Raw genomic sequence first — 72,089 nt, 5'->3', positions numbered from 1 at the left:
CCAGAGGCGCCATTTCATCAGAAACCCCAATTAGATTCTCGATTTTGGACATCGACTTGTTTTTTAGTTTCTTTATCTTTTCAAAGATGGGGTCCCGTGGTAAGTGGGTTATGGGTGCCGTATTATTGAATTGGAATGGATCTTTTGATGGTCTGTAGGGCTTTACGTGAGACAAGTTCTTGGACTTGAAGTCCTTTTTCTTTAGACTAAGAACATTATCCCCTTCCTTGGGTACACTGCTGGATACTGTGTAGTTGTACAGCGATGCGATTCCCTGCGTCTTATTGTTACTGATGAAAGACGCAGGTTTGGTGACATCTGGAGTAGGTGCCGACGCACCAGTTCCTATACTTCCCGTTTTGGGTAGCTTCTGATTAGAACCTAGATCTTTATTCTGCCTCTTCTGCCATTTCAACTTCTTTTTGGGCCCCATCATGGGGGGCAGTCTGGGTCTCTTTGACGGGGGGACAAAATCAGAGATGAGGGTGGAGGTGGGAGGCCGTTTCTTGAGGACGCTGTCCAGCGTGCGGACGTAGCTGCTGCTCTTGGCGGGAAGCTCGTACGTCACAGGCTCTGGTGCGGTGGCCTGGGAGAAACTGGAGGCTCGTTCGTCGATCAGTTTGGCCTCGTTCTCCAGGTACTCATCCAGCATGTCACTGCAGAACGCTGCAAGGTTCTTACTGGGAACATCGGAGGCTGGAGGTAGTGGAGGAGCCGCTGAAGAACACATAAAGCAGTTATGTTGTTATCTTTTCAATATAGTGAGTCCATCGGGGCCCACAGGTGGCCATTTGATTGAGCTTTGATTGATGTAATTTATTTTAAATTGGGGTGCCGTTTGATGTTATATGTTATATTATGGTTATAATCATGGTTATAATCATAGAACAAATCCTCATCTGTGTTCGTTCTAAACCTACGTTCTTGCTGTTCTACATACAGGATACAGCCAACCAATTGAAGAAATTGCAGATCGAGGCCTTAACCTCTGGCTTCATGAAATATCCAAGACCATTAGGGAGAACCATAATGGTCTTGGATGGAAGAGGCTTCTGAACATGTATTCTATTGCTAGTGTGAGATCTTCAAACACGTTTTAATCTAAAAAATAACGAATAACCGAAAGATTGCTAAAATAGCGCTGCGACGTGTTGTGAGCTTGTACACGGTGCTATTTTCGGTTTGGCATGCTTCCATAGCCAAATGACTGAAATCAGTCAGTTATTTCTGACTGATTGATTAGTAAATGACACCCCAACAAATTAATAAAAAAGCTTTTTTATTACATTTGAGTATTGTTAACAATATATTCCTGATGATTATTACAGTTTTCCATCAATATATTTTCTATTCATCAAAACATATGTACCATAACATTCAATCAATGTCGCTTTTTAGATTCTGTGTTACATGCATAGTTCACAGAACATTACCGATTGTTCAAAGTCTTTCTACTTGCTACTAGTTTAAATGGAAGGCAGCATAAAGGTTATTTTCAGGTAGAGAGCAATTGATGCACTGGGCAATTATTTTTAAATTTTTAAATAGAAATGATTTATTTACTCTGATGATGCCATATTATAGAATTCTCCCTGGAAAGTGAAAACCGACAGAAGGACAAAAACAAACCGTCAAAAAGAAACGGGCTATGATAAAATTACCTTCAGGTACAGATGAAGGGGTTGGGATGGGAGAGGATTCTGAGGTAGGGAACTTCTCTCTCCAACCTTTTATCTGGGTGACGTCTGTTGCTTTCCCCGTTCTAGAGATGAAGGCAGCTGAAACGCCTGGTGGAAGTGGTGGAAAAAGTACTGACATTTTTCACTAGTAAAAGTATCAATATCACAATCTAGAATCTTCTTTTTTTATATAGAAGATCTACAAGCTCAGGTTGTCTATTTTCAAATAGCCAAAGTATATAAATGCTAAAGTGGTTAAAGCATGTTTTGTAATAATAATCGGAATCTACAAAGTAACTAGTAACTAAGGTTTTAAAATAATTGTAGTGGAGTACAATATTTGCCGATTATCATGTCCTCAACACAATACTTGGATCGATGTATAGTTCTCTTTGTCAGCCAGTCATATGTCACATCAAAATAAAGGTTTAAATAGTTGTATTTTAGCTACTATATTGTCTCTGTCGGGCAGAAACCTTGAATCTCCATCCTACACCCATAGTGACACGCCCAAAACAGGGGTGCCAGGTTTAAAGTGGTTAGTCATTTTGTGTAGCGTTCATTTCAGTAGTGTTTTTTGGCGACAACTCTTGTAGCTCTGTTGTCCATCAGGATGCTGTTGTTCATTACAGCATGTATCTATACTGAAGGAACCAACGTCATTTAGATATCCTCTTCTAACAATCTGATCCGTAAATATGTACAGTAGCTACAGGACCAACCTTGAGAAAAGGGCAGTGTCTCAGTCAGCACTTCCAGGGGAACTCCTGGTGGAGGAATCGGTAGACGCACTCCCAGCCATTGCAGGTCAATGGTCAGCATGGGATCCAGCAAGTTCAGCTTCAAGCCAACTTGTTTTTTCATGCATCATGAGCAAAGAAAGACCGTCACAATTCCAGATTCAAGGTTAAATAATGTATTGTCTTTTTTGTGGTACAAAGGGGCATCTACTGTATATCAGATAAAAACTATTTATATACTATAAACTTTATAAACTATACTATCTGACTCAATATATAACATTATGGTGAGGTTTGGTGGTCGAATGGTCATGATTGGCAACAATGATCCCAGATCAACTATGCACACCTCCGTGTAGGCCTTGTGTATGACAATGTTAAGTGCAGTATATGAGTGAGCATGCAGGCTGCCCAATAACTGAAATATAATAATAATAATAATATTTTGAGACTTTTGTTTTGTGTTGCAAATGACAGCATACCTTCTTGTAACACAGGATGTATGACCTGTCTGTGTCTCATCAACTTCAGATCTCTGAACAAAAGCTGCTCCAAGACCGCTATTCTCTCCTCTAGGGTCTCTGGAGTTTCAACTGCGCAAAGCAGATTCTTGAAATCAATTTCTGTCACAGAATAAACAATACTCCTAATAAACATTAATATTTCATTTTTGCCACACAATGTATGTAAACATATGGTTTTCAATCAATCAGAATGTAAACATTAGTATGTTGTTTACCATCCATGGTGGCTTCAGGGGGTGCCTGAGGTTGATGAGGTGGTGCAGTTACCTCAGGGGACTCAGAGTCATCCCCAAGGTGAAGTTTAAGTGCTTCCTGAAATGTAATGCTTGTGTTTACTTCCAATGAACAAGTTGTGTTTAGACCGTGACAAATGTGATGAATTGATTGTTAGATAAAACAATCAAATCATAGACAACTTGATAATTTAATAAAGATGGAGTGCCCCCCCAAAACCACGATCATCAGGTACTACGATTATACTAGGAATATTCTTTTCAAAAACATGTGTTAAACTGATGTTATTTATGTGGCCACGGCCACCAGTTAATTAAGTATACCTCGCCCACAGCTGTGTGTTGTATGATAATGGAGGAGGGGTTAGGGTTATGATGACACAAATATGGTGTAATTTCGATTGGGCCTTTTGACTCAAAGGCTTTTAGCTTTCAGGAAGAAACCAAAAATACACAGGGAAAACCACAGCTGGTCTATTATAGTAACTAGAACTTGACCGGCCTTCGGCCAGTCTCGCTCTAGCGCCATGCCACACCATCCAGTTGGCCAGTTTCGTACTGTACTGAACTGCAATGCACTGTACCGTAGTGTACTGTACTTGACTGTACTGTACAGTACCATAACAGTATGGCACACAAAAGCAATATTTGTACAGTGAAGTGTTGTGCATGGAGCGATGTGTACAAATGGAGTGGTTTGGTAGGAGAAGGCGGACAAAGGCGAACGTATAAACGGGCACACGGCTTTCAATTAGTGTGGCAAGATGATAACTCCATAGACACATAAAAAACAGAAAAAGTACAAAAATCAAAGCACCCCATCTTTAAAATAGCTCAAAGTAATAATGTGAAATGTTTGGTGGCTCAGCAGTATTGAACGTTTTGCATTATTTCTTAATACGCAGATCTTCTTTCACACCATAAGATGGTGCAATGTGGACCAAAATATACACGCAATTTTCCACTACTGTACATATTGCAACACATATGAAAGCAAAACATTTAAGATTTTAACTTTACCTTTGATGCGAACGAGACAAAAAGCTGTTCCTCGACTTCCTCAATACTGGGCTGCATATTAGTAACTCTGGATTCGGCCTGATCTGTGGATTCAGCCTTATCCGTCTTGGGAGGCCTTCCCCTTTTCTTCTTGGGTTTCAGGGGTCTGGTGTCTTGGGTTGGTGGTACGTTTTGAGAAGGTGGTGCTTGAGTGTTGGCTGAGACAACACTAGGAGGAGGACAGGGAACAGGTGGCGCTGCCTCTGGGGTTGAAAAGTCCACCCCCATCCCGATATCTCCATCAGTGGAGAAAAAGCACATGAGATCGCTAAGTGACGGTGTGGGTGACAATGCATCACCATCTAATGAGGAAAAAGCTGGAGACAGCGGGGATGGGAGCGCAAGAGGAGACAGGCCGGCAGGAAATGTCAATGACTGATCATTGTCAGTGGGGGAAGGGCAAGTAGCGCTGTCAAGATCTTGTAGGCCAGAGTGGGACTGAGGCAGAGGCAAAGGCAAGGAGGGGCAATTGTTCTGGCTAGGAAACAATGATAAGGTACTACTGCAAGACAGTGGGGTTGGTTGAAATGATGTATAAGTGGTTAAGAATGGGTCAGGTGGAGGCATTACTGTATGCCATTTCAATTTATGACTGGGGATATTGGCACTGTCTACTGTCTGTGTACGAGGTACTGCTGATGGTTTAGACCCTGTGGAAGCAAGGTTTTGTCCAAAAGCTGCAGAGATATCTAGGGAAGGTAAAGGATCTGGTGAAGAGGCAGGTGACAAAGGCTCAAAGCTGATCGGAGAAGATTCACAGAGCGAGTGGGTACGTCTTGTGAAGTCTGGGCTTTGTGTTCGTGTAGTAGCAATTGTCTCTGTGAATGGAAGGACCGGGGGAGATAACACTGTTTCAAGGGGTGATGATGACATTGGATATGTCGAAGTGATGGCATGAGATGAGGGGACAGTGGATAGAGATGCTTCAGAGGTATGAAATGGCTGATTTGTGCTGGGTAACACTGGGGTAACATCTGGTAGCAACGATTCTGGAGTCACACTTTCAGGAATGGGGGCGAAGACTGGACAATCAGATCTTGGTTCCAATTGGTCTGTAGTTGGAAGGCCAGCTTGACCAGAAGGACAGGAAACCAGACCACTACTTTCATTTGCTTGACCAATGACATTTGCTCTCTGTCCTACAAGACACTGCTCTGAAACATCAATAGAGGTCTTGCTGGCAAACTGTGTGACTTGACTAATGCAAGCCTTTGATGGATCAGCAAGGTCCGTGGAAGGATCTGTGACAGAACCACTGGACACTGTGCTAGCCTGTGAAGATGTGGACGGTGATTCAGGCGGTGATTTCAGTCTGTTGGTGTTCCTGGGTTTCAGCGGATGCTGCTTCAGAAAAAGAGCGAGGGCAGGCAGAGGCCCCCACACAGGCTTGTGTGGTTTTGGTGTCTCTTCGGGTTGAACTTCTGATAGGATTTTCTGATCGTCTGATGGCTTTTTCTGGTCTTTATCTGTCGCCTGCTGGTCTTTATCTGTTGCTTTCTGGCCTTTTTCTGGCGCTTTGTGCTCTTTAGGAGGCGCTTTGTGATCTTTAGATGGTGTTTTCTGGACTTTAGGTGGTGCTTTCTGGTCTTTATCTGGCGTTTTATGATCTGTTTTCTGGTCTTTAGATTGTGTGTTCTGGGCTTTATCTGGCGTTTTATGATCCGTTTTCTGGTCTTTAGATTGTGTGTTCTGGACTTTATCTGGCGTTTTGTGATCATCAGATGGTGTGTTCTGGTCTTTATCTGGAATTTTGTGATCTTTAGATGGTGTTTTCTGATCTTTAGGTGGTGTTTTCTGAACTTCCGATGGTGTTTTCTGATCTTTAGGTGGTGTTTTCTGAACTTCCGATGGTGCTTTCTGGTTTTTAGGTGGTGTTTTCTGAACTTCATTTGGTGTGTTCTGGTCTTTATCTGGCAATTTGTGAGCTTTAGGTGGCGTTTTCTGAACTTCAGATGGTGTTTTGTGATATCCACACAGTGTTTTCTGAACTTTAGACAGTGTTGTGAGATCTTCAGACTGGGTTTTCTGATCTCCAGACCGTGTTTTCTGATCTCCAGACCGTGTTTTTTGATCTTCAGATCGTGTTTTCTGAACTTCAGACTGTGTTTTCTGATCTCCGGACCGTGTTTTCCTAACTTCAGACTGTGTTTTCCTAACTTCAGACCGTGTTTTCCTGACTTCAGACTGTGTTTTCTGATCTTCAGACCGTGTTTTTTGATCTCCAGACCGCGTTTTCTGAACCTCAGACCGTGTTTTCTGATCTTCAGACCGTGTTTTCTTATCTTCAGACTGTGTTTTCTGATCTTCAGACCGTGTTTTCTTATCTTCAGACCGTGTTTTCTGATCTCCAGACCGCGTTTTCTGAACCTCAGACCGTGTTTTCTGATCTTCAGACCGTGTTTTCCTATCTTCAGACCGTGTTTCCTTATCTTCAGACCATGTTTCCTGATCTTCAGACCGTGTTTTCTTATCTTCAGATGGTGTTTTCTGATATGCATGAAGTGTTTTCTGATCTTTAGATGGCGTTTTGTGAACTTCAGACAGTGTTTTTTGATCTTCATGAACAGTTTTCTGATCTTTAGATGGCGTTTCGGGAACTTCAGACAGTATTTTGGGATCTTTAGATGGCCTTTTCTGAACTTCAGGTCGCGTTTTGTGATTTTCAGGTGGTTTTGGGGGATTTTTAGGTAGTTCTTTCTGATCTTTAGATGGCGTTTCATGAACTACAGTTGGTGTTTTCTGAACATCCAATGTTTTTTTGTTGGTCGGGTAGATGAAGGTGTTAAGGTGTACGTTCTTCACAACATTGTCGTTGTTTATAACATTTGTTTTACCCATATAATACTTTGCAGGTATCTTGGTATTGATGCCCATTCCCTCCAGGTTGCATCTTTTCAGTGTGACGTGAGCCTCCCGAATCAGTTCAGAAAATAACTTCTGTGTTGGACGAGCATTACTGCTGTGGGGGAACAAACAACACCACATTAGTGCTAAAACGTTTTCGGTCGTCATCTACTCCTGTAAACATATGGATCAATCTTGTGTATGATTCAGCAGTCATTCACATCTTCAAATGTGGTCATACCTTTAATGCAAAGTCACTCATTCATAATTTAATACATTTATGAATTTAATGTAATAATATGTGAAATACAAATCCATCTATCATAGGAGATAAAAGAAAATATATGATATATGCATAAAATATATGAATATGAAGGTAGGGTATCACATGAGCAAAGAACTTCAATGAAGAAACATAACATATGCCAACACAATAGACCTTTCACTAAATCTGTCTCCTGCCATAGCTACCAATGTTATTTCGCCTGCACACACACAATAATTTGCAACATTAATAGCAAGAATAGGAATACCAGTAACACCAATAACACAATGGTGTCTATGAACCAGCGATAATAGAACCAGTAGAGTGTGTGCCACTGGGTGGGACTTAGCGAAAGGTCTATAGTGAGTGTAGCTTTCAAACAGTCCTACCATAAAAAGTAAACACTTGACATACTGCTGGATCACTACATAAATATGTGCTCTATTCATCAACATCAGTGCTTAATGTACCATTATGACTAATAACTAATTAGGACACCTTTACTGATTAATTAAATAAATGGCACATTCTTACCAAGAACGTTCTGCAGGGGATATGTTAGCTGTCTGGTCTTTGTCTGTAGTCGTTTTCTGAGGGACTGACGGAGGGCTTTTTTGGTCCAACACTTTAGCATTTCTGGGCTTGTTGTTTGCCAGTAAAGACTTCAAGTTCCTTTTCATAGAATTTCCCTCCTTAGATGTTGAGCATTCCTCTTTCTTCAAGTCTTTGCCAGAGATGGACTTCAGCTTTAGACCCCATGAACTCGAACCATCCTCCTTCAATCCTTTAGCGAAGGGGTTGTAGTCAACTTTCAGCTGGGCAAACCTCGAGTTCTGATAGGCTGTTACCGCAATGAACTCTGTCTGGGGGAAAGTGAATGTAATGTGCGGGCTGCTGAGTTTAAAATCTTTAGGCGACTTGTCAGAAGGAACCACGTGCAATCGTGGTATGTATTTGTGCAATGCATGCAAGACAAGCATCCCCTCCTGGTCTGAGACACTGTCGGTTAGCTTGAGTTTGTAAAAGGACACTGGATTCTGCATCCAGTGTTGACCTGTTGCTGGAGAATCTGGATGGGCAAAGGGACTAGTTTTCACTTGCCGTTCTGCTCTCCCATCTCCTACCCAATCTTCCCCAGTCCACTTGTAGCGGTTACTATCCACCAGTTGGATGTCGATCAACAAAGAGTACTTCTTAGATGGCTCCAAGCCAGCAAGGCGGAAGCGGCAATAGGGAAACATCCTGCTACCTTGCTTGCTCAGAATCATCTCCGTTTTACATCTGAAGAACTCGTTCCACATATTGTTGTTATCTAGTGTGACCTTAATGCCTTTGCAGGTACTGTCTGCTGACAGAATTTCTAAAGGCTGCATCATGGGAAATGTAGCAGACACTTGGACCGCTTCCTTTGTCGAGGTCATGTGAGATCTAGTTTTTGTCAGCATCTTTGCCTCATCTCCATTAACAAGAAGGCCTTCTCCCATTGTGCCCTCATTCGCCTTCCCAGGTTTCATGACAACAAAGAGACTAGATGGTGAGTCCGCTGCAGATGCTGATTTAGGGGCGGCAGATGCTGCTTTAGGGGCTGCTGCCCCTTCATCATGACGCACCATTCCCCTCTTCTGCCTCGTAGTAGCCATGAACAAGTCACAGACATCTGAAGGCTTCCACTAGTCATACATGACTCCTGAAAAACAGAGACAGTTATTCAGAAAGACAGACACCTTGTCCCATAATCTCAAATGAAAATCTGTAGTCATCTATAAACTGGTTAGATGGCTAGAATGAAAAACCAACTCTATATTCTAGGTTCTCAGGACGTGAACTGATCAAATCCATCCATTAGAACTTCAAATTTCAGATTTGAGAATTGATATAGGAGAAGTTTATAAAGGGATTATTACACCAGAATGTTCCGTTTAGTAGGTAGGTCATCACATCAAGAATAAAAAGCGGATCAGGAAGTGGCTACAGCGTTAAACTGGAACTTCCAGTTCTAGCCCTTAATTAACACTGACCATGTCTAAAGGAGGTTAATCAGCCCCATGGGCTGCAACTGGCAAACTGCCTTTAACAGAGAACAAACATTTGGGAGATACAAAAGCAAAGGCTGTGAGGTCACTAAAATCACTTAAGGACCAACCTTGATGGACTGAATTCATAGGACCACAATGGAAACAATTAAGCCCTTAGGGCTTTTTGTGTTATCCTTTTAGCATCATTGTATAATCGTATCGTACCATTATACTATTTGCAAACTGTTCAGTATGAATTCATTCAATCAAAACTAACTAAGAATACTGTCCTTGGGGACATCACCAACAGGACCCATTGACTGCCACGGAAATATTTCGATGCATGTCAATCCAAAGCCCACACCACCAAGGACATATTTTAACGTATGGTTTTCAGTGTAAAATGACATTATATGGCGCTCTTCGCTAAGCTATGAGTCACCGTTTGACTCTCATTGAAATAGTATAGCAAGAAATGGCTGCAATTGTTAACATGGATCAGGCGGAAAACAGCGTCCATGCGCTTATGTTAGCACACAAGGGTGGGTTGGGTAACGTGGGTTCCTAGTCTTACTGTGACTAATCTTTGTGTTAAGAAGTAGAAGTAGGTCGGGACTGGGGAGTGGCTTATTGTCGGTATCAGCCGGTAAACATGCGGCCGTAACAATGCGCTAGAACCCTGGGAGATGGATTACTGAGGTGGTGCACCACACCTACAATTAGCTCCCAGTACTTCCCGCGCCCAAGCCGTGCTACTCACACCGAGTTGGCGGTGCCCGGGATCGAACCCATGAACTTGTGGTCCAAAGGCTAGAGCTCTACCAACTGAGCTACCCGGACTTTGTATTAACCTCAACTTTAAACCTACTGGATACCTCACGTCTAAATCTAGCTTCAACTTTGAAGATAACATGTACTGCTCAGCCTGCATTGTATGTTTATGCAAACCACTGATACATTGAATGTTTACATTTAACTAAATATATATTTCATATATACAATTTCTAAATAGATTATGACTTATTCACAAAATCACAACCTACTGATATGCAACTCAATTGACACACAAGGCTGCTGTGGACACGGCACTGGCTCACCAGCACCAGCGCAGTTTTTCAGAACCCTGCACTGCAACATCTTGTTAAACCACGCCTACCCTTGTGAAACACCCAGCAGCACAGCTAGCAATTAGCTAGCTCAATGCTATTGGGGAGCGTAGATGGTTTGTTAAGTACAGGTATAAAAAGTTCTGAATCAAACCCAAAACATGAGTCTCCTCTCAAACGTCATGCTAGCAGGCAGGCATAGTTTTTTTTCCATCCAGAGTAAAATCTAAGTAACTTTCCTGCAACCAGTTGAAAACCGAGATCTGCATAGACTTGTTTTTCTTCTTACTTACACAATATAGACCACTTATTTTTTGACATAAAGCCATCAACTTAGCATTTTAACAAGCTACCTACAGACTTCACCATCTGACAGAATCACTGGCCTACACGATGCATCCACCAATGTTAGCTTCTATCCATAGCAGCCATGGTCAAATAACAGGTCTGAACCCACGGTCCCATGCTATAACTCACTGCATTTCTTAAGCTATATGCATATCAATAACACACATTCTATTCTACCCGCCTTTGTCTTTAGTTCGTTTGTCACGACGTCAACGTGGCCGATCGAAGATGGCGGCCGAGAAATGCGCACTATCCCGAACCGTTGGAACGTGAGTGTTTGCTTCGCCGTATATGCTTTGACAACCGGACCTCAAGTTGACCCAGATAATTACCCAAACAGCTAAACATACAAAACTCAACATGTCTCCCCATGTACCTTTCAACTACACACGGATTACCTTGTGACACATCGGTTATGATCACGTAACGTCGACGGTGCTGTTTTAATCCACGTGCTATCGTCTCTTTTTTTTCCCCATTCGGAAAAAAACACACAACAACATGGTGTCTTTTGGGGGAGGTGAAAAAGCAACCATGCGCGGGGCTCGTCACGTGACCAGAGATGAGCGCACAAGTAGTGCGCGCGCATGCTACAGTCCGCCATTTTGTTCCTGACTCGTTCAAAAACAAACCCCGGTCGGTCCGGTCCAGTCAGACAGACTCACTCCTGTCCACTGTCCAGACAGAGGCTGTCTGCCACGGCACGGTACGGTACCACGCAGCGGAGAGACAGACATCCAAGTCAGGGGGCCCAAATTCGGACGCAACCAGCGGTGTCGTCTTTCTTTTCGTGTCGGTTCAGGTTTACCGGTGTTTAAGGTCACCAACGTCCGGTTCTGGGACGCTTCGAGTCAAACGTCAGTCAGTGTGTTCAGGTTCAGTGTCTCGACCTTTTCTGCGATAAACATCAAACGCAAAAACCATTCAGACACATGTAATGATTACAACCCTATTCCACATGCAATGGTAACGTTTCTGCTTGAAGCTACAACCTCCTCTCCACAGCTAGAGCCAAGAGACCATTCACCGGCGGATAACCACGGTCGGCTAGTGTTGGTTTGTTAAAACGTGTTCATGGCCATTGTATTGTTCCTAATGTTCGTTTTTGACATGATCAGGAGCACATCGCGGTGCTTTGTTGGAGCTGTCTAGAGTTCTAGACTCTAGTGAACCGAACCTCGCCCGTCCATAGCTTCCATTTTAAACTGTAGTGCGGTTATATACATTTACACAGCACAACAGATACGTAAGGCTCATGTGTGCATTTTGATTTCAGCGATCATGTTTTGTCGTATAATTTTAGGATATGGATATGGTGTTCAACAGTACTTTAATGTTAGGATATTGATTTAGCAGTAGTCAGTAATAGGACAGTGGTTTCATGTTGGAACAGTAGCCTAGTTTAATGTTTTAAAGTCCTTTAATGCTCGGAATCCTTATTATCTCCCCCAAAGTATGCCAGCAACCAGTGATGTCAATAACAAACTGAATTCAGAATGGCGAGTCCTCAATGTGTGACTTATCACAATAGTCAAAATGCTTAGCCAATGTATGTAGCCTACTGTATTTTCTATATAACTATAGCTAAGGTGTTGATGACACTGATGCACAGTTCTGTATGTCATATCAATTTCAACAGCATATGAAGTTACACATTACGAGATTAATTACAAGAAATTGGACAGTATTCACAGTTTATGCTATGTAATTTCTTGACAGACCATGTCGTTTGAAATACAGTTTTACAGCTCTGCGTACAGCATGAAACCACACACAATGATGTATGTAAACAGGAGAAAATCCATAGTCAGGACTGTACATGCACAGCTATGGGGGAGGGGTTTACAGTGAAATCTGTAGCAGCTATGTTAGGGCTAGGCCACAGATTCTCATCTACATCACAACACATTTCTCCTTCTCTTGCAGCCTGGAAAGCCTCTTTTAGAAATTAATGTCTCAGTCAATCAGCATTTGCAAGCGTCCGCTGTGATGTCTGTTCACATGCATCCACCCATGGCAGCCAGCACGGGCTCACCTGAATACCTTACCTCCTACAGATAGGGCAGAGTATAGGCCCACACTAGACAATTTACGGCTATTTCAACTGATTCTGAATATCTGTTATTTTAACATTTTAATAATTGTTTTAGGCCTAAAGTTATTCTTGATTTCCCTACACTAGCCTATAAATATATAAAACATAGGCTAGAATTGAATGGATTTGTCTGCTTCCACCACAAATCCTGATTCTGAAGGCAGTATGTTTGATCTCAGATGAAAACCCAAACAAAATAAATAATATTGAAAGACCTTTCCGGAACAAGCACATTGCAAAGTAAATGTAGGCTACTTGTAAGAATTGGATGTACAAACTGGTTCTAGACTGATTTTATATATATTTTTTGCCAGAAATGGCTCTTTTGATCATAAAGGTTGCCTATGTTGCAGGAATCCCCTCAGGGTCCTAGGTCTGATGTTATGACAACTGCAAATATTATGACACAAACAAACATGACAACTGGCCAAACCACTGTATTGACTCATGCGATATGAACCAATGCCTAGTTATGTTTTGTCAGATAATACTATTCAACAGAACCAGTGTAATAGGCCTACATTTTGATTGCATGCTGAACATAAAGAACCGTTTAAAAAATGGGGGGATGGGGGTCCCATTAATGATGACTACGCAGTGCGCAAGGTTGACTGGATTATGTGAAGTAGGCCTACTTTTGTTTTGGGCATGAGAAATTAAATGTACCTATACCAAAGCGACTGAAAACGACATTTCTAAACGTAGCCCAACTATAAATGGAGGACATGTTGACGTCACTGGGAGTGGCGTCTTTTCCAAGGTCTCCATCTTGAAGAGTAGGAGAAGCGCTCCTATTCTTTCAGTGCGTTGACTGCGTTCGTTCTGCCATGTTTGTCTCCTGAAAAGAATACCTTCACTCATCTGGGATTAAGATCTTTTTCACCCCCCCAAAAAACGAAAATGCAAGATTTTAACGTGATCTGCTGGAACCTAATAACTGAAAATAGCAGTGGAAAATCAACATGCGTACTCGTGCATGCTTGCAAATTGTCTGATTATAATCTGCATGCCTGGTTGAATTGAACTGTACATTAATCTACAAACTAAACGACGATGCGATGGTTTTGCTTGGATTTACGGTCTATTTCACACTGGATCAGCTGTTCCCACTTTTGTTTTAAATCATAGTTTCCACTTTCCAGGTGTCTTAGTGGAATGTGGATGTGTGTGTGTGTGTGTTTGTGTGTGTGTGTGTGTGTGTGTGTGTGTGTGTGTGTAACATTGTATGTAACCATTGAAATGTGATTATTTTGTATCAGATTGACTCGTTGGATAGATCGTCAGTCGTCACATGCGATTTTATGATTATTGTGGTTTATTTCTCGTTTTAAATGAGCGACACCAGCCATCTGTTTTGTCCTTTGTTTCCGTGGTCATCCCTCAACTGTGTGTGTGTGTGTGTGTGTGTGTGTGAGAGAGTCTGAGAGATTGTGCAGAACGCCAATGCAAGGGAAAATGTGTTTTCTCGTACCAAAATAGTCAGTCGTATGTTATGTTTCACAACAATGTGTAGGATATCGATGCAGTCTCTGGAAGGGGGACTGTTTTGTTCAGACGGAGGCCTACTACTGGAACTGTGCCTGTTTAGTTTTTTCAATAACATTCTATTACTTAAGTGAAATACTACTTAGTTTAAGATGGTTGAGGCAAGGAAGAAACCAGGTGTGCAGGTATAAACAATGTCAAAATAGTAAAAAGGTGCTCCTGGGATCAATCGGGATAACATCTATATAGAACAAAGCGGAGATCCGGGCACACATGTAAAAAGGAGGAAAACTTTTATTGAACCAAGATGGTTCTCAAACATGTTCGTGTCGAGGACCTTCACATTGATATGTAGACAGTAGGTCCGTTTGGCTCCGGACGCTCACTTAATTTAGCTGGGAAGTTGGAACACTCAAGAACCCATGGCGTCCTAGGCGGAGTTTTGAGTATCATAGGCCCAGACATGTTCTCCCAGACATGTTCTCCCAACTGAATACGCATTAAAGCATTACACTTACAGCGTAAGACTGTGTTGCCTGCCATAGGAATGTATGATGCAGGATTGCTGCTCATCGACTAACTATAGTGCATCTGAACATTTTCGGGAGTAGAACACAGTTCTGATGACAAATCTGAAGCCAGAGGTAAGAAACATGACATCATTACACGTCTTCAAGTCTAAAAGGTTTTTGAATTAACCACCAGAAGCGGGTGCAACTTCAGTCCGGAAAGCATTGTTCAGACATCACATAACAATCAACTTCTATTATTTTAAAACTTGGTCTCCCTTGATATCCCAACACGAAACGGTCCAGTAAGATTTATATTATCAAGGGCATGGTTTAGGTTAATTCAAGCGTCTTGTATGGACGTCGACGTTATAGTAGTATAACCAGTCAGTTGTCTTTGACAGCCAAAGTAGGCTATATTACAGATGCTACTACTGTAACTGGCTGGCAGCTATAGTTATTTCACGCCATCAATAACATCCCAAATCTACAACACTATACATCTACATAGTTATGAGACTAGCACATAACCCAATATAAGTGTCAACATTCAATTATACAAATAAAATCAACTAGGATAGCAGGTGGTCCCATTAAAATGCACCAACGTTGAATTATAGGCCTATTCATTATTAGTGTGCATCATACTTGAATAGTGACAGCATTGTTAGGGAACCTGAAATGAGTTTTTTTCCTTCACAAAGCAGCGAATATAAATGCCCAACTTCTACAGCACACTTTGAAAACAGTGGCAGCATTGTTTCAGTTCATAATTTCACAGTGCTTCAATTTAATCATAATAGTGAGCTTCTAATGATATCTATTCATAAAGTGAATAAATCATCATTGGCCTTATGGCCCAAGTACAAGGAATAAGGAACTTAAGGCATTAATTATAAGTAATAACAAAGGTAGACTCTGCTACATATGTTGACATGTTGCTCAAAACCAGTGGTTTTAAGTGGCATTAAAATAAAACATTGGGGGTTATATTATAATTTCAACACCGCACAATCTAGCCAGTGCTTTGACAGAGGAAGATGTTGACATTAAATATGATAAATATTTAAATAAATTGTTACCCGAACACAGTGGCATGTCCCTCAGGCTGCAAACATTAGTGACTCACATCCAGAATGTCCCATGACAGATCTCTGTTGCAGATTGCAGACCGTGGCCACCTTAATGGCAGGGTGGCAACTAGCTGAAATTTGCCATTGACAGCCCATACACCAAACTAAATCTGATTGTATTATACATCGTCAAACTCACCAACTTTGTAGCTGACTGAAGTGTTTGTTTTATAAAAATCCACCATCCAGCTACTTTGTCAAGAAATTTCTCGCTTTCAGTAAAGCAACATCCTGCTACCTCCTGCATTATGTGCAAATCAAAAAAAAAAAAGTGTGCAAGGCCGTTGAGTGATATCCAACAAGCACTTCCAAACTCACAACACTTAGAATAATCATCTGCAAGGAATTGCTTGACAGCACATAACATGTCTACAGTGGTTTTTTGAGCGGTGCACACCGCTTCAATAACTGGCCGTGTGCAGTGCCGAATCAACCCCTCTGAGGGCCCTGGCGCTACACCCAATGAAAAGGCCAATGTGATTTGCGTTCACGTCACACAATCAAGAACGACACTTTTTGCGTTTGCACGCCCAGTGAATGAGTGCACCGCCAGCACTATCGCCACTGGTCCCATAGTTAATACAGCTGCTCCTGTATCTGCTATTTTTTAGTCTCCTCCCATCGAGTTGGACAACCAAAAACACTAGTTGGGATTCCTGTGTTGTGTTACATTGAACACATCACATCGGTGACTATGAACACAGTTTCGACGGAAGCAACAGTTGTACCTATTTGAAATTGTCTCGCATAGGGCCCTGCAAGCTGCGGGCCCTGGAGTTTAAGCTCCTCTAACTTCCATTGTTAATCCGGGCCTGGCCGTGTGTGTCTCTATGAATGTCCGTTTAAGTAAAAAACGCTGCAATACAGATGGGTGACCTAAAGTATCACTGTTGTGCAGCCTAACACACACAGACCCATTGAACACTGCAGCACAGTCACACACAGCCTGCACCGCTCAGGTGTGATTTTTATGAAACAAACACTTTGCAGATAGAAAGAGGGAAATTCATGCTTTTCATACAGCTGCAATGTTGGTGAGTTTGACGTAACTCGAGAACCGTTCGCCCCACCGAATTTGATACACGTGTTTCACACCACCACGGAGGGCAGTGCCCGGTGTCGAGTCCGTCGGATACACCAGTGTCCAGAACCAGCACAAAAGCCTCTGCCCAGGCTCTGGACAGGGCCCAAATTAGCCAATTTATCACCCCTGGATCTCCATATATGGAGCTGGCCTGTTCTGACAAAGAACTCCAAATATTGGCATAAAAGGGGCACCGCTCTAGTTAAATTAATGGCAAGATGGCCGCGGTCTGCATAAGGTCAATACAAAATGACAAAGCGTAGAGAATTATTGGCAAGCTTTCTATGAATATATCCTATTGACTGATCTTGTAATCTGCTGTGTTGTAAGTCAGTCTGTCTTAAGACCACAAATTGTAGTGATTGGATGAAGAGTCGGTTATAGTTAATTCATGACATGTTGGTGTAGCTGGTTTATGGATAGTATACCTTAAGTGTTCAACGGGATGTGCAAAATTCAACTGCAAAAACTTGTCTAAAAAGCCAACGAGCAGTTATATTGTGTGCCTAGTAAAACAGGAAGTACCATCTCCTGTTTATCCAAAAGTATTGTTGGTACATACTGTAGGTGGATAAAATGTAATTGAGTAGCATGTCTCATTAGAATTCTTGGTTGATATAAAACGTACACCCAGTTATAATAATGTATGACCTATAAAACACCGGACGTAATCATGCTGGTTGGCTTCAGGAGCCCTCAGGTTGGTACCATATCGTTGCTGTCGGGCAGAATCATCACCATATTTTAACTTTCTTGTGTGTGTATATTAACGCCCTACTTGATCATACTACAGCGTCACACAAAAGCATCAAAATGAACAAATCTACAAGCAACGCGTTTCGAATAAGTAATCTATACTCAGCTTTCGTAATAATTGCTAGTGTTTAAAAACAGTCTTCCCGTTGCTATACTGCAGTGGTTGTTACTGCTATAAGCAATAACAATCACTCAAAGAAGATGTGGTTGAAATGAGCATTTCGTCTGTCGGGTGGAAACCTCATATGTCCAGAACTGTCAAATTTTAAAAAGAGCAAAAGTAGAAGATCTACACCAGTGATACTCAACCTCAGGCCCGCGGGCCACATCAGGCCCGCGGGACCATTATGACTGGCCCACCAATGAAAATCAAAAAAAAAGAAGAAAAAAAATCTGGAAAATGAAATAAAAATAAATAAATCTGAATGAAGTTATCTTTAATTACATTATTATAAGTAATACTATTAGAGTTGTACTATTACTCGAACGAAAATAAAAGCTTGGGGGGGGGGAGATGCAATGCAAATGAAAGACATATACTGTGTATCCCTATTCCCTGACATAATTTTATAGCTAAACGGACAGAATTCTATTTTATTTGAATGATGAAACCCAGCTGCCATTAATAGTTGGAAATGGAAATTGCGGAAATTGCGGAAATGGTGGAAATGGAAATTGCGGAAATGGCAATTGTGGAAATGGTAATTGCGGAAATTGCGGAAATGGTGGAAATGGAAATTGCGGAAATGGAAATTGAGGAAATTGCGGAAATGGAAATTATGGAAATTGCGGAAATGGTAATTGCGGAAATTGCTCTTCACTTATAGCTATCTATTTTCAGGTAGATTGTTTTATTTTACTCAGTCAGCCATATCACTACTCATTTTTTTTCATGAAAAAGGTCATAGCTGGGTAATCTATTTTCAGGCAAATTGTGTTTATTGTATTTTATTTTACTCAGCCATAACAATTTATTTTCTGTTAACCAACTTGCTGGCTGGCAGGCAGGCAGACAGCTACTCATAGACAGGCAGACAGACAGCTACTCATGGAGAATTGGACAGGCAGGCAGACAGCTACTCATGGACAATTGGACAGGCAGGAAGGCAGACAGCTACTCATGGACAATTGGACAGGCAGGAAGGCAGACAGCTACTCATAGACAGACAGACAGCTACTCATAGACAATTGGGCAGGCAGGCAGACAGCTACTCATAGACAGACAGACAGCTACTCATGGACAATTGGACAGGCAGGAAGGCAGACAGCTACTCATAGACAGGCAGACAGACAGCTACTCATGGACAATTAGGCAGGCAGGCAGACAACTACTCAGACAGGCAGACAGACAGCTACTCATGGACAATTAGGCAGGCAGGCAGACAGCTACTCAGACAGGCAGACAGACAGCTACTCATGGACAATTGGACAGGCAGGCAGACAGACAGCTACTCATAGACAGGCAGGCAGACAGCTACTCATAGACAGGCAGAGAGTAAGACAGCTACTCATTGACAGACAGACAAATAACTACTCATGGACAGACAGACAGGCAGGCAGGCAGGCAGGCAGGCAAAGAGCTACTCATGTTATGTTATTATAACAGCTACTCATGTTATGTGCAATAATTTGTGCAGTTATGGAAACAGCTCTTTGTGTTTATGCAAGAAAATGTAACACATTTATTTATTTACATATTGTGTGCATGCACATTGTACTGTATTTTGCGAAAATAAAGCAATTGAAAGAGAGAAGTTATCAAGTATCATTAATGTCGTAATTTTATCTACTGGCCCCTTGCCATTTTTGTAATGTGGCCCACAGGTAAATCTATTTGAGTATCCCTGATCTACACGCTCACAAGCTTGTAGAACTGCTACACTTGATGCTTGTGGGTGACACTGTAGTATGATCTTTCAATATTTTTTATTTTACTGTAGTATGATCAAGACAGCCAGGGCATTCATTTACAGGAATAAAAAAGGCTAAAATGGAGATAAGAGGTTTCTCACCGATAGCAACGATGTGTGTCAGTGTTCATATGGACATGTGCAAAATTCGAAATATATTATATACATAAAAAAAAACAATGTGCAGCAGTCCAAAGGCTAAGCACATTATCCCTAGAATAGCCTGCACCATGAGAATCACTTCACCTTCAGTGGACTGTCTGTAGAATACATACATGCTCGCTCATCACTTGTCCTGCTGGCTTCTATTTCAACATGACTAACAAGGGACTTACCGACCTACCGTAAATATGAGATTCATACAGTTGCACACACAAATAGTCAATCTATGAGCCCACAATGCACCACGGTCAAGGTTATTAAAGTTAACTATAAGCTACGACTAGATTGTTGTTGTTTTGTTTGTTTTTTGGGAGGGGGGATATTCAAAAAGCATATTAGTTGACAAACGCTTTTAACAAAGTAACTCAAACTATCTAAAATCATCAATATTTCCTAAAAGCCCATTATGTTGGATGAATATGAAATGAATACTTTGAATAGTTAATATGGTATGTTTTGTTTCTCTACTTTTTGAATCTCTTCCCTGACAAATGACCCATGGAAAAATGAACTAATTAAATGGAAATAGAAGTCAACAAAATAACTTTGTGTGACACATTATGAGCATGTAGATTGGCTATCTTTGTAGTAAATAAGGGCCGATACTGACACTTTTCCGATACCAATACAGTATCGGGACATCTCTACTTTGTACTAAGCATAAATCAAAGTACGCCTACAGTCTGGATCCCCAGGTGAGTAGAGTAGACACCTAGCAGTGATGTTAAGTGACACTGGCCCGCACTCATTGGTCGTACAAAGTATTTAACCAGTTGGGTCTTGGGTTGCACAGGAGAGTTGTGCATGTGGTCCATTTCTTGTCCAATCAGATCAGAGCCTGTCACACGTTAATGATGACGTCTTCCTCTTCGTCCCTCAACTCCTCCTGTAAGGTGTCCATGGACTCTCTCCTACCTCCTCCCGTCGCCTCTGTGGTGGCATCTTCTTCCTCGTCCTCCAGGGTACTACGGGGTCCCAGAATGTACCTGTAGTCTCCCCCGATCGCAAACGCCGCCCCCGAAGACACCATCAGCCAGTCCTTCTCACCGCCCTCCAGGCCACCGCCACACTGCCACGGCACACCCCAGGTGGGCTCCTCGGGGCTGTGGGCCCCTGCCACGGCTCCTCCATCCCCCTGCCCCCTCTCCTCCCCCTCCAGGTTGACATAGAGGAGCGCCTCTTTGAGCAGAGGAGCAGGGGATAGACTGGACCACAGTGCCTCCAACTGGCCGACGAGCTGCTCGAAACTGGGACGGCACTTTGGAACTGGACTCCAGCAGCTGTGCATGATTTCATAGCTGAGGAAAGGAGATAAATACATGTTATTGTTATAATAACTTGTTGATACAGATATGACAATATATATCCCTACATTTGTTGATCAATTAGGACATCGCCTATCGGGTGGAAACCTCATACGTCCAAAACGTACTTGTCAGGATTCAAATTCAAAAGTAGCAGATCCACAAGCTCGAAATGTGGTGCACTTTTAAGTTTCTGCTCAGCGGCAACGATATAACTCGAGGAGGGATATAAACAGTAATTAAATCATAAATAGCAGGGCTCAGAAGGTAGAGTAGGCCTTTGGGAAGCGAAGGCTATAGGTTCAACCTTTGCCTCACCCTGAGTGAGCGTTTAAGTGTCCTTAAGCAAGAAGACACAACCCGTGGCTGCTCACTCATGTTTCCTGGCATGGGTTCCTCTGCTGTTGGCACTTTGGAGTAAGGCGCTAAATGCACCATTTACTATTTGAACCCTGGCATCCCTATTCTGAGGTGAAAATATCAGATCTACAAGCACACAACGAAAAGCACAAATGGACTATTTTTTTAGGGAAGAGATTTGATATAAAGGGGTAAAAGGAGCACACCTGGTATAGAGCCCTGAGGGACCTCAGTCAACTAAGCTGTTAACACCATAACCACATACTACCGGATTACATATTCAGTACTTGTTACAATCATTTTCATTCAAGTCTCATTCTTTTTCGGGGAGGGAGGTAATTACAAGGGATGTAAACAGTGTTACGGTCTGCTAGACTGATATTAATAGCAAATTATTTATTAATATTTATTTCTAACAAATAATGTAGTTTCAACTTTCAATTCACTGCTTGTAACATTATGGAGAAACCTTGGAACTGTTCAGCTGCTAAATCAACTCAACTTAGCTTCTAACTGAAACTATTGTATATATATCTGTCATCATTTACATTAATGGGTATGATTTAAGTTTTATATTCATGCAAATTATTTATGATTTGTAATTATGAACATCATAATGAAAATTAAAAGTAAAAACATGATGAGAAATGATAATTATGTTTATGTATGAATTGAATGTATCTACAGCAACATGACTTACATGTCGTCCCTGCATTCAGAAGGCTGTTTCAGTCGTTCTCCTTTGATGAGGTACTCGTAGATCTCAGAGTTTTCTACTCCAGGGTAAGGTGTCTGACCTACAGACATGATCTCCCACATGGTCACTCCAAATGCCCACTGGGGGGCGACAAAGTACAAGTGAGGTCATTCAAAGTTTCTGAGAAACTTTACTATTGCTATATCAGTGGTGCTCAAACGTTATCATGTGAAGGACCCCCCCCCCCCCCCCAAAGTATATGTATTTGGCCACGGACCACTAGATTGCAGTTTTAAGTGTTCTGATGAAACGATTAAAAAACTAAAATGCAATTATCTCCTACAGCAAGTTTTGTTTCTTCTATTTGTACTTTTTATGAGAGTGAAATCAATCAACCACTGTCTGTCACATCCAGTGTCCCCATCACAACATTAAACGTAATTTCAGTGGAAGCAGAGTGTGTGTGTGTGTGTGTGTGTGTGTGTGTGTGTGTGTGTGTGTGTGTGACAAGAACACTCTGCGTTTAATTAACGGCGTGTGCAGTACCACGTCGCTCTGTGTTGTGTAGACGTTGTCAGCCAGGCTCTCCAGTGCGATCCACTTGACGGGCAGCTTGGACACAGAGCCCTGTCTGTAGTAATCACCACTGTAGATCTTCTTGGACAGACCAAAGTCTGCCACACACACCGTCATGTCCTCGTTCAACCTACACACACACACACACGCACGCGCACACACAGTTAACGCATTAATGCATTAGTAGTAGAACTTACTGACAATAAAATATATGCATTTATTTACACAACAAATAAATACAATATAATTAAATATGGAGTCTGAATAGCTGAGTCTTCAGACTGTGGTGGAACATGGGGGAGTGAGTTTGCAGTCCCGACTGAGGGGGGAGTTCAAAGGTCATTCCACAACATTGGAGCCAGAAGGGAGAGGCGTTTATAGAGAGGACATGACCCTGAAACCCCAGGGTTGAAACCAGGAGCTAATCCTACATTCTAGGGTCACAGGTCCATGAAGTGTGCTTTCACACTGACTCACATGCAGTTGCGCGCAGCCAGGTCTCTGTGTATGATGTTCCTACTGCTGAGATACTCCATCCCACGGCCGATGTCCAACATGAACTGAATGAGGGTCTGAACACACAGAGCCTGGGTGGAGAGAGAGAGATGGAGAGGGAGGGAGAGAGACACCCACAGACAGAGAGAGAGAGAGAGATAACAAACACAGACAGGCAGGCAGAGAGAGGGAGGGAGAGAGACCAAGAGGGACAGAGGGGGCGGTGACAAAAGTCTGTGATTAGACAACGCAAATGTCTATACTGTCCAACACTGTTTTAAAGTCTAGCATTCCGTCTATCCTGCAACACTTGGCGGATTCGAATCCGGGTCTCCCGGCGTGGGTAACCAAACATCTAGCGCTCATCGAGAAGGAATCTCCTGACTTTTCCAAGAGGGAGATGTTGAGCTTCAGGCAGGGCTACTTGTGGACCAGTACGTGTCCTACCCAGCACATACTATATATACACTATACAGCATGCATATATTAAGAGTAGAGAGACCACCTCCAACAACAGCACATGTAGCACTTACATTGCATTAACATAGTCTAATATACAGACGTGCTAGTTATATTGTATTAACATTCTCTACCATAGTATAGAGTGGTTAAAATAGCGTTTTATTCATAGAAAATTCTCAAAGATTTGTGCCGCATTTTCACGATAAAAATAATAGCAGACCTACAAGCTTGTAGATCTGCTATTTTCAATATCTAAAGTATAACATAATGCTTTGAAACACCAAAAGGGGTTCCCGCCCAAAATGGGTTAAAGTTCAGAATCTTTAAATAAGTGCAGAGTTCCGATGTGTGTGTTTGTGTGGAAGTAAACGTGTGTGAGCATAGAGCAATGTGCATTGTGCATGTATGAGAGAATAGTGTGTATGTGCATGCGTGTGTGCATGCGTGCTCCTTACAAAAGGCTCCTCCCCCAGCCGTGACATCAGCAGGAAGGTGTGCAGGTCTCCGTGCTTCATGAAAGGCAGTATCACCATGGGAACGGGTAACCTCTGACCCTGTGGACGTCTGTGGAGACTCACACCTGTTGGTGGAACAGCCCGTCAATCAAAGCAGCTGCAACAAAGCTAAGATGTTGGAGGAGTGCTGTTTTTTTTACACAGACTCCCGACGGACACGTTTTTATTTTCTCTCTCTCTGATACGCCCAACCTGTGGAATTCCCTACCAACACAACAGCCATCAACAAGTGTGACTCCCTACCCTCCTTCAATACCGCCATGAAAGAGCACCGCCACAGTTTTTCCTAATATTGATGACTTCTTGAATAATATTGCATGAGTCTTTACTGTGTATCTCCTGGTGAATTGAACACATAGGACTACAATGGAAACAATCCCTCAGGGCTTTAAAAATAAAATACTTTTAGCACTATTGTATAACTGTACCAATGTACCTTTTGACAAACCGTTAGTATTCAATCAAACAATCAAAAAGCGTACCAATGAGCTGAATGACGTTAGGATGGTGGAAGTCCTTCATGTACGCTGCTTCCTTTAGACACTGTTCAATGTCCCCAGATGAGTTCACATCAGCTACAGACACGCAGACAGGCAGAAGATGTTAGACAATATGATAATCTACAGACAGAAGATGTTAGACAATATGATAATCTTTGATAGATAGATAGATAGATAGATAGATAGATAGATAGATAGATAGATCTAGATAGTGCTCAAGGGCGCATACATATACTTAAGGGGTTAATATGCTGCTTTACTATGTGGGTGTTAAGTGTGTGCAAGTCCCACACGTCGTTCGCTGATGTGGCAGTCATCTGACCAATTGGGCGGGCTACTTAAGCTCACTAGACTGCACGCTCTTCCTGCCTTCCTCTCCATATGGTTCCTGGTTGTTATGTGATGTTTGCTTGATGTGGGCTCTGTTATTTATGTTCCCCATGGGGGGTTGTTATTGTATATCTATCTCCCTGCTCTTAATGATTTATGATGGTGTTTGATTGTGCCGAGCAGGGGAAAAAATGCAGCAGAGCCGAACGCCAAGATAAATATCTTATGCACACTTGTATTCTCATTATATAATAAATATTGGTTAAATCTATTCGTGAGTTGTCTGACTGAATTATAATATTTCAGATATTTCTTATCTGGACAATGAGTCTGTATTATTAAAGTTTGAATTGATCTGAATAGAAGCGGAAACGTAACTTACATTTAAGAACCTTTACCGCCACCTTCTGGACAGAGGCATCATCACACTTTAGATAGGCCTCTCGGACAGATGCAAACTCACCTAGACACACACACACACACACACCAGGTTAAATGAGTTTTCATCCCTTGTCATCACATTCAGCACTTTTGTCAGGTGTGTGTGTGTGTGTGTGTGTGTGTGTGTGTGTGTGTGTGTGTGTGTGTGTGTGTGTGTGTGTGTGAGCAAGAGAGTCAATGTGTACACACAACACACTGCAACAATGAGTCACGCAAAGGATTTGGAGCATTAAACCTTCTATTGTAAAGAAGTGTGTGTGTGTGTGTGTGTGTGTGTGTGTGTGTGTGTGTGTGTGTGTGTGTGTGTGTGTGTGTGTGTGTGCGTGTGTGCGTACGTGCGTGTGTCCATTACCTTTCCCCAGCATGCGCCCCAGTGTGAGAAGCCTCTCTGGTATTAAAACATCCTGGAGTTTGGTCTTCAATTCATCGCTGATACCCAGATCTCCCACTAGAGGGAGACAACAACCATAACACGGTCACAGCACAGGGTAAATGTGTAAAAATTATATATTCTTTTACACAGCATTCAGTTCCAGTAGATAGGTGCTTCAGTGTCATGGAAAATAGTACAGTAAAGTAGTTCTCAATCAATCAATCGATTGTGTCAGTGGAACTACGGTAATATAATTTAAAGTTGCTATTCATCGGTTTCACAATGAAAACTAATTTCCCCCCAAGGTTTTAAATAAAAAAATACCATAGCAGAGCGTTTTACATATGTTTTTTTTATTTTTATATTCAAATATTTAAATTCAAATTAAAACTAGCAAAAGTAGCAGACCCACAAGCACAAAATGCGTCACTTCAAGGATGTGCTCCTTTTGTGCGACGCTGTAGTGTGATTAAGTAGGGCGTAACACAGAAAGTTAGAATATGGAGATAAGAGGTCTCTACTCTTTGCCCGACATCAACGATATAGCCTTTGTACCAACTGTCAGGGGAGCAAACGGAATGTTTACGGTCTCATGCTAAATACAGGTGCCTGTATTGACCAGCAGTCTGCTGGGCAGAGGTTTCCCAGCACACCTGTATTTACTGCTGTGCTGTGCTGTGTGCACTCATCAGGACAGACTTAGCCCGTAGCACTTCCCCTAGCCTCGACCTTACAGGCATATGCAAAGGCTCAATTTATGTCAATTAGATAGCATTTTTGTAGACATAGCAGTCTATAGTGTATGTATACGCATAGTTTCATTATATAGATATTGCACTGTACGTATGATTTTTATGTATTTGATGTATTACCATGTTTTGTTCTTGCTTACTGTAAATCGCTCTGGATTAAGAGCGTCTGCTAAATGCCCAACAGCAAAACCACTGAAAGTCCCGAGGCCAGTGGAACTTACATGAGGACACTGTGTACCAGTACAACTTACATGAGGACACTGTGTATCAGTACAACTTACATGAGGACACTGTGTACCAGTACAACTTACATGAGGACACTGTGTACCAGTACAACTTACATGAGGACACTGTGTACCAGTACAACTTACATAAGGACACTGTGTACCAGTACAACTTACATGAGGACACTGTGTACCAGTACAACTTACATGAGGACACTGTGTACCAGTACAACTTACATGAGGACACTGTGTACCAGTACAACTTACATGAGGACACTGTGTACCAGTACAACTTACATAAGGACACTGTGTACCAGTACAACTTACATGAGGGCTCTCTGTAGCAGTACAATTTACATGAGGACTCTGTGTACCAGTATAAAACCAAAAGATCAAATGGTGATCGGTGGCTGCCCCCAGGCTCTGGAATGATTTGCCCTTTCACATCAGAGCTGCCCAGTCCATCATAACTTTTAAATCTTTGCTTAAGACCCACTTATTCTCCTTGGCCTTTAGTGTCAGCTGAGGTAGCCCTGTTCCCCTCATTAGTGCAATAGTCTGCTTTGTTTGTTTAGTTGAGTTGAGTAGAGTAGAGTACAACTTACATGAGGACTCTTGCAGGTCTGGAGTCTGTCTGTTGAAGGACCTGGCAGCTGTGAAGGACACCGCCGTCTCTGCTCCCACGGGAGCCTTGAACACTGACCTGGGATCAGATACATGTTCAGAGCAAGTTTATTTTAATGATCAAGCAAACGATTGCGTTCCATTAGTGGCGCTAATGTAATATACTTTAAGTTCCTATTCATCGGTACCACAATGAACGTTAGTTGTTCACGGTTTTAAAGAAGAAATACCATGTTGTTCCGTTAAATATTAATGTTATATTATCAATGAATTCTGGGTGTTTTGCCAATAATTTAAGGGCCCACTTGCCGGCCTATCACATAACCATGATCTAATTTATTAATAATACTGAGAAATTTGAATATAGCATTTGATCAAGACTTTCTTTTATTAATTTCTTAAATTTGTACCCCCAACTTAGTCGTTAATGTCCCTGTAACTGTTCACCCCTACCAGGTCTCCTCTGACACACATGCCATCACCAAATGGAGCAGCACTTTTCACCTCAGTGAGGAGTTTCACCAGGAGGATATAACATGCATGTTACAAAATAATAATAATACAATCATGCAGCTGGTTCTCGTCTCCAAGACAAAATAAAGTGACCTTCGAACCTTGAATGACGTGTGTCTCAATTAGGTTACAATTAGCAAAAGAGGTTGAGGTCAGGGTTAGATTTAGATTTAGATTTAGAGAGAGAGAGAGAGAGAGAGAGATATGGTGATATAGTTACCCAAACTGTGTCTCCTTCTCCCTTCGGCGAACGAGTACCGTGAGGACGAGTCCAACCATGATGGCAACAAGGACCCCCATCAGGACCCCGACCCACATGTGACCTCTCTGAGGCAGGACCTCAACTACACACACACACACACACACACACACACACACACACACACACACACACACACACACACACATGCATATAAACATTCACATATGCTGTATATCGGTGTCGGGCAGAAACCTCTTTATTATGTCCATATTTTAACTTTTTGTGTTTTTTCGTAAATGAACGCCCTACTTGATCATAGTACAGCATCAGATAAGTATCAAAAGACATTTTAAGCTTGTCGATCTGCTACTTTTACTGAAAAGTACCAGTTTTGGACATATGAAGTTTCACCCAACAGAGATGATATATAGATAGATAACTAATTAACTCATTCATCGCTTTTAAGAAGTGCCAAAAAGTCCCTAAGCGCCAGTCTCTATACATTTTTTTATTTAATTTAAATTTTCATTTTTTTGTTAAAAAAAAAAGTAAAAAAAAAAAATATTTTTTTTTTTTTTTTTTTTGGTCCAATGTTATACCCGTCTGAAAAAGACGATAAAGACGTCGTTGGCGCTGTGGGAGTTGCTAAAAAAGGAGTCAAGTAGGTCGTTGGCAGACATTGAGTTAACCACTAACGACCAGGAACCAGAACCAGCTGACTAGCTTAGCAGGCTACCTGATGCAGGGAGGACCAGTACAGGCTGAGACCAGGGTCCACAGCCCACAGAGGTGCAGGCAGACACCTGGAAGGTCGCATTGAAGAACCGGCCTCCCCCCGACAGACGAGCCACGTTCTCCTTAAACAACAGAGCCTCCTAGAGAGAGACGCACGCGCATGCACACGCACACACACACACGCACACAGAAATAATATCACAAACTCATGAGCAAACTTATGACCTGCCGCCTCACAGCACCTTAGAGTATATATGAATAGAGAAGACAACCGAGTTCTTATTTCCGTGTATGGCTCGCTATGTGTTAATTCATGAAAACGTTTGACAGGTGAGTAGGAGAAGGACAGCCAAATGCAGTGAAATAGTTTATTAGGGAACCGGCAACCTTTCGGCCTATATGGCCTTCATCAGGCTATCTTTAATGTTTGAATGTTTGAAATTATAATAATTAAAAACAAAATGTAGGAAACAAAAAATGTAACCCCCAAAAAATGTGTCCGCGACCCACAAATTGGTCCGACCCACTTTTTGGGAAACAGTGCTCTAGAGTCTAGCTTGCGGTTGCTCCTAGCAACAGCAGTAGTATTATGGGATGTACCTGCCCCTCCCCTCCAAGGGTCCACTGGACCCTGTAGGCCAGTAGTTTGCCCTGAAGCTCCTCCTCCTCAAGCTCCGCCCAGTTTAATGACAGATGTTGCTCCGTCAGGTCAAAGGTCAAGTTCCTCGGGGCTGCAGAGGGCACTGGAAGGTTAACGCACAAACACACACACACACACACACGCAGAGTTAGAGTTGACAGGTATACAAAACTGATTCCATTCAGTGAGCAATACCGGCTTGGAAGACCAGGAGGCACTGGAGAACCCAGTTTCATGCAGCACCACTTTTGTTTACTAATCAGACAGAGAGAGAGAGAGAGAGAGAGAGAGAGAGAGTGTGAGTGTGTGAGTGAGTGATTCTTGTGTGGGTGAATGTGCATCTCTTTTTGTGTGTATATAGTTGATTGGTATGTATTCAACGTATGCAGTTTGTATGTGTGCGTCTGTGCGTGTGTGTCCCATTGGTATGTATTGAGGCCAGGGACAAAAGCGGATTGTACTGAGGAATCCACTGCCTGCCAGTTCTCTCTCTCGCACGCGCGCGCACACACACACACACACACACACACACACACACACACACAGTGAGAGGTTTTCACTGGGGCTGGGGGCACATGTTGAATATAGAGGAGTATTTGTTATTGTTATGATATTCAAGTACTTAAGTACACTTTTGATGACCTTTTGAGCGGTGCCTCCGTTCCATTAATGGGGCATAAATGTATAGTTGCACTGCTCAGTTCACACAGGTGTGCTTTTTTACTTTACTGGATTTTTTCCAATTTTCAATACTTTTAATACTTCTACTCCACTACATCTCAGAGGATAAACTGAAAACTTGACTTACTAGAATGTTGCCTGCCACAATTTCAGTTCAGTTTAGTCACATAAATGTATCCCAATATGAATTGAAATCATATAAGCATAGCCTATATAGCTTGCTGCTTAGCAGAAATGGATATTACAAAATGTAATATATATAATATATACTCTATATAGCATTCGGAGATTGTGGAATAGTTGTCTGGCTACGCATAGTCGATATACAAGCTCACACAACGCATCGTACTTGCGGTTGCAACAGAGCATTTCTACATTGCATAATCGTCATTATCATTTCCATGTTAAAATGTTCCTATATTGTCAAACATTGCAAAAATGTGGAATTACTTTTGAGCTCGTACTACTATTGAGCTTGTACCGCTATGCATATATTTTTTAAGTATACATTAAATACAGTATGCATGTTATTTGTCATATGTGCCATGTATGCAACAATTGTTTTACGAGGCCTAAAAGCCACAAAGAAATATCATCTTTATTCATAATTCCAATGCTCAACGATAAGTCTCTGGTGTGCTATGGTGTACCTGACTCGGGTGTCTGGAAGTGGGTCCAGGTGGAGTAAGGTGACGCCCCCACCTCGTTGCTACAGGACACCCTGACACTGTAGTTGGTGTAGGAGCTGAGAGACGACAGGACCAGGACGAACGGAGGAGCCTCCACCTGCTGCTCTGGAATATCAACCCTCCTGCCTGAGAGCTTAGACAGCTGGAGAGGAGAGGAGAGGAGAGGAGAGGAGAGGAGAGGAGAGGAGAGGAGAGGAGAGGAGAGGAGAGGACTGTAGTTTGGTGTGTTGGTCTGTAGTTTCATACAGGAAGTCACTGTTCTTATCAGAGCCAAAGCATGTGTGTGTGTGTGTGTGTGTGTGTGTGTGTGTGTGTGTGTGTACTTACCTGTATGGTACAGGAAGACAGCTCTGAGTGTCCGTTTAATCCTTGTTGCCATGCCAACGTGACATTGTTGTCCACCATGTTTAACACCTGAACCGCAACAGGCGCCGACGGCAGAACTGAGAGACAGAATTAAGATGATCATCCATTATTACATTTGAGAGAATTCCACGGCCACAATGCAAATAACTAAGCACAATGCAAATATAAACGCAGCTTTGTGTGCAGTTCTGGTGGCCAAGTCATAGACCTTCACAGACCTATGCATTTTCAACCCAGCGGGGCCAGCTTTTGTAGTTTCCCTTTCCGCGATGCGATGGAGTGATTGCGGCGAGCACGGAAAAAAACACGGTCAGTGGCAATTGAGTGCCTTCGTTCAAAATGTACACTTTGTGTGTGTCTCACTCGGACGCACAATATTCATGGAGAAACAACAACATGGACGGTAGACACATGGCGTTAGACTAGACTCAGCTTTTAGTACTAATAGAACTGAGCAACAGAATTAAGATGATTATGTGTAAAATAAAATTCTCTAGTGTTTTTTAGCCACATTTCCACAATAAATTAAAAAAAATAGCAGATCTACAAGCTCGTAGCACAGCGCCGCGCTATGGGCATTTCATAACACCACCACTGATTGTACTTTCCCCTAGTAATAAATCATACTGAACATAATGAAGAGTAATATTGATAATAAATATTATGTTTACCTTTGATGTGCACAGTAGCCGTACGCGACACAGAGATACCTCTGGTGTTCTTAGCTTCACAGTAGAACTTCACACTGCTGTTCACACCTACAGACAGACAGACAGACAGACACAGCATTAACTATCAAGAAAGTGCAGCAGAGCACAAAATGGCTTCACACACACAAGGAGAGGAGGGGAGATAATTGTAACCACAAACAAACCAGAATGCATTATTATTGATCATATATACTGTATCATAAAATGACAAATAGCTCCACCCAGCAGGGCCACCCCGCTGCTAAGATCAAACACTCACATAAGTCTGGTTTGGTTCACTTCACACTCACTCCTACATCAGGTGATGAGTATCGGTGTGTGTGTGTGTGTGTGTGTGTGTGTGTGTGTGTAACAGTGTGGGAGAGAGAGAGTGTGTGTGTGTATGTGTGTGTGTGTGTGTGTGTGTGTGTGTGCGCACACGCGTGCGTGCGTGCGTGTGCAGGTGACGTGTATGTGTGAGCATGTCTAGAATGCGATAAAGCCATAATCTCTTCCTTGAACACTGATGACGCAATGTGGACCGTAAGAATAAGACACACACACACACACACACACAGAAAGTGAGTTAGAAAGAGAGAATAATATGAGGATTTACTATACAGATGTCTGGAGGATGAAATCTCCCCAGACAGAATGATCTTATTTTCACCACTTCATTTTATTCTCTGGGGTCTCAGAGAAAAAGATTCAACAAAGTAAAATCCTGTGTTCATCTACCTCTGAGAGTGTACATATGTCACCTTTATTTGCATAGCAGGCTTAAAAACAACAGGCGTTGATCCAAAGTGATTTATGTTTCCAGTCAAGTGAAGACAGCATCAATGACACATTATTACAGAGTTCAGAGAGTGCACAAAACATAAGACACATTCATCGAAGCTATTAACAGAAACAACCATTATCAAAAGCAAACAAGACAGATTAAAACAGAGAAAGGAGAGGGAAAAAATAAAATAAGTCTTCCTCGTCTAAAGGGAGAAAAAGTGGGTAGTTAGGTTTGATTTAAAATGTTCAATAGTTGGGGCTGAACTTGATGTGTGCGCGGTGGAACCAAATGGACCTGTGATGAGGTTCCGGTGATTTTGACTGAAAAAATAAAACAACTCCCTCTGACCTTCAATGTGCAGCACGGAGGGGGAGGGGCCAGCCACGCCCACCTGCTGCTCGCCCACCCACCACACCACCTCCACGGGCTCCGGGGGGCCCACGGCCGCGCACGTCAGGTCAAAGGGCACGCCGGGGAACGTGGCGATGTCATGAGGCGCCACGGTGAAGTGGGGCACCCCTGGAGGGAGAGGGAGAGAGAGAGAGAGAGAGAAAGAATGAAAGACAAAAACATTTATTTTTGCTTACATTTGTCGTGTTCATAACTCTTAAACGTATGTCTACTAGACCATCAACACTTTTCATATCAAGGTCTATCGTTTATTTTGCATTTGAGCCACGGACCAGCATTTGATGAGATTTAGCCTCTCGGACCCCAGTCTTGTCTTCGTTGGATAAGATTTTAGGAGGGACAACAGGCAAACGTTGATCAAAAATAACAAGACTTGTAAATTAAGTAATGCAGATGTTTAACAATAGTTTTACTCTTGAGAGCGTAACATTGTACACTCTCAACAGTTAAAGATCAATAAGGGTCCATTTGGTTAACAACTCTCCGTCATTTAGCTAGGGACCACCTCTGGAACCTCCTCAAGGACCACTGGTGGTCCCCGGACCTCTGGTTGAGAACCACTGTGCTGGACGAAGACCTCACAGAAAAACATATTGTCATAACATATTGTCACAACATATTGTCATCATTTTGTCAACTAAGCATGAATTATAAATAGAGACTTACTTACTTACTTATTAATAGAGACATGGGATGATAGTGTGACTGTGAAGTAATGCAAGGCTGCAACTCTCCGTTATTTTCTTAGCGATTATTCTATCGATTGTGTTTTGCGTTTAATCAAATGATTTTGAATAATTGTGTGTGTGTGTGTGTGTGTGTGTGTGTGTGTGTGTGGGGGGGGGGGGTAATCAGATTAACCACTTAAAGGAGTATTGCACCCAAATTAATACTTATTTTCTATCAATTACACACCCCATGAAGCACATAGGGACTTTTTTTTGTCGCATGCCTAAGCCAATAATTTGGCAATAATGACCTTACTGAACTACCCCTTTAAGCCCTATTTATATTTCAGTGCAGATTGATTAATTGGTTGATTGTTTTACAGACAGTTTTAAAGTACCGTGCAACGATTGCGACTGCGAGTAGCAACATTATTACAATAAATTATGATTAAAAAATATATAATCGATCATTTCTACTACTAACGTATGGTCCAGTGTCAGTGAGTTGTTGTGACACAATTTGAAGACTTTATTAGTCAGAAATGTAAACAGCACGAGGTACAGTCAGACATGAGGCTAAACATGTGGAGGATCTCACAGTGTGGCTTCAGCGTTTTACTGACATTTTACTGAAGTAGACACTTCACACATAACCGCTGTTTACATTAATAACAAGACAGACGACCAATGGAGTAGAGAACGAAGAGAGGTGTGTGTGTCTGTGTGTGCGTGCGTGCGCATACACTCGCGCACACAGACCAAATGTCCCCACACCAAGTATAGTAGAATTTGAGAAATAGACAATAATTGTCTTGGTCCACACAAGACAAATGGTTGTTTTATGGTAAAAAAAAAAGATGTGATCGTGATTTTACAATTAGGAAAACGACTCAGGATGGGGTTATTGTTAGGATCAGCCATTTAGATGTGAGGTTTACGGGATTAGGGTTATAGATTATTTTGCCTGATTCATACTTCAGTCGCTCGCTGGAGTCATGCAGGTCCAGTGCTGTAGCCTTTTTTCTTTTTTTTCTTCTCTTCCGACGGTATACCATAATTATGGAAACTTATATAGCATACCGGTAGACTACACCACTGTGTGTGCACTGTGCAGATCAGCTATTTGTCAGCTTACAGTTAATACGTTTAAAAATGGGCGGGGAAAGAAAAAAAAAAAAAAATTGTTCATAAACACGTAATACAAACGTGTGTGCGTGCACGTACCCTCCACAGTGATCCAGGCAGGTTGGGAGGAGTAGGTCAGACTGTGGAACTCCACCTCACACCAGTACTGTCCTGCGTCCTGCTGCTGCACAGACTTGACACTGACACACACACACACACACACACACACACACACACACACACACACACAAACATTAATCAGTTTTGTCATCACCCTATACCAGGGATACTCAATTACAAATCTTAATCTCAGGGAAATTACATTTGCGAATGTCCCACACTCCTTCAGGCTATGGAACGGAATGTCCCATCCCTTGAGGCTATGGAACGGAGCATTGTGTAGCAGAGTATTGATACCAGTATACCTACATAGCAGAGTGGCAGAGTGCTGGTGTTTGTAGACTTCCCGCTAGGGATGTCCCGATCACGTTTTCTTTGCTCCCGATCCGATTCCGATTATGAGTATCTGCCGATACCGCCTTTTCCCGATCCGATATTTATATTTTTATAGAACACTTATGCCATATCACAATAGTACAATATCCAAAATCACAGACAATATCCAGTATAATAATCATGATATGGATATAATATTGATACTAGCGATTTCCTGATTTGTTTTATCGTGCGTTTTTTGCTCCAGATCCGATTCCACTCATTTGAAAATGATGTGATCTGCCCCGATTTCCGATCACGTGATCGGATCGGGCCCACCCTACTTCACACAGGGAGAGAGAGATGGCCAATGTGAAGCATGTCACTTTATTTCTCATTTCTAATCTATGATGTTTTCAGATAGCCTGGCATGGCCAGACTAATATCACTGCATTATTAGTCTGGAACTTCGGAGTGGAAGATTTATTTCCAAGGGGCGTTTACAAACAGATTCCAACGTCACAGCTTAAAAAGTCTCACTTTGAATAGTGGGATCTGATTGGTCACCCTGGTCACCCACAACTCTGGGGTGAGCGAAATGTTCTAATTCAAACTGTGCCAGAATAAGACCAATATCTTGCGTTTGCAGGAAGTGACTCGCCGATCTGAACTTGCATACAGGCAATCACCAATTGACATGTGAGGAGACTGAATCAACAAACTAAACAACAAACAAACTCCTGACACAGTACATGAACATACAGGACTCACATGCTCAACGACATTACAAAGCATCCATTCATCGTATTGAACACAACATGGGTTACACAGTTACAGCTGGCACTGGGATTTGACTCACTAAAACCGGGAAAGCATCTGCAATCATTTAGATTTTAGCTATATATATTAGACGTGTTTTTGAGGATTTAGAACAGTGGTTTACTTTAGATTAGAACAATGGTTCTCGAAAACAGCAGATATACAGGCTCACAGCGCGATGTGCGCGCGTGCATAAATAGCACATCTAAAACCCTAACCACTCTGCTATCGGGCCTCCCCCACAAGTTGCTCTAAACAGACCTACCGACGGTGTGATCTTAAAAGTATGCTGAAGCTCATTCCAGGAGGTCGGGGTACTGGCAGAGGACGCTGACGTACCTGCCTCTGTCTGAGCACCAAGGAGCTTAAGCATTAATAAGCAAGTGACCTGAGTGGGTCAGATAGGGGCCATGAGCTCCATTTCAACACTGAGGAAACAAAGTAGGGAGCATTCACTCTGATAACAAACCTCTGTTCACTGATTTATTTTCTATTTTACCCCTTTTTCTCCCCAATTTAGTCTATGCCAATAAACTCCTCCCCACACACACATTTGTGTGTTGACACTGTTGTTGTATATCCTACTGGCTCACCTGCCAGTGGGGAGGCCCAACCAGGAGGACTTAAGTCTTAGAGAGCCTTCGTCCTACTCCTCCCACCCAAACACTCCCTGCCCCCCCCCAGTCTGTAGGACTACGAGCAGCAGTGATATCACACTCCCCGCCCGGGAGTTGTGTTCGTATAGATGAAATCCACGGAGGGGTGCCCTGAGCGCAGTCATAGCTGAGGTGAACACAGTACCATTAAGCGCAGCTTGACACCTCAGTAGTGATTGCCTACACCTGGCCTACAGGGCACTGCTCCATGGATTCTTCAATAGACACTCGACAAAGACAGTATTCGAACCCACAGCCTCTGTGGTGGTGGGCACTGCTTTGAAAACCAATCATATCACTGTGTCAATATGAAGCATCACCCTAAAGTCTCTGCTTTGGATCTCAGAGTTAGAGACCTGTAAGGGTCCATTTGGAACCCTCTCAATGACCCATGGGGTCCCCACTAGACCCCACTTTTGAAAACCACTGGTTTAGAGATGACTTGTGAATCTAGCCCACCCCTGCTTGGGTTTTTCTTTTTTTTAACAGAATAGCAGTATTTGCATTCTGTATTGTCAACATTCTTTGCTACTAGGTCTTATCAGGACATTATTGACCTATATAAGACGGTCAAAGTAAAGGTGGCAGCAGGTGATCTCACCAGCCTTAGAAAACAGTAAAAGTGATCATGTGCCCTAAAGCACTTGTAAATCCCTGAACTATACACTATCCAGACTAAACAGAAGTTGGTAGAAGACATCGAGCCTGTAGACTGCTGCACCAAATGTGAAATATTTATTTATGTACTGTATATACTTGCCTCCGGTCACCTTTGTATTACTTTTATTATAATATAAGACTGTCTGACAGAAACCTCTCATCTCCATATTCAAATTCTTGTGTTTGGTTTGTTTTTGTAAAGTAACGCCCTACTTGATCATCAAGTAGCAGATATACAAACTCGAAGCGACGTGTTTTGAGCTAGATCTGCTACTTTTGAATTTAATCTATTTTAATGGAGACTAGCACTCTTAATGAGCTGGCCTGTATTTCTTGTGCAACACATTTCATTGTACCATTCACCTCGTGTTAACCTACATATCTGACTAATAAAGCTGAGCTGAATTAAAAACATCCATAAAGCCATGGCATTAAAACTTTTGGTCATTCCATCGTCTACTCAGGCTTATGTGAACACCCCAGACAGTTTTTTAAGTTGCTCCATTCAGTATTTAGATATTCATACTAGCTGCCCCGCCCCCTTCCTATATACACAAACCCATTGTAACTTCAAATTCCATTTGAACCATGATAGATTCATCAAAAACACCTGTCTTTTTTCTGGTGATTGATACCGTCCTTCTAATACGTGAGGGGCCATGGTTTGTCAAATGAATATGAAATATCTAAATACTGAATCGAGCAACTTAAAAATGGACTAACAGAGGGCATTCTGGGTCAGTGACTCATGAATATGAAATATCTAAATACTGAATCAAGCAACTTAAAAACGGACTAACAGAGGGCATTCTGAGTCAGTGGCTCATGCCATGACAATGCAGGTCAGTAGCAGTCAGTTTGAGGTTAGCGGCAGGAAAACAGTTGACACAAGAAGATACGAACGGTCACTGTGCTGTGTTTGGAATCCAGTTGACACATTAAGATATGGACTGCTCTGTGTTTAGACATGGTAGTGAATCTCAATATTGCTCTACAATCTTGCTCTACATTGTTTGCATTAGACTGCTTTTATCTCCACTTGACTGTTTGTTTACATGGTGCCCTCTGGGTCTCCATGGCAGCAGCTGGTTGAGTAAAGGTTAAATTCATACAGGAGGCTTTTCATACACATTTTACATAATATCGTTGCTGTCGGGAGGAAACCTCGTAACTCCATTTTTGAGGTATTATAAGTGAAAAAAGAAAATATACATTTTGAAAAAGGAAAAAGGTTAGCTTTGTTGTATCTTTGTGACAATAGGGTTCTTTTTGTTTACCGTATTATTCCAGTTACTTCAACAAACCTCTCAAGGCACAAAGCATCTTAGGTTGCATCTCAACAACATCTCCCACAACTGACCAGTCACATGACATGCAGAAAAAAAACCTCAAGGCAACCAACATGGTTCCTCCTGTTTTGGTGATCAAGGTCTGGTTCAGTTTTTGCTGAGATTATGAGGATAAACTGTCTTTAAATCTCATCCCAGTCTTCAATCACCATGAATGTAGCCATTGTCTTATCTACCACAATGTATTTTTTGGGGGGCTCGTATAGAGACTTAGGGAACTCTGGTCAATGAACTATATATACTGTAGGCTGTAGGGTTTAAATAGAGGTTCTATGCAACCCGGGCCAAAGACTTCTGTTAGCAGAACTACCAACATTCATGAAGCCAACAAGGAGTCGAGCATAAATCAAACAGAGTGTCTTTTGAAACGGTACCGATGAAAATGCACTCAGTCATTAGAGACTGAAGACCAGCTGTGCCAACACACCCACTACCACTGTCTGGAGGCCAGCATACATACCGTCCGTCTCTGACGGGTGGAAACCTCCAAAACGGACTTTTCAGGGTTCAAATCGAAAAGTATCAAAAGTAGCAGATCTACAAGCTCAAAACAGGCTGCGTGTCGCTTCACGCTGCGTTTCAAGCTTGTAGATCTGCTACTTTTGATGCTTTAGTCTAGTGTGACGGTGCAGTATGATTAAGTATGGGGTTCATTTACGAAAAGTTAGAATATTTCGATAAGAGGTTTCTGGCCGGCAGCGACGATATCTTTACTGTCGCGCAGAAACCTTGTATCTCCATATTTATGCGTGTCTTCACAAATTGATCCATTGTCATGCAATAGTCAGCCTACATTGAAATGCCTGAAATAGGGAGGTAAGGTTGGAAAGTGGTCAGGTCTGTCTGTGTTTTATTAACTTTTATAAATATTGAACCAATGAAAAGCATTAACAAGAGCTTGTTACTAAATAATAACTATATTGGATTCATTGGAACACTTGCCAATGGAAAGTAATTATACACGTGCATGCCCGCACAGCAGTGACGTGACATTGGCAGGATTATAATCAAGTGCAGGTCATGTGTGTTTGAACTACATTCCTACTACATTCTGTTCTACAGAACACAACAGAGCAATGACACTTCAAACTATGCGTCTCCTTTGGTCCTTTTCAAATAAACTTTGACACGACTTGATGGGGTTAAAAAACCTGCTGAGAGCGAGAGAAACAGTGTGGGAGAGACAGACGGTAGGAAAGCCTCGAAACAGACAATGTGGGAGAGACAGACAGGAAAGCCTAGAAACAGACTTTGTGGGAGAGACAGACAGGAAAGCCTAAACAGACTTTGTGGGAGAGACTCCTCTCACACGGCCAGGGCCCAATAGTTTCAATCTTTTAATCCTTATCCCAATAGATTTGGATTTTGAGTAGTTATAACCAAAACAAGGCAACAACACTGGAATAACGTTGATATCCAATCTGTGATCATACAAAATAAAAACTGTCAAAATTGTTTGATATAAGTTTGGTTGATACAAGTTTGGTTGATACAAGTAAAGTTTATATACGTTCGGTTAATTACATTATATCTCTAGATCCAAAATTGTAATGTGGTCCACTTGGATAGGAATTAAAACATCGGAGATCTCCATGTAGACTGCTGAACTTCAGAGCTCCCAAAACAAACGGATTCCACTACTACTCGGCCTAGAGCCCATGACCCACCTAGTTCCGAGTTCCAACACACTTTCCAAGCAAATATCATTTTGGAATTTTAAGATACTGAGAGCTAGGGTACGTATGTGGGCACTGACTCAGTGCCCACATACTTGTCTAACTACTTCCCCAGAGGGAGCGCCTCCAATCTGGTACCCCCAATATTTAGCACAAACATGGGAAAAGATTAATTCTACTTCTCTGCCACCATGACGTGGAATGTCTCCTGACATCGTCTATCTAAGTAGAGATACTGTAAAAATACAAATACTGCAGGAGAATTACCACTTTAACAAACAAGCCAGTTGGTTTTGCACAGTGCAGAAAATGTAAGTGTTCTTGACTTAGTTATTATTGTGGGTTTGTTTATCAGCGCAAAAGCAGAGCGCAGCTGACAGTGCAGTCGCTGGTGCGCTGTGCGCACCAGTGAAAAGAGTGCATGCTAGAAAAGGTGTCGGGCTTCTGGCCGGGCTCGAGCTTTAAAACTGCGGTACCATAACGGGCCAGGCCTGGGCTGAACTCCACAGACCCGGGCGGACCAGGGACCAGATCTTGGGCCCGTGCAGGACTCTAGTGTGTGTTGGGGGCAAGCAGACTTTCTACAGTAAATATAAGTATAAGTATTGCCCCTCTGTCTGTCTGTCTCTCAGCCTAATACAATATATGACTAGCAATTCATTATCATTCATTCTAGCATTCGGACAGAGTAGGCTAACAACCAACGTAAGAACTACAAATCATTGTGTGTATTTCCTGTACCGTTTAGTGCTGCACGATTCTTGCTCAAATGTGAATTCTCGATTTTCCTCCACAAGAATTGAGATCACGATTCTCACACGATTTAATTTTTTTTCTATGAAAATGTGTATTGTCTTTAGTCTGTAGTTGCTGAACATTACTACATTAAAAATGTGGCACATGTCGCTAAATAGACAATATAATCAAACAGAGCAACCATCTTTAAATACATTTGAACATTTTTTCTGCTATTTCTCCCAAAGTTTGTATACAGACTACAGAGCGAATGACAAACACTGAAATACTGCCGTCATCCCAAGCTAACCTTTCCTATAGGGATGTATAAATATTTCTGACAGCAAATGCACAATTCTTATGGTTTTGTAAGATAGTTCTCTAAATTGCAGTGTAACATAGTTAAAACATCTCTTTATTCCCATTTAATTGTACATACACTGTTTTGTATTGATTGTTTGAGAAAGAGGGTGTGCACTGTGACATTGTAGGTGTGTCTGCGTAAGCACATGAATGAGTAAGAGAAAGAAACAAACATGCAAGTTAATAATTCTGAATAGGACACAAAACATAAAAGTAAAATAAAATATATAGCAATTAAAAGTTATATCAAAGGATTGAGAAAGTCCCAAAGGAATCACTTTAGCACACGTGGGGGGATATGGGAGATAGCTTAAGTCTTGTTTTATAGAATGAGCAATAAGGCATAACCAAATGTATACAGAATACATTTGTAATTTTGATTTGGATTAATTTGATTAATTATAGTTTTGAATGAATGCAATTTGTTTTATTTTGTCTTCCCTTTTTTTCTTATTATTCTTTTGTTTATGGTCCATGTCCTTGTGACAGGGCTCTGCTCTGCCTCAGTTATATATCAGGAACTTCCCAGAGCTAAATGATGATGAAATGGAGTAGATTAAGATCCCCAGAGACATGGACGATGCCAAAGCACTAGGAACAGACCTATCCAAATACAAATTATTTGCCATTCCTGGATCTATCTTCCTCAGTATCCTGTCAGGGTATCTCTCCTTTCCCTCTAGCCCAGTAGGTATATAGGGTTTACATGGTGTGTGTGTGTGTGTGTGTGTGTGTGTGTGTGTGTGTGTGTGTGTGTGTGTGTGTGCGTGTGCGTGCGTGTATTGCCTGTGTGTGTGTTGCCTGTGTGTGTTGCATGTGTGTGTGCGTGCATCTACCTATGGAAGGTCTCCCAGTGGTGGTCTCCCAGCAGGATGTACATCTGGTCGGTGCTGTAGAGTCTCTCTCCATCCTTCCTCCAGATGATGTCGGGTTCGCTGAGACCCTCCACCGCACAGCCCAGGCGCACCGCGTTGCCCTGGCTCACCGTCTGATTGGACGGATGCTCCGTGAAACGCACCCCTGGGGGAGGGACAGAGACAAGACACCATTATGAGGATGATGATGATCTTCTTCATCTCTGTCGGGGGAAACTTCAAATATGATCACCACAGACCAGAGCTCGATCAGCGGAAGAGCAATCTGGGAACCCATAGGCAAAAAAGAAGTTCCCTTTGAATTTGCCTCTGGGGGTGCTGCCAAACAGAATGTGGACAGCAGGATGTTGCCCGTTTGCGCCACACACACACACACACACACACACACACACACACACACACACACACACACACACACACACACAGTCACACACACATGACCAAGGCGATGCTGGGCAAACCGATAACATTGCATGAAACACCACAATTTCCTTTCTTTTGTTTGGTAAATACTAGTACTCAGGAACCAGAAGAAACGATGCAAGTCGGGAACAATGCATTTACAAAAATATACTAATAACGTTAAATATTACAACCAATGGGTTATTTAATGGGCACCGGTCTACTCGGGAACGTGAAAGTTAGGAATGCATGTCTCACCCGTTTATGCAATATCCGTTGTACCCGTTTGTCAGAGTACCCAGGGCCCTATCTTCAGTGCCTCTTAGCCCGACACTCGGACACAACAGATACCTACCAGATTTGGTAATGGAACCAAATGGAACCAGGTCCATTACAGGTCAATTTAAATTAAATCTTTGTTTTAATAACCAACGTATAAATGGATGAAGTGTTTAAAATGATTGTGGTACTGTATTAAGAATTTTGCTTACAAAAATAGATTTGTATTATCGTGAGAACGATGGCTTCCACTTTCGCATTGCAACTTTTCAGGACTAGAAAAACTGCAGTTTCGCTTGGATTTCCCAACGATAATGTCACTGGTGGACGTGTTTTTGAACTGCCCACAGCCCTCCTATGAACACAGACAGAGTAGAAAGAAATGGTGCCATTTTATCATGATTATTAGTGAGGACCTAGTATATGAAGATAGGTTGAAAAGTGGTCCTTTAAAGCTCTATTAAAAATGTACTTGCCGTTATGTTACGGACTATTCTGAAGTCTAGGGGCAACCTGCCCGTAACATTTATGGAAGAACAACACCGCTCGTAAGTGTATTTATTTAATAATAAGTGCATGCATGATGAATAATAAGGATGGCTCGGTCACCTCTGTGAGCACTGAATGATGGAGTGACTTACATTACAGGGTGATGGATGAGAAAACTAAAGAAAGGCGATGATGACAAGACAGATAACACTAACTCAAATCCCTAAAATACAAAACTACAACTGAACATAACAAACAAGAGCTAAACTAAACTAAACAGGACTTAACCAAACACACTATTACTCCTTCCCGGGAAGGAGTATTAGTGGAAACTGGGTTTTCCAGGAAACTGGGTTCAAATCCAGGGTAGAAGAACAAAGTTACATAGTGCAGCTCTAATGTTATATTGTTATAAAAATTCTAGCATTTTGCCAATTATTTTGGGGCCCCTGTGCAATATCCTAAGGTTGGGAATCGCTGTCATTGACTTTTCTCCCAAACTGTGGCGTGGAATGAGCCCTTAACCATCCCCCACAGTTGGGGGACTGCAGAGTGCACTCTCAACATTTAATTGTCCACCAGGCACCAGGCATATTATCATCATGCCATTTAACTCTCTCATCAATTTCAAAGGACTGCCTTTTTTCCACCTTCTTAATGTTTCTAAAGTCATCCTGTCTCGAAAAGATGCAGAAAGATTTGCTCATGCATTTGTTACTACCTCCCAGACTGCATTATTATTGCAACTTGTTATTATCAGGCTGGACCCAACAAGTCTAAAGATGCAGAATGAATGATGCTACATGTATAGACAAGAAGACCCACTAAGCAGTCTGCAAATCTACTAAATGCTCTGCATTTCTGTGCTACATAAATGCAGAGCAGTCTTTTGCTCAAGGACACGTCCAACATGGCTAGCTGTGGACTGAGGGCCTCCATGCTTGGACACCAGCAAATAGGCTCTGTGTTTGCACATAACTTTAGTTCACTTTTCCAGACATTAAACATATTCTGTTCATTCTGATAAATGTAGAATGGTACTCGGCGGGTAGAGAGCTATGACATCATCAACATCATCATCATCTGCCAGAAGGAGCCAAAACTTCCACAGTGGTGATGACATCATTGAGGCATTTCAAAAACGATTGGCTGGCATCATAAACACTGACAATCTAATAGATTATTAGATTGATATGACATCAGCTCTCTCACTTCCCTGCAGCCATGACATCACCACAATATATAGGAAATGTCCCTCCCATTACATTACACATATAAATGACTGTCTGATCAATCAGATGTGTGTGTGTGTGTGTGTGTGTGTGTAAGGACCTACACTGTGGCAAACACTCAATCAACAGCTGTCCTCAGCTGTGAAAACACACGCACATGACACAGTAGGGGTATCCTGACAAAATTCTTTGATAGCACCCTGGATCATGAGTGTTAACACACGCTCTATCTCTCTCTCTCACACACACACTCTCACTCACACACACACACACACACACACACTTTATCTCCTAATAAACAGGGCTTGTTGTGTGGCTTTCTACTTGGCTGCTCAGTAACACTGCAACACTTATCTCAGCTCAACAATGCTGTCTATCAGCACATCGCATATCTTCACTGTAGATCTCAGTTGTTGTTTTGGGGCAAGAAAGCGACAGGATTAAAACGGAAAAGGCAACAACCGACCGCAGGGTTGGGAATTTAGAGGATGTTTGTAGAGATTAACAGATTAAATTCTTATTACATTCCATCACGTTTACCTGTTGTTGCACTGTACGACTCTGGAATGTCGACACAAATAATAATATTAATAATACGCAAAGAAAGAAATAATGAAAGAAGAAAGTCGCTATTTGTTTTTATCTTTTGTGGTAAAAACACAACAAACGCAGGCAAAGTATCATCTCACAATATTGACTTTCCAGTCAACGCTCAGATAGAGTATCTGATGGGGATGCATAGTAAATACATCAATTATGTATTTGTTAGAATAAAACTCACCGCTACTGCTGCAGGTTCCTGGGCGAAGAAGTTGCAGCGAGAACAGCAGGGAGCAAACGGCAGCAAATAATATCATTTTGACATTATTGTTACGCCTTCACAGTTTATATTCCCTTATTGTTGCGTCCACATGAATCCCATCGGCGAGTTTCTTCACTCCTTCTCAGGGAAGAACGTGTCCAAACAAACAAAACAATAAATCCCTCCGGAGAAGAAAAGCACCCATTGATGTCGTTCTTCTGTGAGGATTGGAAGAAACAACAGTCCGAAATACGCGTTAACCGGCCAATTAACCGTTGAAAAACGGGTCTGGTTGAATTTGAATAAGGTTAAATAACAGTTGAACCCGGTGTTTCTAAAGCAGTGGATGTGGTTTGGTAATGTGCTGTGCTACTTCTTTGTAACGATTTGTTTGTTTTGTTGTGCGGGTCGCAGCGGAGGAGCGGAGCGGAGCAGTGAGTGGAGGAATGTGGGAGAAAGTTGGCTGGTCAATCTAGATTCGAAGCGTTGCAGCGATTGGCATTGTCTATTATAGTGAAACACCGCCACCTAGTGGCGGGGGAAAAACAGTAGTTTGACAGATAAAATGAATCATGAATGGATTCATTAAATGGTGTGGATCACACACTGCAGCCAGTGTGTGAGTGAGACCTGTCTCTGGATGAATGAGTGAAATGAAAAATAATCGTTAATGTATCTTTATTGGTTGATCAGTGAGGTGATCTCTGACATCACAATATGATCTATGAAGCTGCTCAGGCAAAAGGAGTGTGTTTTAAGGTTATTCATGACTAGAGTTTAGATATAAAAGTCAAACCAAACGATAAACAGTTAACCACTAGTGGTAGGTACCTTGTTGTAAGACAGAGAAAATAGCCGATGTGCAAGCCCACAACACGTCATATTGCGATGTGTTATGGGCTTGTAGATTGGCTATTCTTGAAAAAATGTTAATGTTTTGTTTTTGACAGTTTTTTAAATGTTTTGCCTTCTAATGTCATGCCAAAAATAGAGACACCATGTTGAAAATGGTTAATAGACAAATGACCCCACAGGACTGAGCCAGGGATGCACAAATTCACCAATATATAAAATTCACAATATTGACTCATACATTATATAATTTCCATATATTCCATACTGGAAGATGCTCATTATAGAAGGAATCTTGCTCAACAAAGCCTTGAGTTGCTGCGCAATCATCATGCATGCTTACAATTAAAATTGTTAATTTTTATTAAACCTGAGCAAATTCTGCACACCATTAACATCCCATCTGCCAGAGCAAACATTACATCACAGTCATAACATTTGACAGAACTTATGGAATTCCGAACATGAATGTATGACGCAGGTAAAGAATATATAAACGTCATTAAATAAAAAACAAGTTATTGTGTGAGTTTTTACATACGCTCAAGCACAAACACCATTTCTCCCGAGTCTCGACCAGTCTCAACAGATGCAGCTGTTAAAATAAATATACATATTAACTAACTGTACTGAAATGGGAACATCAATGAAGCTGATCAATCAATCATTTTCCGTATAGGGAAGGAACCTTGGCGTGAGAGAACACTGGCAGCCTCAAACACATCAACAACAAGATTTAGATAATTTATTCAAATATTTAAAACTAAATTATGTTAAGTAACTGTGATACAGTAATTATTTCATCCAGGATGGGGGGTGGTTTGATTTAATTCTGCAGGCGATAGAAGCGCAAGTTACTGTGCATAGTGTTGCCACCTGTAAATCAGTGGTACCCAAACCTTTTCACGTGAAGGACGCCCCCAAATGAATGTATTTGGCAGCGGACGTCCATCAGAATATATTGTGCAAGGGACCCCCATACAAGATCTGTTAAAAGGTCGGTATGTCTAATCTGCGCGTGCATCCCTAAAGGACTGCTTTAAGTGAAAACATCACAGGTTCAAGTAACCACCTAGCCTGGACGGTAAACCAACCTGGTCACGTGAATTCATAATACAATGTGAATGCATGCAACTGGGATGGTTTACCAGGCTGCATTCCAAATCTGTCGGGATCAATCAAAAGCTTGTCTGTCGGAGGTGGGCAAACGTCTTGTATCTCCATATTCTAACCTTTTGTATTTCTTCACAAATTAACGCCCTACTTGATCGTACTACAGCGTCACGCAAAAGTAGCAGTTTGTCTATGTCTGACATGCCCAAAAAGACACCAGGTGGTTTAAGTCTGGAAGTTTTATAAATTCTGAGTTTGTAAATAACTACATTCTTCCAATTGGAACACAAGTTCTATTTTTCCATTCCCTGAAAGTGGACACTGGACATACAAGGTTTTCCGTCCAGTGTTAGATTCCATTAGGAAACAGACTTCCTTCACATGATTCCTTCAATACATGAGATCAATTATACTAAACTACCGTCTGTCTCTCCTATACTGTCCTCCTCTCAGCTGTCCTACTGCCTGTCTCTCCTTCACATCTGCCTGTCAGCAGACTCAGCACTGAAATGATCAATGATTCAGACATTGTTTCAGTATTCGGGACCAGAAAGATTCAATGGAATTTATAGAGCCAACATGCCATGCCAATGCTCCACCAAGAGCATAGTTTCTCAACCCGAGGTTTCTGACCAAAAAGTGAGTCTTGAAATGTTGACATGGTCAAAGATACATTACAGCTTTACTAGTGTTTATTTTTGTATTATTATTACTTAACCAGCTTGACCAGCTTGACCAGCTAAAATGGCTTTTCACAACCATATTGTGACATATGGCCTAGTGAAAAAAAAGGAGCCGGATGACTCTTAGCCAATCACAGAGATGAGGTTAAACCAGTTTTACAGGCGCTCGTCATCATATTATTAGTTGAAATTTATTTACTACCTGCCGATGTAATAATGCATTATGTTTGTGTTTGACAGTTAGTAATTAAGATAGGCCTTTTAGGGACTTTTAATATAAAACTACTCAATAAAATAAAATACAAATTTGACATCAATCGTTAACGATGTGTTAAAAACAACGTTCAATTCAGCTGGTCATTAATATACTGTGTCCTTTGAGATCTCAGTGCGAAACCAGTTCACTTATTGTTGCACTGTTCTTGACCATCAGGTAGAATCATTATAAAGACATATTAGGTACAGTCTGTGACTGCCTGCATCTCTCAGCTGTTTGAACACATCAATCTCTCTTTGGCCACATTTGACATTTACACAGAGCCTTTGTCATAAAGATACAATTCACATCAAAGCACATCAATGAGCAGATAAGTTATTAAGTCAAGCATCTGTGGGAATATATTTGATCATCTCAGTGTACCCCTTCCCCGGAGTCCCCACCAACCTTAATACCCACCCACAGTAGTGAGACTGACCAAATGGAGGACAACGGAACATGCTGGCATGTGATAGATCCTCTCTCTTTCTGTTGTTGTGGAAAGCACTTAAGTGATGTTGAAAGAAGATGTTTTATAAATAATAAAATTGAAATGTTTTGAATTAATGCAGTGTGTAGAACCGACAGCCCTGTACTTCTTTCTTCAGCCTGAGCCAGAGCGAACCGTCCTTGGAATGGAAAGTTTGCAGGTTCGATCTCGGGTTTGCGAGGCTTTGATTCATTGGACCCACAACATGGCCCTGTGTTCTCTTAATAAGAGAGTCAGAGTAATGTCCAACTAACAAGTCTGTCGTCTTTTTGTATTGTGGTTATTGTTTGTTATTATAGTGCTGCATGTTGTTAGCTAGCCATCATCGTCGCCTCTCAGGGTTTTCACTTGCAGATCAGCATCCTGCCCCCAGGGGGCAACAATGTAAGTTGTTTTGTTGTGCCGTTTACCTTAGGAAAACTTCTTCTTGTTGGCGGTGAAGCGCTCCATATACTGACAAGAAGAAGAAGAGAAAGAACAAATAGAGACTCTTTCTAGGCCAGTGTCAATGGTCAATGGAATTTTACTATTCATAAGATCTGTAGGTGCCGCACTGGAGTAGCTAAAAAAATGTTTCCATCCGGTGGAATATTATATTTTATGGTCAAAAGGTGTATTTTATATGGAAGGTGGGGGGCTGAGAGTCTTTCAACACCTTAAAACATCTTTGTTTTGATTAGTAGCAAAAGTGCATTCTTTATTTTGACTAAAGTCTAGACTGCGCTACTGGTGGAATAGGGGGGAGAAAAGAGTCGCCTAGTGTTAAGGAGAACTTCTAAATGCTATGGACCAGAGGTAAAGGTTCTGTAACTCTGAGATCATACAAATTAAACGAAATGGACCCATGATTCCTACGACTCAGAGTTATGGGGGTCCTTGAAATTAAAATGTTTTCAGAAACACTGTTCTAGGCTCTGGGAGGCACACTGGTACCAGAGGTTTGGTGTTATGCACTAAAGTCAATGACAACTGGGTGGACAAGCATATAATGATTTAACTGTTGTCGTGCCGAAACCTCTTATCTCCATGTTCTAACTTGCTTTGTAAATTAACGCCACTATTTGATCATACTAGTGCCTGGAAACTGCGGTCCGAACAGACATGTTTTGAGATTGTAAATATGCTACTTAGTTGTAGACAGGTTTTCCACCCAACAGATGATTTAAACAATATTGTTTTCATTATTTTGATTTCTTTCAGAAAAATGGTAGAAAGATATATCACACAATTTTATCGAGGTATCTATCTAATGAGCACAAGGTTTATGACTGACTAGGGCAGTGTCTGGGTGAGGCTGTCATCGAGATACTTAATTATCGACAGCCTGTCAACAGCTAATAAACCTCGCCGTTATGCCTCAGGTTAAGTGCCAGGGACGACAAGACGTCTTATTGCCGTCTTTGTAATGGATGCCAAGGACGTAACGAGGCCAAGGTTGGTTTTTTTTTATCCATATTTTGAAAATTCCTCTAATCTGGTGATGACATGCACATTACATGCATAATAGAATTACAAATTCTTTCTTACTTTATAATGGGCACTCAGAGCCTAAACTGGTGCCCCGCCAGGTGGCGCTTAACCCATTTAGTACATAATACGTCCTGAAACGTCATAAGGATTGGAACCGAGAGGTGCCTTAGACGTCTGTGGACGTCCAAACGACGTCCAAACGACACGGGGCGAGATAAGAATATTCAGAATTATTCCTATTTTTTTTTTTTTGGCATTTCGCTTTTCGCTTGCCGTATGCTAACGCTCTGTGCAACTATTAGCTTGCCATTGACTCCCATGTTAGCGCGGCGGAAAGAATGACTCGTATCTCCTGATCCAGGGCGCTCTCCGTGGTGATGAATGGATCGATATGCTGGCGCTGCATTTCTGCTCCTCATCCGTCTCTCCCGCAAAATATGAACTCTTTTTGGAGCGTATATAAATATATTAAGATGATCGGAGATTGTGAGGTCACTTTGTCAGTCAACTTTTTAAAGAAAGTATTTCCGGTTCATGGCTTTCAAAATAAAAGCGATCACTACTCTGGCGATTACTCTGGCGCAAGCAACGCCTTTATTTTGATGCAGTTCCGGTACTAAATGTGTTTAAAGAGTCGGACTATGGCCTGGACGGTTAGCTCAACCGTCTGGGCACCTAGGCTGCCAAGGGTTCGACTCCCGAGCCCGACGGCCTTTGCCTCGCGTCACCCAACCATCTCTCTCCCCCTTTCCTGTCTGTCTACTGTTCACCATCAATAAAAGGCATAAAAAGCCCCAAAACTACCGGTAATCTAAAAAAAAAACGTGTCGCTCTGTGTCGTGTTTCGAGCTTGTAGATCTGCTGCTTTTGTGTGACGCTGTATTATCAAGTAGTGAGTACGTTAATTTACTTAAAACTAACAGTTAGAATATGGAGATAAGAGGTTTCTGTCCAAACGCTTGTTTTTAATGTGGACAGATCTGGTTGTATTTATTACTGCTCTGTGACACTAGTAGCCACACGGCCAGTTGCACAACATTACCAGCAGCGAAACTATAAAAAGAAAACACCCCTATTATTAGTAGTAGTAGTGTAGTCGATGAGACTTGACAGATTATGACGCTAAAATGGCTTAGTAAACTGTCTGAGCCTCAACTTTCACCAACTGATCCCTCATCCCTCTAAGAAAAGCCTGAACGAGAGAATGGCACAAAATCCCATTATTGCAGAGAGCTTAGCTAACTTGGCTAGCAGTTAGTTCTCCCAGTGTGGCCGGCACACACATACACATCCTTCAATAGAACAACAACCTGATTCATAGGACAATGTTTAATTATTTTGGATTATGCGTGTGTGAGTGTAAACATATTGGTTCTGCACTGTAAAAACTCATGGGCGTGTGCAACTGAATGAAAACATGACAGCTGTTTAGGCAACAGTGGATTCTGTTTGACATTACCGTAACCTGGGAATTCTATGTTACAGTGGTACACAAGCTTTTTCCGGATCAGGGTCCACTTAAGTTGAGACATATCAAAAGCAATCAGGGCCCACCCATGAGACCGGTGGGCTGACTGCATTTTCAGAGCATGCTTATTTTAATGATCACTCAATCGATTCTGTGTTCCAACATGTTTCGACCACAAGAGGTCTTCATCATTTAGCCCCGATGAAGACCGCTTGTGGTCAAAACATGTTGGGTTACTAATCCTGCTCTCTATTGCGTGTGTGTGTGTGTGTGTGCGTGCGCGTGTGCGTGCGTGCGTGCGTAGCAGTGTTCCTGAAAAAGATAATTCGTTCTCAGTGAACCTCCCCTAGGTAAATAAAGGTAAAAAAACATAACACCTGTTTAGGCAACAGTGAATTGGCTCTCTCCCTTCTATTCCCAGCTGTGTGCATATACTGTATAATGTATGCACATAGCACATGGACTGTGTACTTTAGAGTTGGTGTCGGACAGAAACCTCTTATCTCCATATTTTAAGTTTTTTGTGAATTAACACCCTACTTGATCATCCTACAGCGTCACATGAAAAGCATCAAAAGTAGCAGATCCATGGCCTGGGCCGTGGCTCAGCGGTCCAGGCACCGTGGCCGGTAGCCCGAGTCTGGCAGTGTGCCGTGGGTTCAACTCCCGATCCTGACGGCCTTTACTGCATGTCACTCCCCCATCTCTCTCCCCCATTTCCTGCCAGCCTACTGTCTGTCACTCTATAAAAAAAATAGCAGATCCACAAGCTCAAAACGCGGTGCGAACGACCTCAATACAAAACCCCAAAAGTGGTCAAAGTCATCCTTGGCAGTAAATTTGTTAAGTTACGGGGCGGGAAGTGAATGCGATGCGTTGTGAGCTTGTAGATCTTGGGGCGAATGGTCCCCGCTAGAATGGTAGGGTTGTAAGTACCTTGTCGTAACCTTCCAGGTCTCTGATGTTCTTGACCTCAAACAGGTTCCCCTCCACAGACAGCAGCGACACCTGGGACTGGGTCAGGATGGACACAGGGATGGAGGACAGCTCCAGACAGTTCTCCTCCAGGCGGAGAACCTTCAGCCTCGGACACTTGGACACTTCCTCGGACACCACAGAGATCTAGATGATGAGAGGAGAGATCTCTTTAGAACACAGAATAATGTCCCCGTAGATTTATAAACCTGCCCCTCGCGGTTCATATGAATGTTCTGTTTGATGAAGACTGAAATCCAAGCTGTTTAGAACACTGGTTTTCAAAGTGGGGATTTCCCCACAAAATGTTCGCAACACATACCGGTACATTAAATACCATTGACAATGCAGGGAAAATGTACGTCACCTTGTCCCCACACGTCTCATATTTGCCATCGACAATGAAAGGAGAAATTAGGTCAAATGTCTGATCAAATATGACATAAATTTGTGGCAACAGGCATTCTGATTGGCCAGTATGAGATGATTCATGATGATGTACGATGATAAGAGTGCCCCTCACTTTGTGGTGTGATTTTTTGATCACAAATCTTCTCTTCCGAGTGTCCCTGGCATCAAATATTTGATATGGGTCCACGGCTAAATACATGTCATTTTGGGGGTCCTTGACATGAAAAGGTTTGAGAACTAGTCGTTTAGAACAGGCTGATGGATAGGCTGATAGATACCTTTCCTTTATTTTAGAGTCGGACCTCTATATCCGTTTGGCCAATAATATATCGGACAAATTTATTTGACTTTGGTATCAGAAATTGCAGATCTACAACACATTACAATGTGATGCTTTCATTGGACAAAATTACATTATTAATAAATAAAATAAATCACAATCACTGATTGAGGCTCTGTTACCTGGTTCTGGTTCAGGTTGATCTCTATGGTCTGCAGAGTCGACACCTCGGGGGGGACCACCTGGAGGTGGTTCCTGGACAGGTCCAGCATGTCCAGCATCCTGAGGGTGCCCAGCCCAGAAGGGAAGTCTCTGAACTGGTTCCCGGACAGGCAGAAGGTCCTCAGGGCCTTGAGCTGGCCCACGGTGGGGGGCAGCTGCTGCAGCTGGTTCCCGTTGAGGCTTAGGGTCTCCAGTTTCTTCAGCTTGCAGATCTCACTGGGAATGCTGGCTGCGTGCAGGAAAGGAAAGGACATATTGAAACCGCCTATCTCCATATTTGAACTTTTCTGTGTATTTTCTTTAATGAATGCCCTTCTTGATCATACTAAAGACACTAGACAGCATCTCACAAAAGTAGCAGATCCACAAGTGAAGAAACGACATAATGTATGAAGCAACGCGTTTTGTAGATCTGCTACTTTTGCAAATTTTATATTTGAATCCTGAAAAGCAACATGGCTACACACGCACGCACGCACGTACAACCTTACTGAGTTTATTGCAGTTGAGTGTGAGACTCTTCATGTGTGTGAAGTTGCCAATAGCAGGGGGCAGCATCTCTATTTTGTTAGCTGACAGATCCACCGTACGCAGGTTTCCCGTCAGTCTCTGCAGCTCCTCTGGGAACTGGAAGGAAAAACAAAAACACTATTCATCCTTTGACCCTTGACCCCAGGTCAGTAACTATCCACCCACAATTAGGATTGGGATCCAGAACCGGAGGAACCAGATCCAACATTGAGGTCAGAACCGGAATTGGTTCCATCACATTTAGAACCATTTCCGGAACGAGTTTTCATCACTCTGTCAGAGCTGGTACTGTATGTGGACTTCACGTCCACATAGGGGGGAGAGGGGGGCAGTGGTAGGGGAAACACTGTTGACTATTTCTATTAGACTGTTTATTAGGTAACTGAAGACATTTGAGGATGAACACTGTTGGTGATGTTACCTTTACCTTATCAGAACTAGTGGTACTATACTGCATTTATGGCAACTGGCAAGCAACACCGTTGTACTACGGATTATTAGTGAGGCTTAACTGCATCAGGGTACTACTGTGTTTCATACCTCCAGTAGTCCTTTCCCAGCCAACTGGAAAACCCCAGTCTTCTGTGACATCTCCAGGTGGGACTTGAGCTCAAAATTGATTATTTTATTAATTAAAATTGAGCACTAGTGGCTCAGAGGCTCTGCATGACGACCAGAAGCCTAATATTTCCTAGCCTGGCATTAGCCAGACTCATAAAGTGGATTCACTTACTCACACATTCCTCGGGAGGCTAATATCACCCCCCCCAGCCAATGGAGATTCCCATTTTTTTAAATCATTTTTATCCCACGATTTTGTAACCCAATTTTCACCCCTGTGTCAATTATCTAATGTGATCCTGGGCTCTACACACCCTCCGCCAACCTGGGGAGAGCAACGGACTTGAACTCATTGCTCCTTTACACTCATTGCTCCTTTACACCTGACAGGGGAGAGTTTACCTGGTTGGACGTAGCACGTGGAAGGAACACGTTATTCCAACCAGTTCCTTTCCCCTCCATCAGGCGCCCCGGCTAGCCAGGGGGAGGCAGTTTAGACACCAGGATTACTGCATGTTTTTTAGTGAGGGTAGGGTACCTACCCTAGGGGACACGGGGAGAACATGCAAACTCCACACAGAAAGGCCCTTTCGCCAACCCCGCCTCGGGTATGGGCACTGATGACGCGAAGGAGGAAGCACGCCGCCAGCACCCACAGCGTCCCGAGGAGATTCCCTTTACCGAGGGTTCGAATCCAAGGTTTTGTGACTGTCTTACATCATCTCTACATCAAAGCAGCCCTTCCATCCCAGAATGTCTGCTGAGATAATTAGCTAGCTGGTAGTAGTGGTTTGACTGCATTTATGTCACACACCATTGTACTACTCAGTTTAAATGAGGCTTACCGGTAACTGAGTTTTTAGAGATCCGAGAACCGAATCTGATACCATGTTGTCCTTCAAGTTACGGCGTTACCGATTCGGATACCTAAAACGTGTGTATTGGTTGATGGTATACCGAGTACTGATCTGATAACAAACAAAAAAATCTAGGACAGTGGTTCTCAAAGTGGACCATCTGGGTTCCAAATGGACCTTTACAGGTCTGTAACTAAATCCATTTGGTTCCATTTGTACACTCCAGGGATCCTTGAAATTAAAAGTGTTGAGAACCACTGATCTAGGAATAAATACAAATTACATTCACAATTGTTAATGTGCAGCATCAAGTTAGTAAAAATAATAATGTAAATACTAAATACAAATAGTACAGTAAGACTAATACAGTCGTGCAACGTCAACTGGGAAAAAAAAAAAACATGACTACATGAAATCATGTGATAAATGACGTGGTATCGGAATGGCATAGACTGGCATACTTGCCGATACCGATACCAGCATTTTAGGCAGTATTAGGCAGTGAACAACTCTAACAGTTTCATACCTCCATCAGTCCTTTCCCAGTCAGCTGGAAGACCCCAGTCTTCTGCGACGTCTCCAGGTGGGATTTGAGCGCGCTGTTTCCCATTATAGGCTGCTAAGACTATCCTCGATGCACGAGTCCTAACAGACTAAACTAACCCTAGGAACCTTTCAACAGCCTTAACACACACAACTAGTCCCAACTGTAATGCCTGAATAAACGGACCCTAACCCCAGAGGACACTTACTGACAATGATAGGTTACTACACACTAAAAGTATAATATTACAATAAACTAACCTATAACTGTACAATACACTGTGTAAAACTGACCTAGAATCAGTTTATCGCTAGCTGTATTGACAGCCACCCTGCTGCCAACAACAGTTTTGAGTCTCTGAGATCGGATCAATAAAGACCTTGCGATCTCATATAGAGTAATAATCATCAATAATCATCAATCAATAATTATCTCTGTCATTTCCTCTCTGGCCTGGTGGTGATGCTGGGAATCTATAGGAGAGAAGGGGGAGAAATGACCGCTGAATTAGAGAATTAGAAGAGAAGCATTTAGCTGACACCCTTATAGCAACTATTGAGTGCTTCAAAGTGAAAAGGATACCAAGCACACATAAAAGCTATCTGTCTAAGCAACATGCTAAAATAACATTCTGTACATTTTTGGACAAGCAAGCAAACAGGCTGTCGTGTGTTATTTAAATAACAGTATGTGTGAACAAGTGAATAGCATACAGCTGTAATGTATAACAAAAATAAATACAAATTAAACAATATCTGGCAATTAAACAACAACAAGCAGCAGGTAGCCTAAGATTCTGACGTTTGAAAATGTTAGAATCGATTAAACACATCTACGAGTGTCTAAATCTTAGGCTAAGCAGCAGGATGTGTGAGAGGTGGAGCTATAGAGAATATGTTATTTACTTTAAACAGAAACACTAAAGTATTAAACACAGTACATAACATTACACGTAATAGATGACAAGAGCCAAGTAAACAGAAAGCAATCAATTATAATTAATTTCTAAATATTACGTAATAGTTATCAGCTATCTGTGAATAATATAAAAAACTATATTACATACATTTTGGGTGGGATCACTGAGCCATTTAGCTAAACTAAGAAGCATACAAATACTACAATGTAAATAACGACAGTTTTACTTACATTAAAACACTCGTTTGTCCTTTAAAACAGAAAAATTACTATGAAAAAACGTGCGGAGCCGTTAATAGAATGTTTAATAATGTTGTTTACATCATGTTGACAGCTACACACACACACAGCTCTAATCCACCGACTGCTAAAAGCTATTAGCACATTAGCAACTATAGGGCGATGCCTCTGAGCATGCGCCAGGATTGGGTCATAGGGGACTTTCTTTTGCCCTGAATGGATTTGTGTGCAATTGTCTTTAAACAATCTGAATGTGGTGAAGATAGGATGGGAGATGGTACAATGTCTTCAGCATATGAATGTTTTCATTAAGATTAATTCACTCTTTTTTTTAGATAGATTGATTATGATTTTCATTTCCCATGTTTCCAATATTTTATGGAATTTCATATTCATGAATAGGAAGTAAGTGAATATGAAATCTTACATTTGTGTGTCTGTGAATTATGGAGTTACATTTGTTGTTGGGGGTTATACAACACAATTCCCTTTCACAACCCCCCCCCCCCCCCCCCCCAGGAGGGAAAAGGACACCCAAATTGATATACAGTACCTGTATATTTGACCGCACTTTGAGAACAAATTTGATTGAGACTCAATACAAACATATCTTGATATAATGCATCTTTTTTATTAGGCACATAAGAACATAGAAACATTAAATAGAGCACGCATATCCACTAACTAAACTCCAGGTTACTAATAGAAGAAGGAAGATAAGGTCCGGTCCTCACACTGACTGGATTAAGCTCCTAAACTTAAATTTATTAAGGTTCCTTACTTACACCATAGTTGACAAGACATGACGTTTCAAGTTTCATGGCTCTTCATCAGACCTCTGACCTCAGACGTCTGATAAAGAGACTTGAGGCTCAAAACATCATCTCCACAATACTGTAAGGAACCTTAATAAATATTTTAAGCTTTGGAGCTTATTCCAGTGTGCACATAAGAACACTGTATAACAGTACAATGTTTCTTTCATTCTAATAGAGATCCAGTCACAAGTTCCATGCACAGAGAAATAGGCCAATCAGGAGCTGAGAACCTCATCATGTAACACTGGGAGGAGGAGCTTCAGTGCCTCAGAAGAAATGGTTATGTCAAGAGGCTCAGCGGTCTCAAAGTGTAATCACTGGGGGATCCAGGTAAAAAAACATTTTTTGCTCATGTTAAGATTGGTTTGGGGTTGATGCCACTTTAAACAGGATAGCTAGCAGTTATGGGCCTGCCACTCCACCACAGAGGTAAAAGTGAAAACATAATTTTCATTGTGGAGTATAAGCCATTTGATCCGTTGGTCACATTGTGGAGGCGTTGGAGAGACTCAGCATGCTGCTGTGGTGCTCCTTCCACTGCAACACCTGCTTGGATAAACTCTCCACCTCTGACACCTGGTCCAGCATGCTGCTGTGGTGCTCCTTCCACTGCAACACCTGCTTGGATAAACTCTCCACCTCTGACACCTGGTCCAGCAACTGAACCACCGCTGTGTTCTGTAGGATGATGGATGGATGGGCGGACGGACGCACACACAGAGGAGGAGGGTCAGAGATGAAGAGCAACAGAGAGAGAGAGGGAGGGTTAACTTAAGCTTTTAGTTATTTTTCATGTCAAAACATTCAAAACCCTTTTTTTTTGTAGAACATTTGTTTGAAATATTTTCCATCTACCTGTATCTACATTGATTGCACAGAGAAACGCATCTCAAAGTCAGAAACAAGAAACAAATGCAAACAAATCACATTCGGACAATATGTAACATTACAAATCAGTTTTCAAAAGCCAGTCATTGTCTACTACTGTCAGTAGTAGACATGTACAATAACAAACAGTGATTCAATTGCCGGATCTTTTTCCTAAATGCAAATAGTCAAATCAACAAAAAGTGACATCACATTGTGTTTGCGTGTATTATTGTGATTGAACGTAAAAGCCCTATTTTATACAGCAGACAGGTATCTGCTGTATAAATAGCCCTGTTCGTCTACAATGACATGCCCAAAAAAGAGGATGCCATGCCAGGTTCCAAGTGGTTGAACTGGTGTGATGGGTTCAGTATATGTTAGGTGTGAGCTCTCACCAGCTGAATCATGGACTGGTCCACAGTGGTTGAACTGGTGTGATGGGTTCAGTATATGTTAGGTGTGGGCTCTCACCAGCTGAACCATGGACTGGTGTGATGGGTTCAGTATATGTTAGGTGTGGGCTCTCACCAGCTGAACCATGGACTGGTGTGATGGGTTCAGTAAGTATATGTTAAGTGTGAGCTCTCACCAGCTGAACCATGGACTGGTCCACAGTGGGAACAGAGCGAACAATCTCCAGGTTTCTGTCCAGCTTCTCTATGAAGTCCACCACCATGCGGATGAGCTCCACCACATACCTACACAACAACATAACACATTCGCTATTTTTGTATGCCCCCATTGTACCACAAAGTATAAAGGCCTATTCATAGTCTGATTTATCGGTGGTGAGGTGACCACCGTAACTACAAGATGACGTCACGGAGCCGCGGTGAAGAGCAAACCACCGCTCTCCCCAGCCCTTCTCTCTGTTTTTACTCACTCACCACCGGAGCGGTGGTCACCTCACCACCGAAAAATCCAGACTATGAATGAGCCTTAAGACGCTTAATCAGACAAATCGATTTAGTCATTGACAATTAAGAAAATATAAAAACCTGCTTTTTGATTATTCTTATTAACCTGCATGAGCAAGATTAAGTCACTTATTGTTTCTATATTGGATATATTTTCGGGTTGTTTGCTCAGCCCTAAAGCCCAGGCCACACCAATGATTTGCGATAGAACATATTCTTGTTGCAATTTGTGAAAAATCAGAGCAGTCTGAATTGGTTGCAAGTTGTAACACACACACACACACACACACACACACACACACACACACACACACACAGACACACACACACCTGTGCAGGTCGGCCTGTATGGGTAGGTTGGTTTGGTGCATGGGTCTCATCAGTCTCTGTCTGAGGCTGCTCTGCGCCTTCAGAACCACCTGCAGGTGACTGGAGAACCTCTGGACCACCTCCAACCGTTGGCCTGGGATCAGCAGCATCAACACACAATCACAGTCAGCTTCACTGTCACATCACATGTTCACATGCTGTTCAGTTTATTTTCAGCATCGATCAATACATTTGTATTCCAACAGTGCAATTTAGCACAAGAACACCACAATTTGGTGGGAGTGCATTTGGCATAATAATAATAAAGTGTCCAAGATGGCGAAAAAGGGGACAGGGCATAATGCTTATTGAGCCCTAGGCCCCTAGTACCCTGGCTCAGTTTGCATAAATAAATTCAGTCGTCAGTGTTCACAGAACACTTCAAGAATACATGGATTTATATGGTGCTCTGCACACATTCAAACACACACACATGACCCTCGGTCTATCTCTCTTATCTAACTCACACAACTCTGTCTCATGTGAGAGTCAAGATGCCAAAGAGTTATGCGGAACAAGTGTCACTGAGTGTCTGAGTGTCACTGTGGAACTGCAAAACATTCTATTTCCGTGTGCACTCCACCATCGGCTCAAGCATGGGGGGGAAATGTACCATGTATGCTGCCACCTAAATGTGGATTTGGATTTTACCCCAAAACATTTCAGACTTGACTGCTACAGTAAGTATAGGTCTGCTTTGCTATTCACCACAACGATGATTTATCAGTTCCATTTAAAAAGAATGTCCTCCATCACTTCAAATTTCACTTGTTTATCATGATCACCGGTTGAGGCCTCTCTCCTGATTGGATAAAATTGGTATTCCAACCTCAGACCTGAATATATTTATAATATACGGTCTATAGTCTCTGTCGGATAAAAGTACATTCATGAAAATACACAAGTTAGAATATGGAGATAAGAGGTTTCTTCCCGACAACAATAATATATTTTATATGTACTAAACTAAAAAGTTTACTCAGAAACATGAGACTTACTCAGGTAGAACTTGTGAGAAACGTCTGCAGTGTCCTTCTCCAGACGTAACATATCCAACTCCATCTGCAGCTGAGAACAGCAGCAGCAACATGGATGTTATGTGGAGGCTGCATTATTTAGACCACAGACCTCCATGACTCTGAGTGTACAAATGGAACCAAATGCAAAATGCACCATTTGTATATTCTCAGAGTTACAGCCCCATAAGGGTCCAGATTTGGTTCCGTTTGTACACTCTCACTGCCTCACACTCAGTTACTGCCCCTTCCATTTAGTTCCTAGCTATCAAATCATTTAGCTGGGGACCCTCTCAAGGACCCCTGGGGGTACCTAAACCCCACTTAAGCACTGCTGTAGGGCAGTTGAGGCGTCGACAAGCATCTTGCCTGCTTGTAGTGTAGTAGAATCCCCTAACACCCAGCCGCTCCTACTTTTTCTGTGTATGTATTACTGATGAATTGAGTACAGCTGTCCTGCTGCCTGTCTCTCCTACACTGTCTCCCTCTCAGCTGTCTGTCTCTCCTACACTGTCTCCCTCTCAGCTGTCTGTCTCTCCTACACTGTCTCCATCTCAGCTGTCTGTCTCTCCTACCCTGTCTCCCTCTCAGCTGTCTGTCTCTCCTACACTGTCTCCCTCTCAGCTGTCTGTCTCTCCTACACTGTCTCCCTCTCAGCTGTCTGTCTCTCCTACACTGTCTCCCTCTCAGCTGTCTGTCTCTCCTACACTGTCTCCCTCTCAGCTGTCTGTCTCTCCTACAGTCTCCCTCTCAGCTGTCTGTCTCTCCTACACTGTCTCCCTCTCAGCTGTCTGTCTCTCCTACACTGTCTCCCTCTCAGCTGTCTGTCTCTCCTACACTGTCTCCCTCTCAGCTGTCTGTCTCTCCTACACTGTCTCCCTCTCAGCTGTCTGTCTCTCCTACACTGTCTCCCTCTCAGCTGTCTGTCTCTCCTACACTGTCTCCATCTCAGCTGTCTGTCTCTCCTACCCTGTCTCCCTCTCAGCTGTCTGTCTCTCCTACACTGTCTCCCTCTCAGCTGTCTGTCTCTCCTACACTGTCTCCCTCTCAGCTGTCTGTCTCTCCTACACTGTCTCCCTCTCAGCTGTCTGTCTCTCCTACACTGTCTCCCTCTCAGCTGTCTGTCTCTCCTACAGTCTCCCTCTCAGCTGTCTGTCTCTCCTACACTGTCTCCCTCTCAGCTGTCTGTCTCTCCTACACTGTCTCCCTCTCAGCTGTCTGTCTCTCCTACACTGTCTCCCTCTCAGCTGTCTCTCTCTCCTACACTGTCTCCCTCTCAGCTGTCTCTCTCTCCTACACTGTCTCCCTCTCAGCTGTCTGTCTCTCCTACACAGTCTCCCTCTCAGCTGCCTGTCTCCCTCTCAGCTGTCTGTCTCTCCTACACTGTCTCCCTCTCAGCTGCCTGTCTCCCTCTCAGTTGTCTGTCTCTCCTACACTGTCTCCCTCTCAGCTGCCTGTCTCCCTCTCAGCTGTCTGTCTCTCCTACACCGTCTCCCTCTCAGCTGTCCTGAACCATTATCCCGGTACCTCATCACGTCTTCTCTTCATTTTGAAGTGTTGTTCAGTTTCCTGGAGGGAATCAGAGACACTGCTGTCTCTGGAGACAGCAGTGACAGCAGTGACCAACTCCTCCTGAGGACGGACAGACAGACAGACAGAATAGAACCAATAAGAACAGGGTTGAAACCATTTGTGTTGTTAATGTGTTGTACAAGTTGTAGTTTATTTTTGGTCCCAGAATAGGGGCGCTAGGAGTCATGCAGTTAACATAATGTTGGCTGTAGTATGTTCTAGGGCTGCAAATATTGATTATCTTCTTATCGATTATTTTATCAATTACTTTTTTATTTTGATTGATCAAATAATTCAGATGCACAAGCTCACAACACGTCAATGTAGATCGAACAGTTTCACTAAATGTTAATGTTTTTTTTTAATAATAAAAAATGCCCAATGAGATTAGACATATGGCACGGACATGGACAGGGCCCCTAGTATTACTATTTTCTCCTCACCTGCGATATGGTTCCTCTGGCAACACATCTAGCCAGCAAGGCGGCGACTGGTGTCACTGTAAACGGAGATTTCTCCCAATGATTCATGCTGAAACTAAAGAGAGCACTTTGGTCAACAATGGGATTGTATTCATCATTCCACAAAGACTCCAACTCCAAACATTGAGGAACCGGAAACGGTTACATCACATTTGGAACCACTTCCGCAACCATTTTTATTTTATTTTATTGATTTTTTATCACACTGCCAGAGCTGGTATGTGGACCCTCAGGGTTCCTTGAGGGCGTTCCTAATGGACAATTACAGGTATGCAACTCTAGTTATGAGGGTCATTGAAATGTAAACGTTTGATCTAGGAATAAATACAAATAAAAAAAACATGACTGTCATGTGATAAAGTGTGTGGTATTGAAATTGCAGACTGGCAGACTCGCTGATACCAGCATTTTAGCCAGCTTTTATCAGCAGCTTTTCTGATACTGAGTAGTGGTTCCATGGACCCAGGGGGTGTGTCTAGACGTCATGACCACGTGGTTGGTGTTGATCAAATGAAAACGTCGGCGCGGAAATTTTTGAAAACAATAAACTGTAAATTACATGAAAAACAAACGTATTTAGGCCTATATCAATTCTTAAAAGTTAATAACATAAAAGATTAAAGAGAGACCTGAATGTACGTAACAAACATGTTGATATGTAATATATTTGTAAGATAAGATAGTCTCATGTTGTTTAGTTATGTCATGTCGTGGTTGATGATGTTAAAACATTTATAAGCATTACAATAGCAGATCACAATTAATTTACGTGAGCTTGTAGATCGGCTATTTGGGGAGGAGAATGAACAAAGTGCAGTTCTATCATGTGTTGATCATGTTTATTAATAATATATCACTCACCGTTCAGATTGTTGTTGCTATGCTGCTGCTGTTCCTCTCCGTCTTCCTCTGTGTCTGTCTGTGTGCCGTTTGTTTGACGGAGACACTTTATACACTTCCGCTCTATTGCTCTCTGCTGCCACCTCCTGGACGCACTGGATAACTATTTTTTTGACTGCTCAGTGCTAGGCATACTTTACAACATGCTGCTAATTCTACAAAACATATTTTCGTTAGTTTTTATAACTATATATTGATGTATTGAATAATTACCAGATTTTTCCATGTCTTTACTTTCAGCCTATTATTTAATTTGATTTCAAATTTGCAATGCAGAGCATTATTGGCATGAGAGAACATACATTGCCAAATTGCCAATGCAGGTGTCAAAAACATAATAAAACAATTTAAGTCACATTGCAACTTGGAATGACTGGTTGTTAGCAGTGGTGTAAAGTACATAAGCACATGTAGCCTACTCAAGTATTGTAATTTTATGTACAAATGTGAGGTATCTTTAGCCTACTTTACCAGAGTATTTCCAACTCCACCACATCTCAGAGGCAATTATTGTACTTTACTCCTTTGCAATTATATGAAAACTTTAGTTAGTAGTTAATTGTCTTCGTACCCTAGGTATATACATTGGCTATTTGAAAATAGAACATCTACAAGCAATATACTGTATATCTGCATAATTACACATGACATATCCATCTGTGTAGTATGTGGTATGTACAGTACATTTACGGTGCATGAGCATAGCAGCTGGTGTATACTGCTCATAGACATTAAGGTGGAACGTCCTTGACCTGACAGGGTGTGCAAAGACATATGCAGCTGAACGGTCTATAACAGTATGCAGATTACAGACATGGACAGACAGACAGACGGACGGACGGACGACTGATCGTAAAAGCACCAGAAGGACCTGTAAGTTCTGGCATTTCTTTGCTTTGTACATTGAGTGGTCCTCACATTTTGTTGAGCAGAAAGACCACTTTTGAAGTTGTGCTCGTTCCGTTACTTTCAACTTTGAGTTTTAATCTCTGCCATGTTAACCATGACAACATCAAAATACTCTGTCCAATCAGCAGGGAAGCTGCAACACCGAAAGGCGGGAGAGTTTGGCTGCGGTATATAAATAGGCCTAATGTGTCAGCATTAGGGTTGTGTATACGGAAAAGCCAGGTCCAAGTAGTAAACATATCCTCCTATCCATAAATGAACAAGTTTTCAATAAACTTGCTAAAGGATGAACAATGAAACAGCACTGGCCATTAGTAGACCTGCAACTAACCACAGATGCAATGATGGCGGTGATGGAAGATGAAAATGCCCTTTCCACAGCAGCGTTCACCATCGTTGTCACGGTGGTGGCAGCAGCAACACTAGTGGCTTACTCCTCCGTGCGAACGAGGAGGCTGGAGGCTGTGGAGAGAATGAACAGCATACAGGAGAAGAATGAATGGAAGGAGGAGAGGAACAGATGGGAGCAGGAGCGCCTGCAACTGGTCAGAGAAAGAGAAGATTTGACAGAAAGGCTCCACTCCGCAGAGCAGAGGATCCAGGTCATGGAGGAAGAGATGAGGTTCTGGATGTTCTGCATGTGAGTGAACTCACACTGGAGCCAAACACAGCGAACAGAGCGCTCTCTCTGTCAGACGGCAACAGACAGGTTACACGTGCGAGAGAGAAACACTCGTATCCCCGTCGGAAAGACAGATTTGACCACTGGCCACAGGTCCTGTATAGAGAGGCTCTGACCGGATGATGTTAATGGGAGGTGAAGTGGAGCGGCTGGGTTTCTGTAACGGTGGCGTACGGGGGAATCAACAGGAGAGGACGGGCCAAATCAGTAGGTTTAGACTCAACGACAAGTCCTGGAGTCTGGAATGTGGAGACGGTCAACGTGGTGACAGGTACATTGTCCGTCACACTAAGGAGAGAACTGAACTCTCTGTCCGGCCCTCTGTCTCCAACAGAGTAGGAGTGTACCTGGACTGTCCTGCCGGGTCTCTGTCCTTCAGAGTGTCATCTGACACACGTACACACCTGTATACCTTCCAGGCCTCTTTCACAGAACCCCTCTACCCTGGGTTCTGGTTTGGATACTTCGACTCCTCATGCTGCCAAGTGTGGCCACTTACACACACCCGCAGTAAATAAGAGATTTAGTAGGCTACCTGTGAGAAATCATAAAAGTGCTTTAAATGCAAGTGTTAAAACACTGGCAAACGCTTTTTAAATCAATACATATGTGGTTATTTGTTTAGTTTTGTAATATAAAACTTTCTGTTTCTTTTCTGTTATTACTTTGTCATTGTTGTAGCACAGTACTTTGTGGACTGCATACAATTTTGCTTCTTATGAATAGTGATAAATCAAACTTGAACGTAAAGGTTGGTTAGTGTAGTTATTACATCCATTCAGTAGACATACATTAGACACAACATCCATTCAGACAGTAGACTATACATTAGACACAACATCCATTCAGACAGTAGTCTACATAGACACAGAAATACATTCATACAGTAGACTCCTTTAAATCACACAATCAAATCCAAGTATTTAACGTGTGCTCAAAGTCTGTCCATGCTAGTTGTGGTTATGTACATATCAATGATGTCACCAGTGGGAGCATGTGACAAAGTACATTTACCCAAGTCCTGTACAGTAATTGCATTTGTAATTTCCAGATGTAGATGACATCTGGACATTTTCCAGGTGTCAATTTGGGGGTCCTTGACACGGAAAGGTTTGAGAACTACTGTACTAGAGAGTTGTAGACACGGGGAAACATAGCAGCAAGCGATGTTAGATTATATCTGCTCTCTAGGTCGCTTTGCGAAGCCTTGTGAGCTTTAGTTGCATCGTCTATGTTCAAATAGCCAAAGTATATTTAGGGCTGAAGTGGTACTTCACATGGGTGTGATTGTTATAATACTAATCTAATCTAATCTAATCTAAAATGATCTAATCTAATCTAAATCAACAAAGTAACTAGTAACTACAGTTTTCAAATAAGTCCCTTTAAGAAGTACTTAAAAACTGTAGTTGTTAAATTCAGTAGGCTACTAGTTACTTTACACCACTGGGTTAACTTCAATACACTGGAGGTTGTGTGCTAATGTGTGGCCAGCTGTGTGAAATGTTTCTACAAGAGATGACCATTAGGTGGCAGCACAAGTCTTTAGCACGCTAGATTCTGTAAAGGGGTCTAGAGCAACACTTTTGGGCTTTTCAGGGGGTGTTTCATCTTTTTTACCTAAATTTAACACAATCAACAGCCAATGAAGGTCCCTTTTCAGGGTCTCAAACCCAGTAGGCTACCGCGCCGTCCGGTTTCCCCGGAGGGCCCCTGGGTCACGGCATGGCTAATTTAGCCCTGCTCTAAAGTATAGACATATAGTAGACATCAATGTCAACTGTCAAACCAGAATGAATGTTGTAACTTGTGTCTAATGTATATTCTAATGTATTTACTGATCCTTCAAGTGAATTTCAGTCACCATGAAAATGTCTTCAGACAAACACAAGCCCTGATAATAAAGAACACGAAAGTTAAGAAAGAAGGAAAAACAGCCAGACAATAGCCCGTCATGTGAAGTCAATCTACTCAATCTACTGTAAGAATGGATCGATAAACTTTCCTTAACGGTTATACTGGTTTCAGTATTTATTTATAATGTATTGTAGCGGTCCATTTGTATTGGGGGTGGGGAGGGGGGCAGGGCAGGGTTCGCAAGACATGGCCAAAGCATTTCCAGGGGCCCCCACGCAAATCGTTGAGAACCCCTGGTCTACTGTATGAATGGATGTTGTGTCTACTGTATATAATGTGTCTGAATGAATGTTGTGTAATGGGTTATATATTTTTTTAGTCTTATGTTGCTGGTAGTGGTAGTTATAGTTTGATGTTGGCTTGTTAATAAAGCAGAATATACTTCAGACTTCTAGTGATAATGAATGTTTGGGCGCTATGACTCTGTAAGACGCTCCAGTCTCCAGTGAAGGAGTGTGAGTGATGAGATAATGAGTCTCATGGTTCCTCCTCCGCCCTCGTCTTCATTTAACTTCCCAGGCAGCCGGAGTGAATAAGTGAAAGAGCACATGGTTGATTTTTATTGCTAATACCAGCGGCTGAGGCGATGCCGAGGCTCTGATACTAATTTCTCTAGAGAGGAGTTGTTCTCGGCCTGGAACATTACAATGAGACTCTGGAGGGAGATTTCCTTTAGAAGTGACGTGTGACTTTTACACAGAGAGGTTGTTATCAGGAGGCCCATGAGCTTGTAGAAGACAGATATCTGTGATTGTCGTTAAAGGCATAGCACATAATACACAGCACATGCTCGTCCCCATTTGTTTACAGAATGCTCGCCCCTATTGTTTTTTGCAGAATGCTCGCCCTCAGCAAGCCGGACCATTCGTCCACCTTCATGGTGAGAACAGACACTAACACCAGTTTTTTTTGTTATGTTTTCGGGCCGGGTAGGGCGTAAAATGTGTGCCAATTAGTAAGGCCAGGCGGAGCCTCTGGCCAGCCCAGTTAGGGCTTTAATTCTCGAGCCTGTTGAGAACACACCGGCCGGCTGCCGGCAGGGCTGCACTAATGACTTTGGGGAAGAGTTTGAATGGACAGGTATCAGTCAAAAGGGAGACATCGAAGAGGAAGGACGGGCAGGGAAGGATCAACATATATGGAATGTCAGAACAGGTCATATATGGAGATCTAAGGGTTTGATGATGTCAGATCAACATGGAGTCCGTGAGGTCAGATGTAGAGTTGCTGGCCGGCTATATGCTATTGCAACAGCAATGTCAAGTCTGTTCTGCTGTATGGATCTGAGAGCTGGAGAGTGGTCAAGACAGACACAAGGAAAATAGAAGTGTTCCACAACAGATGCCTAAGACGTATATGCCAGATCTTTTGGCCAAATAAAATATCCAACAATGAACTGTACAAACAAACAGGGAGCCGGAACATTACCAAGGACATTACACACAGACGACTGAGATGGCTAGGCCATGTATTGAGGATGGAGCAGGACTGCATCACAAAGGTGGCCTTAAGATGGACACCACCAGGAAAAAGAAAACCTGGGAGGCCCAAGACCACCTGGCGCAGAACTGTGACACAGGAGCTGGAACAGATGAATCTGTCCTGGGGAGAGGCGCAACATGCTGCCAGGGATCGAATGAAATGGAGAGTGCTCATTGAAGCCTTATGTCCCATTGGGGACGAAGAGGAGTAAGTAAGTAAGTATATGCTATATGATCCAGTCTTCTTCATGTATGGCTATCCAGGGTTTGATGAGGTCAGTGTCATGATCTTCATATATGGAGTCGGCCATATATGGAGCGTGTCACAAGGTGTGAGGTGCGACAGACTGATAGGTTTTCATAGTAAACTGTGACCTGGCAAATTAGGTGAGTGTTCTTGTGTTCAAGTTTGTCATGTGATTACATGTATTTAACAGTTTTCAAAATAAAAAAGACAGAAGAGCTTGAGGTTGTATAGATTGGCGATTTTCTATAAGGTCCCAAGCTAAAACGTTTGGGATTCACGGATGAAGATCATTAATGCAGTTAATGGGGACTAATGTAATTGTCTCCATTAATCTCAATTAAACTCAGCATCGTCTCCATGCAGAGACACACACAGAATGTGAATCCTCAAAATGTAATTAATTAAAAGCACTTATTATGCAATACAAGTGCGGTGGCTGCAGGATGAGGATCAGCATCTCCAAATCTGAGGCCATGGTTCTCAGCAGGAAACTGATGGATCGTGCACTCCGGGTAGGGAACGAGACTTTGTCCCAGGTGAAGGAGTTTAAGTACATCTCGGGGTCTTGTTCACGAGTGAGGGGATCGAGGACACAGGACGGTGCAGGAGCTCAGCAGGAGAATTGGAACAGCAGGAGTTGTATTGCAGTTGCTGTACCACACTGTTGTGACAAAAAGAGAGCTGAGCTGAGCCTACTCTCCCCTATGGATATGAAGTGTGGGTCATGACCGAAAGAATAACATTGCGGATAAAAGCTACCGAAATGAGTTTTCTAAGACGGGTGGCCGGCCTGGCGGCCTCTCCGTTAAAGATAGGGTGATAACTTTGAGAAGTAAAGGGCAGGCCGCTGCTCCTTGAATTGGAAAGGAGACAACTTAAATGTATCACTATGAAAAATCCTTTTTGCAGGCCTTTAAAGGAAAAACACGATGACATTTTGGGTTGTTGTCCAATCTCTTCACGGCCTCAGGGCCCTGGGCCTCAGGGCCTCAGGGCCCTGGGCCTCAGGGCCCTGGCATACAAGTTGGGAATCACTGCTCTATAGAAAACCACGCATGGCAAAAAACTTGAGCCCTATTCTGGGATGAACATTCGGCGAAGATAGCTGATCTACAAGATCTACAAGCTTGTACATCGGTGCAAACACACACACACACACACACACACACACACACACACACACACACACACACACACACACACACACACACACACACAGAGGAGCATAAAGCCACAAAGTCAACGACAGAAAGTTACATTTCGAGTGTATTCATTTATTCATAATAATAATAATGATATTAATAATATGAATGATAGTAATAATAATGCCATTGAACTATCTGGGAAGTCAGATAGAATCAGCGGCGGGGTACGTATTGCGAAGAATAATCACAGTTAGAAAAATATCTTTCTTTTACATTTCAACAACGTTTTGCGGGTGTATCTTCCCCCCCCCCCCCCCCAAGAGAAATATGGCCAAACCCTGACTTATAATAATAATAATAATACTTAACATAAATTATAAATAAAATATAAATCTTTAATAATAATTCTAGTGAGAAAACAGTTACTTTTCAGGATTGATTCAAATTCAAAAGTAGAAGATTAACAAGCCCAAACGTGGATCTGCTACTTTTGATGCTCTTGTGTGACGCCGTAGCGCGATCAAGCATAGGGCGTTGATTTAAGAAAGAAAAACAAAATGTTAAAATGTGGAGATGAGAGGTTTCTGCCCGGTGACAACATAATGTATTATAGCCTGTCGTAGCCAGACGATGCATATGTACTATTACTGCATCATGGTTGTATACGTTCTGTATAGTCTTTGTGTGAATGGAACTTTCTCCTTCATTGTTCCCATATTTATTCATACCGGTCCAGGATAGGATAAATTACTTTTCCATTGGAGTAGCTGCATTTGTGTGTGTGCGTGTCCATGTGTGTGTGTGTGTGTGTGTGTGTGTGTGTGTGTGTGTGTGTGTGTGTGTGTGTGTGTGCCCATGCGTGAATGAAGCTCTCATCACTTTTTGAAGGTTGACAGGTCACATTTAGCTGCAAATGTATTCAGAGAATAAATCTGCCGTCAAAACTCTGCTTTAAAATGGATCATTTACAGTCATTTGAACTCCTGCAAATGTGACTCGTAAAAAGTTTAAAATC

General features: G+C 42.2%; 4 protein-coding genes across 13 annotated transcripts in view; all 4 read right to left on the bottom strand.

Annotated features, from left to right (window-relative positions):
- Nucleotides 1–11,322, bottom strand: part of mgaa (MAX dimerization protein MGA a) — a 38,833-nt gene extending 27,511 nt beyond the window's left edge. For 8 of the 10 annotated variants that reach the window (XM_080784440.1, XM_080784449.1, XM_080784442.1 and 5 more), the window contains exons 1-8: nt 11,212–11,322; nt 7,879–9,031; nt 4,197–7,194; nt 3,159–3,255; nt 2,902–3,042; nt 2,402–2,530; nt 1,662–1,787; nt 1–717 (exon numbers count right to left, since the gene is read on the bottom strand). The exon at nt 1–717 is cut by the window's left edge and continues 503 nt beyond it. In XM_080784440.1, the coding sequence (XP_080640566.1) occupies nt 1–717; nt 1,662–1,787; nt 2,402–2,530; nt 2,902–3,042; nt 3,159–3,255; nt 4,197–7,194; nt 7,879–8,984 (5,314 nt within the window). In that variant the 5' untranslated portion in view covers nt 8,985–9,031; nt 11,212–11,322. The remainder of the gene's footprint in view (nt 718–1,661; nt 1,788–2,401; nt 2,531–2,901; nt 3,043–3,158; nt 3,256–4,196; nt 7,195–7,878; nt 9,032–11,211) is intronic. The other 2 variants (XM_080784448.1, XM_080784443.1) reach the window with 2 other exon arrangements.
- Nucleotides 11,323–18,366: 7,044 nt separating this feature from the next.
- Nucleotides 18,367–46,278, bottom strand: tyro3 (TYRO3 protein tyrosine kinase). Its single transcript, XM_080783094.1, has 19 exons — nt 45,858–46,278; nt 42,636–42,819; nt 35,206–35,306; nt 33,251–33,421; nt 32,098–32,184; nt 31,388–31,503; nt 31,022–31,202; nt 29,651–29,793; nt 29,052–29,190; nt 28,334–28,457; nt 27,582–27,679; nt 25,980–26,075; nt 25,569–25,649; nt 24,839–24,931; nt 24,297–24,421; nt 23,362–23,471; nt 22,855–23,014; nt 22,312–22,448; nt 18,367–21,245 (listed from the first exon to the last, which is right to left on the bottom strand). The coding sequence occupies exons 1-19, from the start codon at nt 45,931–45,933 to the stop codon at nt 20,789–20,791; spliced, it is 2,679 nt and encodes an 892-aa protein (XP_080639220.1). The 5' UTR covers nt 45,934–46,278; the 3' UTR covers nt 18,367–20,788.
- A 2,503-nt stretch (nt 46,279–48,781) lies between these two features.
- On the bottom strand, nt 48,782–57,882 carry lrrc57 (leucine rich repeat containing 57). The gene is made up of 6 exons (XM_080783209.1): nt 57,741–57,882; nt 56,574–57,064; nt 54,590–54,725; nt 54,059–54,327; nt 53,147–53,332; nt 48,782–49,725 (listed from the first exon to the last, which is right to left on the bottom strand). Exons 2-6 carry the CDS (start codon nt 56,655–56,657, stop codon nt 49,684–49,686), a joined length of 717 nt encoding a protein of 238 aa, XP_080639335.1. The 5' UTR covers nt 56,658–57,064; nt 57,741–57,882; the 3' UTR covers nt 48,782–49,683.
- Nucleotides 57,883–58,358: 476 nt separating this feature from the next.
- Nucleotides 58,359–64,717, bottom strand: haus2 (HAUS augmin like complex subunit 2). The gene is made up of 7 exons (XM_080783329.1): nt 64,655–64,717; nt 63,755–63,848; nt 63,267–63,371; nt 61,722–61,791; nt 60,685–60,817; nt 60,027–60,135; nt 58,359–59,245 (listed from the first exon to the last, which is right to left on the bottom strand). Exons 2-7 carry the CDS (start codon nt 63,839–63,841, stop codon nt 59,051–59,053), a joined length of 699 nt encoding a protein of 232 aa, XP_080639455.1. The 5' UTR covers nt 63,842–63,848; nt 64,655–64,717; the 3' UTR covers nt 58,359–59,050.
- Nucleotides 64,718–72,089: the final 7,372 nt, after the last annotated feature.

This window comes from Protomyctophum bolini (assembly GCF_963924005.1).
Source record: "Protomyctophum bolini genome assembly, chromosome: 15".
NCBI classification, from domain to species: Eukaryota; Metazoa; Chordata; class Actinopteri; order Myctophiformes; family Myctophidae; genus Protomyctophum; species Protomyctophum bolini.
The sequence above is the reverse complement of the archived record's forward strand: the minus strand, read 5'-3'. Positions and strand labels throughout refer to the sequence as shown.

Coding starts and splice junctions, on each gene's coding strand:
- lrrc57 (XM_080783209.1), bottom strand. CDS start 56,657: ATGGGAAACAGCGCGCTCAAATCCCACCTGGAGACGTCGCAGAAGACT. Junction 54,726..56,573: donor CTGGGAAAGGACTGATGGAG/GTATGAAACTGT, acceptor TTTTCCTTCCAG/TTCCCAGAGGAGCTGCAGAG. Junction 53,333..54,058: donor TCAACCTGAACCAGAACCAG/GTAACAGAGCCT, acceptor CTCATCATCTAG/ATCTCTGTGGTGTCCGAGGA.
- haus2 (XM_080783329.1), bottom strand. CDS start 63,841: ATGAATCATTGGGAGAAATCTCCGTTTACAGTGACACCAGTCGCCGCC. Junction 61,792..63,266: donor TGAAGAGAAGACGTGATGAG/GTACCGGGATAA, acceptor TGCTGTTCTCAG/CTGCAGATGGAGTTGGATAT. Junction 59,246..60,026: donor ACCAGTCCATGGTTCAGCTG/GTGAGAGCTCAC, acceptor ATCATCCTACAG/AACACAGCGGTGGTTCAGTT.
- tyro3 (XM_080783094.1), bottom strand. CDS start 45,933: ATGATATTATTTGCTGCCGTTTGCTCCCTGCTGTTCTCGCTGCAACTT. Junction 33,422..35,205: donor TGCCTGGATCACTGTGGAGG/GTACGTGCACGC, acceptor CTCTCCCTCCAG/GGGTGCCCCACTTCACCGTG. Junction 31,203..31,387: donor TGTCTTCCTGTACCATACAG/GTAAGTACACAC, acceptor TCTCCTCTCCAG/CTGTCTAAGCTCTCAGGCAG.